The following is a 60,948-nucleotide window of genomic DNA, read 5'->3' as shown; positions in this document are numbered from 1 at the left end:
ATTATCACCCAATGTTCACTCACTATTTACTCATATTCAGCAATGCATTAGTGTGTATCCTTGTCTTGAAGAATTAAATTAAATTTAAAATCATGGCATAAATGGCATTCAAACTCTTCGAATATAAAAAATGTCTTACTCAACAAACACGATTTTAATGCAACTTATTCTATTAACCAGTAATAGCCTTGTGAACTTAATCTAAAATAGAGGCTACTTGACTAACAACTTTCACCCAAAAGCATATATAAACATTGATAAAATCAACCTATATGTGTATCATGTGGTTGTAATTTCCATTCAATGTATTCACATGACTGAATGACACCACAGTGATTTTTGTTTCGTTGTATTATTGAGTGTACAATTACGTGTGTACTCGTACATATACACATACTCGTACGAAGACCTTAGCACGTATATACTCAATGATTGTATTGACCAAGTAGAGTGCAGGTCGTGTGACAGACGGGTCCGAACATGTCGCAACCTGGCTAGACATGCGAAACGCTCATCAACCACTCATCTATCATACTTGAGGTAGTTTCTGACTTCCGATAGCAGGATGGAGATAAACGGATTGAATATATTAGGAGGTCTGTTTATACCATTTGCCTGTTTACAGGTTAAAACATTATAAAACATATTATAGACGAATAGTTAATAATACAATATACTCTAGTAGCTGACATGAACACAATTGATGTTTTTCATTCCTTCCGGTTCAGATGCAAAATATTTCAGGAAACAGAAAGAAACCCATTCCAGGTAGACGTGAAAAATGGCATCGCATCCTCCATTACATTTCAAATATGTATGTTAAGCTTCTTAGCAAGCAGTGCTGCATCTACAGATGAATAAACTGCAGAAGTACATATAATCATAAAACCACACTAACAATCACTCGGTTATCTATTTATAATGCTAACATAGTAATTAAAAACGTCTTTCTTATGACTATAGGTTTAAGATTCCAGGTACCAATTAGGATAAAGAAGAGGGGAATATAGCTCAAATTCACTTTAGGATGATTATATTTTAAGTGATTGAATAATGCAAGGTAAATAAACATGAAGCGCGAAAAAAAAATCATTTTTGGTTAATACGATCAACAAATGTATTCAACTATCGTCAGACAATGTCAGGCAGTTGTCTATGTTTTACATTACTCAGGTACAACAGACAAATGTATTCAATTATCGACCTCAACAGTCGTAGTCAAGGGCACGAGCAAACACTCGTCGTATGTATCCAGGATGTTGTTTGTCTCTCACACAATGGCATGCAGTTGTCCATGTTTTACATTACTCAGGTACAACAGACAAATGTATTCAATTATCGACCTCAACAGTCGTAGTCAAGGGCACGAGCAAACACTCGTCGTATGTATCCAGGATGTTGTTTGTCTCTCACACAATGGCATGCAGTTGTCCATGTTTTACAATACTCAGGTACAACAGACAAATGTATTCAACTATCGACCTAAACAGTCGTAGTCAAGGGCACGAGCAAACACTCGTCGTATGTATCCAGGATATTGTTTGTCTCTCACACAATGTCAGACAGTTTACCATGTTTTACATTACTCAAGTACAACAGACAAATGTATTCAACTATCGACCTCAACAGTCGTAGTCAAGGGCACGAGCAAACACTCGTCGTATGTATCCAGGATATTGTATGTCTCTCACACAATGTCAGACAGTTTACCATGTTTTACATTACTCAAGTACAACAGACAAATGTATTCAACTATCGACCTCAACAGTCGTAGTCAAGGGCACGAGCAAACACTCGTCGTATGTATCCAGGATATTGTTTGTCTCTCACACAATGTCAGACAGTTTACCATGTTTTACATTACTCAAGTACAACAGACAAATGTATTCAACTATCGACCTCAACAGTCGTAGTCAAGGGCACGAGCAAACACTCGTCGTATGTATCCAGGATATTGTTTGTTTCTTACACAATGTCAGACAGTTTACCATGTTTTACATTACTCAAGTACAACAGACAAATGTATTCAACTATCGACCTCAACAGTCGTAGTCAAGGGCACGAGCAAACACTCGTCGTATGTATCCAGGATATTGTTTGTCTCTCACACAAAAAAAGACTGTCATTTGGTCCTTGACAATTGTAAGAAAATATAGGTTTTCATATTTACTTCGTTTATACAGGTATAATCAATACTTGCACGATAGTGTACAGCACGCCAGACAATTATGCGCAATACATAATGTAAGTAACTTTGTTATAGAAACTTCACGTCAAGTTTAGAAGCTGGTTACTGAATCGCTTACAACCCTTGAACTTTCCCACTTCAGACTGCTAGTGATCACGTTGTAAGAGGTTAAGATTATCTTTTTTTCAGCAGGAAAAAACATGTTTATAATGGTACGTGACTGGTAATAAAATAATGAAACATACTTAACTTTTTAAAACAAAAACAACTATCAATAAAACCTATTTAGAACACTTAAAATATAGATCCACGAAGCTTGATCATGTCAATAATCGACGAAATAATATTAATAACTAAAATAAGGTTAGAAATGATAGTTATGCCACATGTGTATGAAATGTATGAGGCATTTTATAAGGTTCAAATTTTTCATACCAAACACAACCACATGAAATAAAAACTACGAGAGAAACATAGCTTCTGACGTAATATGATGTATTGAACAAACCCGATTTACGGATGACATCCGACACCGAATTGTATTGGTATGAACTACGATTCGTTAATTAATCGACTTTGCGTTCGCAGATGATCCGTTTGTGAATCCAAACCAGTGTTTACGATTAAAGTGGTTTCTCACTGTCTCATTGGTTAATAACTTTATTTCTTTGTTCTGTTTTGTCGAATGTCCCCAAAAAAATATCTATGTAGAAAGTACCTATTAATGTACAGTAGGTGGCAAGGTAACCGATGCAAATATCTGGGTTTTATGTCTCCAGATTCTAAAACACAATTCGTGAAAATATTAATACACAAACGAGCTGCCTTCAAGATATTACACGTCTTGTTGTCTAATTGTACTCATAAAAAAAAAAAAAAAAACACTTTAAAACCCTCAATTTTAGAGACCGTCTATGATTGTAAATACATAAACAAACACCCGAAAAGTCTCTAGTTTTAAATAGAAATCTCATTAATTTTCAGTATCACATTTATTTATCATGAAATTTTGAGTATCCTTGTTGGAACTCATAATCTCTTATTGATCATGAATTTTGGTTGATGTATTTGATAGTTAAGAATATGGTGTGACAAACTGCATATTTTGTATTCATATGAGATTTGTCCAGTTTATTGCCAACACAGCATATAATTATACTGTATTTCATTACGAGATGCATTAATTAAAAGTCCATCTCCACGTAATATCTAGCCACTCGGTACGGTAGCATAGAACTTGTCTACAGTTGTTTGGTAAAAATGTAAGTACTTTATTTACAAGCAATATTTTGTATAATATAAGTTTGCTCTACTAACATCAAAAGTTTGTGTCAAACGGAAAAATTCGGTTTTCACAACGGTCAGTAGATAAAACTTATTATCTTATATTAGTCCAAAGCTAATAACTGTTTTATTAGCAGTCGATAACCTTTACTCAGTGATTGATAACTCTTACTCTACTTTGGTTATGTTCCGAGTCTTGCCATCGTCTTACTTTTACTTACTTTGTAGTTTTATCATTCTAGAAAATATCATTATTGATTTAGTTTAGTTTATATTTAAATATGTAATTTTGGCTACTATAATATTATGAATGTATAATTATTGTCCACATTCATTAGTAAACAAAATTTCGAATGAAAAATGGCTTAAAATACATATTTTAAATACAACCCACAGTAAGATTTCCAAACATTTTACTAAATTCTATGGATTGAACTTCCTACCTTGTAGCTTTGTAGCTTTGACAATATGCTATATCTATATGATAGCTAAAATAATGCCACTATCTTCTAAAAGTTATGAGTAAACCCGTTTTATACTAGAGCCTAGTGTCAAAGGACGTGAAAATGAAACATAACAAAAATGTATTTCAATTTTATTTTTACCACCTTCGTGGCAGTATCTTATAGTCTCCTTCTCCCTTCATTCTTATCTTCTGTCAAAATGTTTGATGGAAACACTCTCCCTCAATTTCTTGTTTCAGAATCTGTTTAATTATTGTTTTATAGTCATTACTATGTGAAAATAATCTTTTACGTAATTTAAATTTCAACACGTTACTATTTCATGTAAATTCATGTGTAGTAATAAAATGGTTGACTTTTGAAATTCACAGCATAATTTGCTACCCCCTTATACAGTAAAATATGAAACAGTGGAAAAATTATTTTAAAATGGAAAACACCCAGCTCTTTTATGAGCTTAAAAAGGTTAAGTAAATAAGTAAAACAACGGCTAATGTAGAAGCCAATGAAAGTGTGTTATTATCGGACACGCTATTTCCTCGTTTGTTTTTAACCTTTCAACCTTTGGAGTAAAACAGTACGCTTCATAAACCTATCATTATAAAACCTAAAGAATATCACTGTTGAACAACTTAAGAATTTGTTCACCACACTAGGATGTTTTTATCCTTTTTACATTGGTTGATTTGGCTGAATAAATGACTTATGACTTATGACTTTTGACTTACGTACGTTAATTGGTGGCTGAAAGTTAAGTTTGGCTGGCCATGCCAGCTGTCATTGTCATTTTGGGACCGAGCAAGTTTTTACATCCCTAGGGCCAAAAAATAGCTGTATCCTTGTGCATTGCAATATACTTGTTTTATTGTCACCGCTGCTTAGCAACTATTTATTATTATTTTTACAGTTTCCTCCAAAATTTTTTAACACAACTATAAATTTGCTGATGTGTTGACTGTTAGGGTGCATATTGTATTAAATTTTACCTAACCCGCCATGTTAAACTTCCCTATGCCAAGCGTGATGTATACAACTTCTTTACTTCACGAGTGATGTAAAGTTTCAAAAACTCCCTCGGTGAAGAAATTAAACCCATTTAAATAACATTGAGTGATCGACTTAAAAAAATATACCTCTATGGAGCCAACTACGTTTAACGCTAGAAATCAGCTGTGCGCTTGAATTCTATTGTTATGCTAACAATAGAATTTTCCTAACCTAGCTTTTGTTTGTAAAAGAAAGTTACTCTTAGAAGATGAGTGAAATGGATGATGAAAATATTGCACGTAACCCCCTGTATATTGGCCAGGTAAAATCTTGTACGTTACACGTTACGCAAGAGCGTGATTACATCACTTATGTGAATTATGCTCAATTATGCAACGTTCACCTGCGTGATGTAAAAACGCTCTTACTACCCTTGTAAGGTAAATAGCTATTCTCAACTTTGTATAGCGTGGTGAAAAATAGCGTTCGTACCACGGGCCTAAAGGGTTTTGCAGCTCTCGTTCGTTTTAAGTTCTCGACTTCCTCTCGAACTTAAAAAATTATCTTGGTCCAACAAAACCTCATTTTCGACCCTAGGAACGAAATATACTATACGGTGACTATACTAAGACATGCAAGTTTATTGGCTCTAACACAAGAGTAAATAAATAATTGTAGTATCGGTCTTTTACATTGATGGAGGTACAATGAATTTTTATTCGCCTTTAGGGAGTTATGGTAACCAGGCTGAGGTATAAAAAAGATATATGTAATTGAATAAAATATTAACTGCAGGCATTTACAGATTCAATCCACACCTGTAAACGGGTGGAAAGTGACCTACTTGACACGAATTATAGGGGTGACTTTAAAGTAAGGGTCCTCGAACGCTGATAACATCTCAGAGTTATTGATTTAGAGGAAACTGCTGAATGTCTAATAAGTCTTTGACCTTTTCTTTGCATTGTTAGGTATTTAAACAGATTATTTCTATAACATTTATAAGAACACGATAGAATCTAGAGTAAGCTCCCTTCAGGATGTAAACATGTGTAAATTGGCGTTATCAGGACGTGTATAGAGTTACAATATTGAATGTGTCAATATCTGATCTCTTCTGCACTACTTCATCTGTGTCCATGCATTACCTTGTAAATCTATAGAATAAGCTGTTTTATACTTGATAGATAGTAAATATAAATTTTTTGTCACAATCAAACAATATTCTTTTTAATACCCTTTTTTATCTGACAACGTTTTTTGTATACGAATGGAAATTTGAATGATGAATGAAAGAATCCCTGAAAAAATAAAACTTTATAAAAATAAATATCAATTGGTCACTGAACACTTATATTTTGGTTCTCAAAATTGTATTTTTAATAGAAGTTTTCTTAATGAAAAACATAGTTGACTGTTTTAAAAATACACTCTTGATAAACAAATTTTAACACATCATCAAACGAGATCCTACTTTCCATCCATTTACGCTAAGTTAAAGAATGCTTAGCGAGTAACTTAGCACAACGAGTGTTTTTCACCGAAGCTTGATAGCCGTAATAAAGTTAAAAGCGTTTCAAATGAAACCCTTGGATTTTCTTCTTTTCTCCAAATCTTTGAACCGAGTGGATGCATCAATATTGTATAATGTTTTATGAAAGATTTTTTGGTCATAGTTTGTTTGGAATATATTTGTAGCATTCAAGATACCGGACGCAGATAGAAGTGCTTCTCACAATATCTAATATTGCAACATTCAATACGTCTAGGTAACGTATCAATGTACTCAAATATACCTCCTGGATCCTGCCATGTTAAACTAGAGTGGATCGTTCTACCAAGAGGATCATAGAAATATGTATCATCTTCACTTGAATTTTGTCATATTTATTGTTATTTGTATATGATATTCCGTGATAAATGTGCGCCATATAAATCATGATGTTTACATAAATAGAAGTGGTTTTCCTCTTCAATATTGGTTTTTATTTCTTTAGATAAAAAGTATATAATTTTACATAGTACTAGAAACATTTTACTATCAACTCCCAGTCTACTTAGAGCTTTGTTTATTTAAAATCTCAATTTTACTACTGTAATGGCCTGGTATAAGTAATAGTTTGAATGAAGGAAAAAATACAAAAAGTTTCTGATAAATTCTAGGGTTTATTGTACGGTATGTATTTAAATCAAACAATATTCCTATTTTGAAACATAAACTTTTAAGTGTCGTATTTAAAACTCTATATAAACTGAGAAATAATAATTGAAAAGGCTTCAGACCTGTAATAGGTTGGGAATTAAAAGGAACTCCGTAGTTTTAAGTTTTGAATCCATATTGTCCAACTCGTCAGCTATACTGATCATCACAAAGTCAATGTTAATGTAAAAATGGTTTTATCTCAATGATACAATTAAGTACCATTTTTAGTTCCTTTTTTATTACAGAAAAACAAATGTAATAATTCTTCTTACTTTTAAATTGTTATTAGTTGCTAGTTTAGTGAAATACACAGTACTATTGGTGCTATTAACTATATTTTTTCCATCACGTAAAAGGATACCATGAGTTTTTTTTTCATCTTGAAGACCATGAATGATTATTTTACATGTAAACTTACTTTTATACGCCTTTTATTCCTTGTCATGATGATATCGTGTCATTATAAGGACTCGTGTCATAATGATGACAAGATTGTTTGTGTACTGTTTGTAAATTTTCTGTAATATACTGAACACTGAATTGGTAGATACCTGCTAAAAAGTGTTATCGTTACTACAACATCTTTTATTTAAACATTAGATGGTACAAAGAAATGTGTTTAGGCTGCAATAGTAGTAGAAACAATCATATATTGATAAAAAATATTGTAGAGGCGATACTTGTACACAAACATTTCGAAGTACTAAACATAGACTAACTGAAACCTGCAGAACACATCTGGCTGTAAAGTATTAAATAGCTAGTTTTAAAAAGTTGGTCACAACATATACTTTAAAAATGATATAATAACAATTACCAGATCTCAATTCTGTGGTTATATATTGGGTAGAGATATGGAAGTTGCTTGTAATGTAACATATGTTCGTAACCCGCTGGCCAATGAGAAGGGCACATGTTGCACTTTGATGTTACGCTCTACAAGCATACTAGCATGGTAGTTGGTGAGACTAGTTATAACTAGAAGCCACGTGATTACACAATAGATTGAAATTCGCTAACATTATTGAACAGAAAATCTGTAGGGTTATTTATGATACAAATCATATATCTCATGTATGTTTTAATTATAAATATAATCATGTGTTTATTAGTTCATTTTTACTTACTTCAACATTATTTCTACAAAATAAATGCACTTTTTAAATATTATCTTGTTTCTTGTCGTCTTAACATTAAAAGCACACATCTTTACATTCACACCATAAATATGAGCAAAACATCAATCGTAGCAATACCAAAAACTAACAAAAGTATATTAAAGTTAATATCTTATGATGGTGAAATCTTTTACAAAACTATAAATCAATGAAAAAAAATTAAAAAGATTGGTACTTTATTATTATTTTGACCAAACCTAATAATTATAACCTAACCTTACCTAACCTATGGGGGACAATGTTTTAGGTAAGGTTAGGTTAGAAAGATTATGTTATTTCAAACTAATCTAAATCTTATTTGGTAGCCAATTTATCGGTGTGGTCAGTATAATACCAAAGTAACAAAAGGTCATCAAACTAAAAAGAATGTCAACATTTTATTCAAATAATAACTCATATTTATCTGATTAAAGGTGTTTTTATTTCTTTATTTATATGTGAATCCTGTATAAGCCTGGTAAAGTATGATTAAACCAACACAGTAAGAGTTCTCCAAAATGTAAACATGTGTACATTGGTGCTACTAGGACGTGTAATGTAACAATATTGAATGTGTCAATATCTGATCTTTTTGCGCCGCACTATATGTGTTCTTCTATTACAAGCTTACAACTTATTACAAAACTTACTTTTGTAATACGTAACATTTTCCAAATGATTTATCATTGCTAAGTCTAAAATAACTGTAGTATTTAATGCCGAAGATAATGTCTTAAATTTTATTATTGACGAGAAACTTAGTCAAAGATTTTACTTTAAAAATATTATAATAATGCGTTTTCAGTGTTGCAAGTTGTAGCGATATGAAGTTTGGCCCAAAATAAAGTATACAGTAGAATAAGATCGAACACCTTTTATTCCTCAGCACGTTTTGGTCTATCATTAATGGTTTATTGAATTATAATTTTTTTTTAACCTTGTTGCAGAATAGCACACTTTTGTATGATTGGTTTGTATGCTTTTATATTATTTTGTGTGATGTATGGCTGTTTTTGTAGAAAAGTATTTTATGACGTTCGACCAAAATGCCGGGTGAAATTTCAGCACATTTGGGAAACTATTGAACGAATTGCTTTGTAAAAGGCAAGTATGGAAATATAAAAATAGCTTTACTTGAATCGTAAACAAGTTGAATTAAGGAGATTTACTTTAATAATGGGACATAGTTAAACTTGTTTGAAAGTAAAACATATTAAAAAAAAACATAGTGTATAATTTTGAGAAAAAAAATTACGAAAAGAGATTTTTGTGAGTAGATTAACATAACAGACCAGGCAATGTATACCGCTAAAGCCTGATGAGCGTAATAAAGTTAAAAGCATCTCGAATGAAAGCCGTTGGATTTTCTGCGTTTTCCACAAGTCTTTGCTCTGAGTGATTGAGGAGTGACTGAGTTTACATAAGTTAACCCTGAAATTACCCTGGTCAATTTTGTGACGAATTATGTTTTATAAGCTAACATATAAGCCTATATTTTTTACATTTATCAAATAAAACCCTTACCCTGAAAGTGTTTGTACGAAAACACGTTTCGATGTATTTTCTTCATTATTAAGACATTTTAATGATAAAACTAATATTTAATAGGAATACATTCCCAGACCAGTTTAACGTCCCTATGGGAGTTCACTTACAAGTGAATGTAACATTTCTCTTGTTACATGTTGCATAACATGCTCATGTCAAGGCCCACGTGACACCATGGATTGTTATGTTATACAATCTCTCTAGAGATTAATAGAGGACATTGGTTATAATTAGAAACTACATAAGGACGATGAACATACTCTATAGTATATTGGTCATAGTCAGCGTTCAGCTGAGACAAGAAATTTTTTAAAAAGTGTTTTAAAACCTCTTATTAACTAAATTGCAGGGTGCCGCAGTTAAATTTACTATCTAATGACAGTCTTAGGAATCAATATTACTACGTTGTAAACTAAAAAAATGACGGAGTTTCGGATACGTCAACAATCCATTTAATGGGCAAGCTATAGGTTCTATTCAACAGATTTTTCTTAATGTCACAAATTTATTCTTAATTTTTTTTAAACTAATTCTAAAATGGTAAAATAATTAAAATACAAGTTATACAGCCTGAAAGTAGGCTACTAATTCAAAAATTGATATAAACTTAGTGGGGAAGATTACAATAATGTTATCAATTGTTAAAACCATGAACATCTATGCTTAAAGTGAATCTGTAATAAAAACATAAATTTTGATCAAGCTCAAAGAGCAGATATGTTCGTAAATATCAATAGGTTTGCTCTTAAAATGTAGTCGATATACTTAAATAGCTTGATAGTCTTTGTTTGACATGCAAATAAAACTGTACTTCAATTCAGAAAATTAAGTAATTTATTTTACATTATTAATTTAACTATATTATACATTTAATGACGAATCATACCAAAATATGTCCTATTTGGTTACATTTTTATATGCACAGACTGTATTCCTTAATACAGGGGCTGATCAGTTATATTATCATAATGTATATGACGCAAGATTAAAATTATACTACAAAGAAACCCCATTGTGCTAATTAATTAGTTTTGAACCTTAAATCTGAAATCTCTATGTAAAACTACTTAAAGCTCCTTTTGACACTTTACTGATATCTTGACACGGTTACTGATACTAATCATTGTAAAAATATGTTTGTGCATAATATATAACTAATTGTTCAAATGTTTTTAAGTGGGTTTTTCTTAAAAATGATAATTAAATGGACAAAGTTTTAAAAGCAAAGCATTCACCATAGTAGGATTCATAATATACAAATAAAATAATTCGCATTCATTTTTACTTACATAAATTTACATTTTAAGGTGTGTATATTGTTAGTTTTTAATAATTAGTAATAATTAAAATTCCACGAAATAAACTTAACAAAATAAGGTCATGAAATAATATTAAGAGCAATGTAATAATATTTTTCTTAATATGTACAGAACAGTCGGGGAGAAATAACTATGAGAATTATAATTGAATCACGACCTTTAATAAAATTTAATTACTTTCGTAAAGATTACGTCCTAAGTTAAAAAGTGATGCATTTGGTGTAATCAATAAAGTGATACAGTTGAAAGCATCGTCAACAAATAACTTGGATTTTCAAAATTCGTCTAGCCATTTTAATAATAACGATAAAATGGTTAACTTTGTTTGCACAAGATTGAATTTAAACTTCATTAATTTTGTGTAATGTACTAATTTAATTTGAAAAACTAATGTGTTTAAAATGATTTTACTCCTTGGATTAAAACCGCTTGGTAAGTAAATCATTTATATAAACTCAAATGCAAATATATTAAGTTGTATTATTATCGTCAGTTAAGAACGCCATTTTAAATATTTTTGAGAATTTTGAACTATATTTTAACGGTAAAACAGTATATTCTTCAGATTTTACTTCCATTTAATTATTCCCAATCAGTTTGTAGTAAATACAATTTCCTTGTAGTTTGCAAACATATTTTACCGGTAGTTTTTTCTCTTTTTAAAAAATTTAGAAATATACTACCTCTTTCTTTCTTATTGTTGGATGTAATCTTTACTGTAATAGTGTACAAGGATCAAAGAAAAAATTTACGTGCTTTAATGCGCTATTTTGTGCGTATTAATAATGTGTTTCACATTTAAATTTTTAGTCCATAAAATATATAAGTACAAATCGATAGTAAAAATCAGTTAATTTATATGCACAAATGTAGTTCGTCAATTAGTACGATGTCATGACAAGTCTACATATATTTAAAAAAATATCATATTTCTATAACGGGTTATTTAAAAGAAAAGTAAATAATACAGCAAATAGATTGTATGAAATGGGAAATTTATTTTCTTCCACACTTATTAGATGATGTATGATACAATTTTTTCATGATTACTCAATGTAGATGATACTGTTCAGTGTTCAGTTCTGGTTGTTTTTGTTGTTGTTGTTGTTGTTCTTGTTGTAGACGGTGACAGTCTGGAAGAAGACGTTCTTGGCCTGCTGGAAGGTGTTGGCCTGGACTTGACGGTCGAAGGGGAAGCCCTGAGGACGGTTGTCGTTGTTCTGGTTCTGGTTGTTGTCCTGGTTGTTCTGGTTGTTGTTGTTGTTGGGCTGGTACTGGTTGACAGCGACCACGAACACGTACTGCTGGCCGTTCTGAGATCCCTTGGGCAGGATCAGGTTCTGAGGCAGAGTGTACTGCTGCTGCTGCTGTTGAGTCTGGTTGTAGTACAGGTTACCTTGCTGAGCCTGGTTGAAGATGGCGCGAGTGTTGGGCTGCTGCTGGACGAACCTGGTGGACTGCTGGGAGTTGCGCTGGATCTGGTTCTGGCCGTTCTGGACTGTTGTGACAAACGACAAAATGTTAGACATATGCACATCCAATCATAACATAGCATCTAACGTATACGAGTTTTATTACGTTTTGTAATTTATAACAGATATCATATTAAAATAGAAGAAAATCCGCTTCAAGGACCATAATAACTACAATAATATAGAAAATGTTACAAGTTTCAGCACAGTAATTAAAGAAAAATTCAAATATTCTATTATTATTTTATTTTTTACTTAAAACCTAAATTTAACTGCGTAGTCCTACTAATATTTTATTTAACATTTTAGTTGAAAGCACATTTTATCACTTTTTTACTAAATGTGTTTTATGAAGCAAAATAGAGGCCAACAATGTTCAGAAATACTTACGCTTGGTGACGAAACGGTCAATCTCGACAAAGTTCTGCCTGGCCTGCTCCAGAGTGTACTGGTTGCCTTGGGCGTCGTACTGGGGTCCGATGAAGACTCGCACGATGGCGTCGGCTTCCTGCTGGCTGTTGACCTGGATCTGGTAGTTGAAGGGCTTGTTGTTGAGCTGCTGTTGCTGGGCCTTGTACTGGTAGTTCTCGGCCTGCTCTCCCTGCTGGTAGTTGATGGCGTTGTAAAGGTCCACCTCGTTGTTGTCGAAGTAAGTGACCAGCTTGTCGACGTTCACAGACTGAACTTGAACACCGTCAAAGTTGACCTGCTCCTTGTTGTAGGGCTTCAGTTGGTTCTTGAAGTTCTGGAAGTAGTTGACGACGCGGGCGATGACCTGGTAGAAGACGGGGTCCCTCAGGGCAGCGGAGTTGGTCTCGATAGCTCCGGGGGCGGCCTGGTACTGGTTGTTGGGGTCGACGATGCTGCCAACCACCTTCCTGAAGACATCGAAGTAACCGTAGAATCCGTTGTTGGCAGCGTAGTACTGGTTGTTGACAGAGTTCTCGTTGGCTTGCACAATGTTACCCAGAACAGCGACTCCGTTCTCGGCGTTCAGAGACTGCTTGGTTCCCTGGTCCTGCCAAGAAATAATTGATCATTGAATCGTAGTGTGTGCAAACTTATTTGAAATTACTACAGTGTCTCCAAGATATGAAAGCAAGGATTAATAATCAATGAATAACAAAACCTTAAAAAAAATTAAATTGTGTATAAATTATATAAAAGGAGCATAAGGTATCTGTACAATTAATGTTTATTGTTTTAAACATTATCCTGTTATCTTTAAGTCCTTTTTATTACGTACAGTAACAAATAATTATGTTTTAAAAATAATTTATTATTGAACCTGTGGATGGGTAATATGCAGAATAACCTTAGTTAAGTTATTAGCTATTGATTAATTTTAAATAAAACCACTATTACTTACGTTCTTGACCTGCTGGCTGTCGACGGCGTCGGCGATGCGCCTGTCAATGTTCTGCAGTTGTTGCAGGTAGTTGTTGTTGGCGTTGTTGATGTTGACGTTGTTGGGACGGGCGGGCACGGCCTGGCCGTTGTGGTACTGCAGCTGGGGGTTGTAGCCGGGCTGAACGTTCTGGTTGAACTGGAATGGCTGCACGTTGGGCAAGTTGTTGGCGTACCTCTCCAGGTTGTAACGAGCCAGAACCTGTTGCAGGTAGTAGAAGAAGTTCTCGCCTTGGTTGGCGTTCTGGTTCTTCTGGTTGTACTTCTGCTGGTTGAACCAGGTGGGGTTGAAGATCTGCTGGTTGGCGAACTGCTGGTTCAGGTTGATGTCCTCGCTGAAGTAGGCGACGCGAGCCTCCTGGTTCTGCTGCTGCTGGTTCTGGTACTGGTTAGCCTGGTTCTCATTGTCGTAGTTCTGGTTGTTCTGGTACTGGTTGTTGAACAGCTGCTGGTACTGGTTCTGGTTACCCTGCTGCTGCTGTTGTTGCTGCTGCTGTTGCTGTTGTTGCTTCTGCTGCTGGTTCTGGACGTAGTTGTTGGTGTTGTTGGACTGGAAGACGGCTTGCTTCTGGCCTTGCTGCTTGTTGTTCTGGGCCTGCTGGATGGCCTGAGCGTTGACGTACAGGTTGGGGTAGACCTCGGACTGGGGAGGCAGGACGACGCCCTGGGTGTCTTGACGCTTGACGATGGCGACGCTCAGAGCGTAGACGAACTGTCCCTCGTTGACGCGGTCACGGGCCCAGCAAGCGGCCTGGTAGAAGGTGTCAAAGTCCTTGGCGAAGTAGAACACGTCGAACAGCTGGATGGCCTGTTGGAGCTGGTTGGGGTTGTTGTAGTTGAACACTTGTCCACGGGGCAACAGACCCTGCTGGTATGCGTTCTGGAACTGCTTTACGGCGTTGGCGTTCTGGAACAGGAATTATGAAATTAAATCGGTGGCCAAGTAGTATAAATGATATAATATAGTATAATATATTTGGTTATTTAAAAACACTGCAAACTATATTATTTAAAACAGCATCTCGTTCATAGGTATAAGGCCATTTGGAATATGGCAAAATTATGGTATAATACTGAACTTAAAAATATTTTCACTTACAGTAGCACTAGTAAGTCTGAAACTTATTCAAAAGAAACATTTTTACGTACAAAATAATGGAAGTTTTATAGCATTATATTAGAGTTGGTATGATAGTATTTATTTGAACTACTGTATTTAGTTTTTATATTAAATTGAAATATTTGAAATTGAAATACATAATACTATTGACAAAATATTGTTGGCCAAAATAATAACAAATTACTTAATACAAATTTCAATGAAAAAATTTTTTCACTATCTTACGCTTTTAAAATGTTTAGTTAAAATGTTATGTGTAGTTGATATGTTACTCACGTTGAAGTTCTGGTTGTTGAAGTTGAAGTTGTTGCCGATCTGCTGCTGGTCCTGGTTGTAGTTGGGCTGTTGTACATTCACGAACAACTTCAGCAAGCTCTGCTGCTTCTCGTTGAAGCTTTGGTTGCCTGAAAAGGTGTTCTTCTTTATTATATGTAATTACCGAGCAAATTCATGTCATTAAATAACTTTGTTATGTTACCTGTAGTTTTTTTACATGGAAAATATATTTATGAAACAGTGTTCTCTAGTAATCATGACAAAGAGATCAAAATAAACATAAAATTAAAATACAGGAACTTTTATTAGTTTTTATAAGTAATAGTTTTTATAATGGTATTGTTTGTATTAGGCCTATTTTTAGTGGGGCTTAGCTCATACGTTATATTACATTAAGATTGTCTTATAAACCCTAAATATATCAAAGTTTTATTTAAAATGTAAACAACTTTGATTAAATTAAATAAATATTTTAAATTTAAAAACTCTTTATACTTATTCTGTTTGCAATAGTTTGAATTCATTGTAAAATGAAGGAGTAAAATTGTTACTACCCAGTCAACTGAGTCAGATATATTAAATATATTTTATTTAACGGTATAATACTTAACTGAATGTACAGCACTTATATACAATTGGTAAAAATTACCTAAAATTTAATTGTACCTTATAAGCATCTGTTGACCTAGTACCAGAGTTGCAATTATAAGATTGTATTAAGGACGTAAATAAGTTGATTTGCTAAGAAGATTCTAGTTAGTGTACTGCTGCATATATCTTAAGCGAATATTATGTTGCTTATTTTTTAACAGTTGATTAAAAATTCTGGTTCTTCATTATAAAAAAAAAATATAATTATTTTCTGAGAAAATATTTTGGTTCAATATTTAAGCTATGGGTTGTACCTTTGAATATTAATATCTTCTGTATCCAATAGTCAATGGTTTTACCGACCAAAATATCAATAAAAATATTTAAAAAAAATCCGCGTTATATTGTAGAAGGTATTTTTTTCCGTGATGTATTTTTATAAGACCAATTTTGTTAATTACTGTATTTGAATATTTACTAAACAATGTTTCATAAGCACATTGGTCTTAACGCTAACAAATATGGTAACATGTTTACCTTGTTAATTATAAGCTTGTGTTTTAATGAATGTAATTTAAATACTGGATAAAACCCAATATATTACCAAGATAATTTTTTTCAATATCTACCTACTATTAGTTAACTACATACAAGTAAATAGATTTCCTCCGAAAAAAAATATCCATTTATTTATTTAAATGCTACAGTACAGGCTTACGTGCATATTAAATTGCAGCATAGTATGTTGCAAAATCGTTGTTAAAATCATTCTTTAAGTCGGAATAAGTTATTGATGGTGTAAAAAACAACAAAAATGTTTTAAATTTTAATTTCTTTGCGATGATAAAATTGAAAAAAAAATGCAGTTTCTTGGAATTCGAGACATTTCAAACTATAAAAGCAATAAGTTTCATTTATGTCGTGTCACAAGTAGTATAAGCTATAGTATGTTATGGTATTTAGGTTACCTTGCTGGCCTTGAGGGCCGGCCGCGGCGAGTGCCAATCCACACAGAAGCAGGGCTGTAAACTTCATGGTGAACAGTGACTCTGCAGACGACCGCTGGGGTATATATTGGCGCTGCTATCGCACTATCTGCCGACCCTGTGACTCGAACCGCCACAAAAACCGGGTCCAATCTTACTGTTGCCAAAAAGGCTGATGCAAATGTTGGTTTGACCATAACAAGATAAAGGAGCAAATAGATACAGGATGGAAAGAGACATGTTAAATTGTCCCCATCCTGCTGGCCAGGTTAAGTAGTATAGTTGATTTTGGATACGAAAGTAGATACGTAGGAATATCTATATACACTATCTACATGGAACAGCTAAAGCCAATACTATTTATGTTAACCTTATAATGTTATGGAGTTATTGAAGTTTGTGGGTTTTTAAAAGTTGAAGGAACATAAAATTAGAGATTTGACTGGCAAAAATGCCTCCTTTCCCTCAATGCTCAATAGCACTAAGCTTGGGGAAAACAGGGACAAACACAATTCAAAAACAAACATCACAAAAACAAAACTATACCACATTGAATTTGTCTAATTAAATTTATCCTGCCTATTTAACTATTATTTCATGAGCTTACATCATCAATGTAATAATACTAAACTGAAATTAACTAACTAAACTATCAATATCGTAATGATTAACATAAAAATTATAAAAAGTTGTTTGATAAAATAGTATTGTTAAGGAATATTTTAAATTTTTGAAAACCACAAACAAAATGTATTAATATTATGTATTTAAAAATGATATTATATTCATGTAATGGAATTAAGTTTTCCTCTCAAATAGTTTGAAGCTAGAGAGAGGTAAATAAGTCGCTGCAGTGTACAACAAATTTGGAATGCGAGAAATAAATGAATTGAATTGAAATTGAATTAAATTTAAATGCTTAGTATAAAATGTACTTCATACTAAAATTTACTCGTATGAAATATACTTGTGTTGATTTAATTATTGATTTTGCAACAATATAATTGGCATTGACATATATCTATACCAAAGTTATAGCTAATAAAAAAAAACAAAAAAAAGCTTTGTAGTTAATCCTCCAGTAGGCGCGCCAAAACTTAAGACAACTGTATTATTTTTAATATTTTAAGGGTTAAGATAAATAATAAAATTGTTCTAGATTCAAAATAATTGGTTTTTATGTCAATTGGCAAAGTTAGTTTTTAGAAAGAATATTTTTTTCTCTAAGAAGATTTTTTTTTTTTATTCTCATATATATTTTCACTTGGCATAAAAAAAAAAATTCAAGGTAACATATAAATTAAAACATTGATTTTGATTCACTGATTTATTGATTACACAGAATTATGAGTGTTACACATGAATTTCATTTGTTGGACCAACAAAAAATGAAAGATCTTGTATAAATGCAAAATACAGCCGCTTGTTTCATGGCCACTTGGCTCGGTTACTCATCTCCGGCTTTCATCAAAATATTTCATTTTCTACCTATTCAGAATAAGATATTAGAACGAAGGAGTTGTAGATCATTTCAATGCTATTATTCTATACTAGGTGAAACCCGTCGAAATCGACGGTTATTTTCAAGGCTTACGCTAATTCATCTAACTGCGATAAATTGAGTGAAATTGTACATATTTTGAGCATTAAGCATTGTTTAAAGATTAATAAGTGTAAAAACAATAATGATAGTTACCAAATATGGTTGATCATTCAATGAATAAAGTATCTCCCATACTGTACGTCATCGGAGTTATTAGTATATTATCTGGTATCTAAACGTTTGGATTAAACTTTAAATAGTATTAAAATCGTATTGGTGGATCTTTTGTAGTTAAACACTTTCGTGATTTCATCAGTGTAATGCAGATTAATCTATTTGAAAAAAATATCTGTTTGTTGGGAAGACACGTTCTAACTTCAAAGGGAGATATCCATTACAGTATAAGTTTGATTTTTCCTTCGTCACGTCGCGTCAGTTCATATCGTACTTCTGTGCTAATGAATAACCCTCTATCATAGTTTTGAGAAATTTTTTGTGGGGTTACTGTTAAAGCTGGAATTCCTTGACATGGGGGATGTCAGTTAGTTGTCTCAGCCATATCAATTACATAAGGTTGTCAATATAATCTCTCTACGGAATGTGAGGTGTAGTGGAATATACTTGAAGTGAAGTTGGCTTTTATTCTTAAACTGTTAGGGGCCTCCTCATTTATATGCGGCTTCATTGACAACAAATAATGCAAATGACATAGCGATGGGACATTTCCAAAAAGCAAAAATACTGTAAATTTGCTGTTACGTAAATATTGACGATTACATGCATTGTTAATCAACGTATCTTATAAAGGATGATGTGATCTAGTTTAAAAGGAATATGACCTTTCTGTCATGACAGTAGCTGCTTAAATATTATTTACTCATTGGGCCATATTTACAGCCAAAATGTTGTGTTATTTTCAATAACATATGGGTAAGTTACATAGATTTTTTTTGCTGCTGATCAGTGCACTTTAAGAATATATATTTTGGAGATAAATTAAATGGTTTTTGTTGCAGAGTAGCGCTAGTAAACATGCACAACCCTTTTCGTTAGTCTAATAACATTCAAAGGCTCTCTAAGAATTCAAGTTCTTATTTGTATAGGTACATATCTATATTATGTTTTCACTAAGCTGAATGAATACATCGAAGTAACCTCTCTGAAAAGTCTGCAGTATATTGCAGTTTTCCAGCTTAATGACTTTATTTATCATGCAAATATTTCTACATAAATATTGTAAAATGTTTTATCCAGTTGCTGTAAACTACTATTTAACAAAATATGGACACGACTCAAACAGGCACCGTGCCCTTCTGCACTTGTAGGCTATTATTTTGTATTGTATTACACAATTTAATATTTTTCCAATTATTGAAAACGTGTATGACAATAATCTCATGAACCTATGATGATCTGTCTAGAACAATATGATAAAAATAAAGACAAAAATGGTGAAAAGGGCAGTCCCTAACCCGTAAAATAGATATAAGGTCAATAGGAAATAATTTTAAGAGTTACTGTGATAAAAGGATTTTCTACTGATTTCGTCATGGTATATATTGCAAAACATAACATGATACAGAAAAAAATAATTTTAAAATCAGAAAATAACATTGCAAATGCTTCTTTTGGACAATTTAGTAACTTCCGTGTCTTGTTTAAAATACAATTTACAAATTAACAGCTGTTTCATTAAAAAGTATTATCCACATGGCCAAAATGTAAACAAATCTGTAGAGGGATCTTTAAAGGCTTCTGGGGCAGAGCCCTAAGGGAATTTACTTCGTTTTTCTTTTGATAACCCATCTACAGACCAAGACCTTTCTTTTGACACCCCTACCAAGTTTCTACGCCCAGCCGTTCTCTCAAATTAGTAGAGACAAAGTTTCCAATTAAATTTGTAGATTCCCCCATATTAATCTTATGGGAGAAAATCCAACTTTGATGGAAGATCCTGCCCAAACTAATAAAGATATCAAAAAATGAAAAACACTTTGCAAAACTACAGATCAGGGCAATTCTTTTGACATTTTAATCATCAAAATCGGTCCAAAAATGAGGGAGGAGTTCTGTTTACAAAAATCGGCTTAGCGTATTATATATATAGATAGATTTTATACAGATCCAGATAAATATTCGAAATATAGTAATTGTAAAACAAATATTACTATAACCTATACAATAATACAATGTAAAACATTTAATATTAAACACTATTCATATTTTGTAAAACAATGCATGTAGGCGAGTTGTACACATTTTGATTGTGAGTGTATACAATTTTACATATTATTTTTAAAGTGTCTCATGTAATCTGATTTGTTATTTCTAAATTTAGTATAAGAAAGCTAACAAAGTAACAACTGAAATTGATCTTTGGTTAGTCAAAATAACGTTTATTTCAGAACAGCTTTTGGTTTGAAAATAAAGTTTCGCGCACATAACCTTTGTGTTCACAAAATATAACTGTGTAGCCTGTATACAGGTATGACAAAAAGGTCTGGAAACGGTTTAATATCTTTTTAACTAAATTTGTTAGGAAATTCAAACCTTTCACATCAACTTATATGTATGAAAACTACTTTTTGCAATCATTGCCATTATTTGACCTTCACCAGGGGACGGCCCACGAGGAGTAGGAACATAATCTTTAATGTAAGCATAGGTTGATATGCACATCATTTTAAAGGTCTGGTTAAGTGGAGTTCATTACCGGAAACCGCGTCAAAAAAGGTTCATCCGTTACAAAATGGCGGCAGTTCAAAGTTCTTGCGGAATATACCTGCAGAGGCCTTAGTATTGGTAAATAATCATAGTCAACATTAGCAGGGAAGTCTGAAACCCGGTTAAATTTGTTTTGATGATTGAATACTATTAGTCTATGAGCTAGTTGACTTTAAAATACAGTTTAAGCTTTCATGCTAATGTTTAATACGAGTATTTGCCCATACTAAGGCCTGTACAGGTATATTTCCCAAGAACTTTGGACAACTGCCATTTTGTAACGGATGAACCTTTTTGGACGCGGTTTCCGGCAATGAACTCCACTTGACTAACTCTTTAAAATGGTGTACATATCAACCTATGCTTACATTAAAGATTATGTACCTACTCCTCATGGGTCGTCCCCTGGTAGAGGTAAAAAAATTACAATGCTTGGAAAAAGTAGTTTTCATACACGTAAGTTGATGTGAAAGGTTTGAATTTTCTAACGGATTTAGTTAAAAAGATATTAAACCGTTTCCAGACTTTTTGTCACCCTGTATTTAAACAATATAACTTGTACACAACCATCTTGTAGCCATATATTTGTAACCGAATAAATTTATAGTTTAACCAATAAAGATAGAATATAAATACAGCTTTTCGGTTTACAGGGCAAACTGAAAAAAAAAAACGATTTAAAAGTACCAAAGCGATTAAAACTGTCATTATCAATTACCTATTTGTCGAATAGCATGAGATGATCTGTGTAGCTTTTTTGGTTACTAAGAGCAGCTCTTTTATCAGGCGCGAGACTTTATTAGCCTGAAAGTCTAATAATTGAGGACGGATGGGACAGTTGGGAATTGTAATAAAGATACTGGATTGTCTTTGGATTTCTCCTTTTCTAAATGAAACGGCGAGTACTTATGTTTTATGAGCAAAAATATAAAGACATACATATATATATATATAATTGAGTTTGAAAAAAACCTGTACACTAAAATCGCATTTTACTGTAGAATCAATACCTTTATTTATATTTATACCTACACACTATCTAATGAGGAATCCGGAACTGCACAATATTTTGCGGCTGTTTTTGTCTATCAATACATTGAATTGGAAACAACATAACATTTTTTTAATACTAGATTGTATGCAATAGACACAAGTCACAAATTTGAATTCAGCCTATCTTAAAAAATACCTTTAAATACACCAATTATTTGGAAGAATCATCTCTCCAAATAGACTCCCATACTGTAATTTGTATTTATATACGATAGCACTTACGTTGTACAAATCATTATCTTTATTATTCTATTTTCAATGCAAATATAACAAAATAAGCTTAAACATGCAATTTTTAAGAAATCCGGGTAAGAGTATACTATATTAATAGCAGGTCGTAAGCTATCTTAGCTGCAAGGGTCGACAATATCTGCGGAGGTTTATCTGAGGCCAGTCTGGTCAATTAATATCATTTTTACAAACAGAATTGTTCTCGAATTATCTATGTTGAGTATTTTTCCGTAACCTTGAATATACATTTTAATCCGTCATGAATTGCCAACCTTAATAAGATATAAAAAAAAAAAATACCTTCAGCTGACCTTACCTGGGCGTACAGTACATCGATCTTGCATTGCTTCCTTCTTGTTGTCAACATTCTCTTTGTTGTTTCATTTTGTATACCTTAAAACGCCCAACGTTTTATAAATTTGCAAATTATTTTATTGTAGTTTTTTTTTATCACATAGCTTATGTTAATAATTTAAATAATTACCTTGATCATTGTACTGTTTTATTATTGATATTCTGGTATCACCCAATTCTTTTTTTACTATGGCATAACGTGTGTTCGTCAAAATATTTGTTTTTAAGACATTCAAGAAAGAAAATTTTACACGGCTGCCATTTTACCAATATAAGTCTTATCCTTTGTGTTTAGGTTCTATTTGTGTTCCACAAGCTAAAAACGTGAAGATCTATAAAAGTTGGCTGTATATTATGAGGTAATCATGGTAGTAAGCTTTTTAACATTATTGACATTTGCCGAGTTAGCGCTAACGTTTAAGTTGGCAAAACTGAATAGAGAGAGAGAGAGGGTTAAATACGCACATGCAGATCATGTTTATCTGGATGCAAATACATTACAACATTATCAAAGGGAATATTCGTAAAACACGCGTATAAGGACTTATAAATACAAAATTAAGCTCACATAATGTCTAACTATGAATTAAAAGGCAAATTAATTTCCGCTAAAGTCTTACAGTGTTTATAAACCCTGATGACATTTTGTTGAGTTGTCATGTATAAATTTTATGAAGAATGTTTATACTATTACTTTAACATTTTGTATTGTTTATAGGGATAATATGCTTGTAAGATTCAATAATTTATTTTATGGTTCACATTGGCTAGTGAATCTGGGACTAAATTAACAGTGAAGTTTTCTTTTTACTTTTTGCAGAAGTATATATTTCAGTTTTGACCTTTTCAATCAATAGAATATGCAGACCTTTTTCCAAAAGTTAACATTTTAAGTAGATAAAATTGTGGAGCCTGTATAATTAGAATGTTCAATGGTTTAAAGGTGTAAGGCATAAATGTGGTCAAATACTTAAAAGCTGCTAAAGTAAATCGGAATTTCAGTTACAACATATAAAACTGATACAAGTGGAATTATAATAGACATTTTTCATTATATTTCACAGAATATCAAATAATTTATAACAAACACTGACTTGCAAAATGGATTTAAGATGCAACCTTTGAAATATCTTTCACAACTCAAAGTGCTTAGACTACTAGAACAATCTGAGTTATGCGATCAGAGAAAAAATATTTTTTAACACACTATGACATTTTTAGTAAGTTAATTGGTGGCTAAAAGTTACGGCCATGCCAGCTCATTTGGGGACTGAGCAGGTTTTTACATCCATAGGGCCGCAAAATCAGCTGCAAACTTACTTTTTTAACACATGAATGCATATTAAATACACAATCCGTATCCATAGCACTATCATTATTTTATTGTTACCGCTGCCTAGCAACTATCTATTATTATTTTTGCTGATTCCTCAAATTATTTCTTCATATGTATCCTTCATATGTTCTTCATAGGTATCCTTAAAGTTGTAGTTGTGTAGACTATCAGTGTTCATTATTATTGTGGTGAATAGTGGTAATAGGGTTTAGTGAGGTGAAAAATAGTGTTCGTACCACTAACCGGAATGGTTTTGCAGCTCAAAAATATCTCGAGCCGGCAAAATCTAATTTTCGGCCCTAGGTACGCAATATACTATTAAGATAGTTAAAAGTGTCCGTTTATAAAGCCCAGCCTTGAAATGTGGGTTGAATTTACTTTAGTTTGTGTAAAACACATGTTTATATTGATCGTATGAACACTTTTGTTTCCTTAGTCTATGATTATACGTAATACAATTTGAGTTATGTCAAAAACTTGCTGCAAACACTTCACTTCTTTACCGAAACCTGGTAAATGATGAATATGCATTTTTCCCAAGAATTTTAAACTAGCCCAGTTATACTTATATATATTATTGTTAATTATTTCCTAATATGGTGTGAAAAGAATAATGAAACCCGTTGAAATACTATTTATTTTGCAAATATAAGTACAAACACAATTTGATGTGTGTTCTGATTTATAATATCGGTTTGGATCTTAATAGATAACACTTTTATTTTAAGTACACCATCATTTATTAAAACATTAGGAGAAAATATTTGAAGATTATCATGCAAAAATAAAACAAAGGAAATCTTGTGGTATCAAATTTTTTGATTTACTCTTGCCTTTGAAGCAGAGAGAGACATATTTGTAAAATGTTATAGATGACTTTTTATATAAGGGAAATAAATGGTATCAGCAATCTGACACATACTTTCTCCCATTAGCTTGTCAACAACCTTTATCATGGGTAGGCGTTACCTATGATATTTCATAGGAACAATCACAAAAGCTGCAATAACTTTTAAACAGTAAATTTTACAGCAATAGTGAGTAGCACTATACTGTTAAGAACTATAATGACCATAACATACTAAATTTAATCAAAACCAGCGTTTTTTTCAAAAATTTGATTTTCCGCTATTTTATGGGGTTTTAATAGAAAAATAACATAAGCTACGATAACTTTTGAACCATAGTTTTTACAGCAATAGGAGTTAATACCATTTTCTTCAGAATCTAAAGTTTTATCAAAAATTGTTCGGGCAGTTTTTTTGAAAATCTGATTTTTCCGTTATTTTATGGGTTTTCATGAGAAAATCCCCATTAAAAATCACAATTTAAAAAAAGTGAAAATGAACGCCTGGATATACCATGGATTAGAACCTACACAAAAAAAATAATCAAAATCGGATCTCAGGTGTGGTATGTAGCTCTGTACACATCCACACACACAGACATCACTTCGAAAATCACTTTTTTGGGTTCCTAAAACGGATATATTCACTCAAAAGTCAAGTTCGAAAATTGTGACAAAAACTATACTTTCTCCATACACTATTTATAGGGGGATAAAGTAAAAATATTACAGTTGTTGAAGTAGTTTCTTATCCGGCGTATTTCAAAATAGATGAGTTTCGTTGTATGATAGCATTCTTACATAACCACCTTTTGGTTTACCATTCATTCAACCATAAATTAACACTTTACACGTACATTTATAATGAAACATTATATAAACAGTAATTATAATTACCTAAATTGTAATATCAATCTATGAGTCCCGGGATCGGTTAACACCAGTTCTCGAATCTAAAATAACGATTTGTGTGGGAAGTAACATCTGGTTGGCCGTATATGCTTTATCTGCTTTATCTGCCCCCAAACTACTTTCTTAACATTGCATTCCTTTGACGACAATTATATTGAGCCGTATTAATAAAAAGAAGGATATGCTCAAAAGGAAAAGGTATGAAGCAAAAGCATTTGCTTCTAGTAAAAGGTAAAAGTAAAAGCATATCCTTCAAACCGTATTAATAATGATTACCTTTTACTTCGGAGCAAATCCTTCTGCTCGGAAGTAAATGGTTCTTTAGGAAAATCACATGTTACACGTCTGATCCTGTCTACTTTTGTCTACTGATATCCCTCGAAGGCTGTGCCAACTCCGTGTAATGGTTTTGCATCCGGCTTTGAATTGAATCATAGAAACCAAATTATAAAATCTAGAGTGTGTGGGCCGGAATTTTACCCCCAGAATCTTAACCCCTTTCTAGACATAGAATTTGGTTGATGATAATGGTCAGTCGGGTTGAATTTGTTTATAGAAATCATCATATTATATGCTTTGTAGATAGCATGCAGTACTGTATAACCACAGGTACCCTCGCCGCAGCTGCAGACTAAATAAATTTCCTTTCCTGCCTGGATTTCTTCTAAAATATTCCCTGAAAATTGTCAGATTTATTTCCTATTTAAATAATATTAATTTTAATGAGTACCTAAGTTTGATGATTCAAGGAAGGTGTTGAGGTGTGTTTTTATTGAAATTTTGATAGCTTAGTAGGATGTAAACAAAATGATCCCGCCACAGCAAAACTGCAGACTAAGTAAATTTCCATTTGCGTGATTGGATTTACACTAAAATGTCTCCAATATCACATTCATTCCCTATTTATATAGCTTTAGTTTAACTGAGTACTTAGGTTTACTGCTACAGGGAGGGTAAAAAGGTGTTTTTTTGTAAAATGTAATAGTTTAGTATGAAATGAATGGAAATTTAATCAAAAAAGGCTCATAAACAAGAAAACTACAACAGTTTAAACATTTCTCCATAAAAATAACATGGAAATTTTTAATCTACAGTTTTTTTTTTAATTTTCTCCGTAGCCATTAGGCGCATAATATCGCTTCGATATACTAAATTAATAGTTTTTTTAAACTCTACAAAATGGCTTTGAAAGAAGTTGCTAAATTCTATGTTTTTAGGGTAAAAAATGTGAAAATCCAATTACCCCATAAAACCGCTCATAAACCCCCGTTTCCATATACTATTATGCTGATTCGCGAATCCCTTAGAATAAACGTAGGTTTACACGTTTGCAACAAGAATCAAAATCGGATCACCTTTGCTCGAGTTATCGTGCTAAACATATATATGAATTTGAACGGAGGAGGTTTTTGGCCTCTGGGGACCTGAAAACGGAAAAGTAAATGGGTCATGGGTCTAGGTCTTACCATGAGACATACAGAATAGCTTTTTCCCTATTTAGGAAATTCACTAAAATTTAGCACCACACTGTAAAACCACCACACACCTTTTACTTAAACGTATAATCTGCTACTGATCAGATGCATCATTTTTGAAGGATTTACTTCAAAGAAAAAGTAAATGGTCAGTTTTATTAATAACCATTTACTTAAGTCATGAGCAAAACCTCAACTTTCTATAGATTACCTTTTCCTTGTAAAGTAAAAGGTTTTGCTTGAGTTTTTATTAATACAGATAGAAGGATTTCCTTGAATTTTCGCAAGTAAAAGGTTTACCTCTTCTTTATTAATACGGCTCATTGTGTTTGGATTGTTTTTATTATACAAGTTTTCTTTTAACTGTGACTCAAAGCCATACACATCAAAGCAGAGACGTCGTAAAAAACACTCCGGTTCTAAAATCTGCCCCACGATATATTTTTGAATTGATACTCATTAATCCTAAAGCTATTAATAGGGAATACATTTGCTATTTTAAAGGAAATATGTCGATGAAAATATAATAAGCCAAGTGGAAGTTCACGTAGTCTGCAGGTTTCCTGTGGCGGGATATTAACATATGTATTTAATCAAAACCTTTAATGACCTTTAATGGTACCTTTAATGACAATTCAACATAACAATAATACAACAAGAATACTTCGTACAATAATATTTCAATCAGTTGCATCAGTAGCAAGGTATAGAACGAATAACAAGTCCCCAGCCGAGTTTTTGTGCCATTAGAGTCTCGGGGTCGGCAGATAGTGCGATAGCAGCGCCAATATATACCCCAGCGGTCGTCTACAGAGTCACTGTTCACCATGAAGTTTACAGCCCTGCTTCTGTGTGGATTGGCACTCGCCGCGGCCGGCCCTCAAGGCCAGCAAGGTAACCTAAATACCATAACATACTATAGCTTATAAACTAAACATTGTTGTGATTATTCAAATTGCTAACAGTACCAAGAAATTAAAAGCTTGATAGTTTTTGCATGGTCAGTCAACTTGTTAAAACTATTTTCATTTTAGAATATTGATTTATATTAAATAAATTAGTGTTCTTAACCTGAGAATTTTTGTAAATAGTCTACATCACTCTCTTTTAACTTGCACCATGTTTATTTAGAAATAAACTTTAACTTTAGTGTATTAGGTTAGTACGAAATGGAACGTTTTTCAAAAACATCCCAAAACTAAACGAATACGTTCTTATAATAACAGTTTGCTTTCTATGAAGCCTATTTTTTTCGTTCAGTTTGAAACTACAAACTGAATTATGATTTTTATTCTTTTATTAACTGATAAATAATAAATATGCTTGCTTTTGTAATTACTAGAGTTATATAGAGTAATTGAACAGATTAAAGCTTTAATTAGTAAATAGATAAAAGCTATATAGAGACCCAGAGGTTTTATTACAAAATATTTTTCTACTTTATTATTAGGACAAGCTATAAACATGTTTTATAAAGTTTAAAAACTAATATGTTTATTATGATTTCTACTATTACTATTACTAAACTATTACAATAAAGTAGAGTACCTAAACATATTTTTAAACAATCGTTCTAATTAGACATTATTGAATTTTATTATCATGCGAGAAATAAAAAAGTAACCTTTATTTTAATCTTACCGATTTAACTAACCACAGTATTACAGAATCGGGGTTTGTTTTACTTTGGTTATCTGTCAAAAATTAATATATTTGGAAAAGTTATATTATAAAATGTTTGAAGTAATTTTACATTGGCTACAGGTAGGTATGTATTTCTGTATTCTGATACTGTACTCAAACTTAATAAACAATAAACACCTTTTCAGGCAACCAAAGCTTCAACGAGAAGCAGCAGAACCTGCTGAAGTTGTTCGTGAATGTACAACAGCCCAACTACAACCAGGACCAGCAGCAGATCGGCAACAACTTCAACTTCAACAACCAGAACTTCAACGTGAGTAACATATAAAATACATGTAACTTAACAACTGTACATTTTTAAAGCATACAGATGAAATAAATGCCAATTTGTATTTGGTATTTTTAATTATTTTGGCAAACAATATTTTGCCAATCCTTATATATAATACGTAAAGGCGATTTCTACGAAACAATACTCCTCCGTTAATAATGGACGGATTTTTACAAACGATGTGTCAAAATTAAGTATTTGTTGTGTTGAAACCCTCTTTCACCAATTCCTGTAATAAAAGCCATCGGGCTTTGCTCCACAGGCCATCAAAATCCCAATGTATTTCTTATGAAAAAATGATTTTGTTTACTTAAACAGTCGAATAATTTGTATTAATTACAGCTCTTCTTAGTAAACACATGATACGCACAAGAGCGTTCGTTTTCTGTTTCGATAACTGGAATGGAGTGATTGAATACATTATCTTTGAGTTTACTCTCTTAAGTCATCGGGAATAATTATGACTGTTATTCGTTTTGAAATAACACCTGTAATACTTTGCAATTGCTCGAATCCGATCAACAGCTGCACTAGTAATATATATTAAAGATAGACGAAAGGCGAAACAAAATTTAAATTTATTATAAAACCTAAATAGTTTAAATAAGTAGAACCATACCACATCTGAAAATGATATAGAATATCATTATTAATAGTCAAAGATAATATCCATTATTTCACACGATTAAAATGCACAATTTGAATAAACTTCATACTTAAGGTGTTTCTGTTTGTCAGTCAAAGTACTTTCAAGTTCAGTGTTAATAATTTGCCATATTACAAATAGACTATAAACTATGTACGAGATATTGTTGTAATAATATAATATGAAGTGTTTTTAAATAACCAAATATACTATATTGTACTACTTGGTCGCTGATTTAATGTCATAATTCGTTTTCCAGAACGCCAACGCCGTAAAGCAGTTCCAGAACGCATACCAGCAGGGTCTGTTGCCCCGTGGACAAGTGTTCAACTACAACAACCCCAACCAGCTCCAACAGGCCATCCAGCTGTTCGACGTGTTCTACTTCGCCAAGGACTTTGACACCTTCTACCAGGCCGCTTGCTGGGCCCGTGACCGCGTCAACGAGGGACAGTTCGTCTACGCTCTGAGCGTCGCCATCGTCAAGCGTCAAGACACCCAGGGCGTCGTCCTGCCTCCCCAGTCCGAGGTCTACCCCAACCTGTACGTCAACGCTCAGGCCATCCAGCAGGCCCAGAACAACAAGCAGCAAGGCCAGAAGCAAGCCGTCTTCCAGTCCAACAACACCAACAACTACGTCCAGAACCAACAGCAGAAGCAACAACAGCATCAACAACAGCAACAACAGCAGCAGCAGGGTAACCAGAACCAGTACCAGCAGCTGTTCAACAACCAGTACCAGAACAACCAGAACTACGACAACGAGAACCTGGCTAACCAGTACCAGAACCAGCAGCAGCAGAACCAGGAGGCTCGCGTCGCCTACTTCAGCGAGGACATCAACCTGAACCAGCAGTTCGCCAACCAGCAGATCTTCAACCCCACCTGGTTCAACCAGCAGAAGTACAACCAGAAGAACCAGAACGCCAACCAAGGCGAGAACTTCTTCTACTACCTGCAACAGGTTCTGGCTCGTTACAACCTTGAGAGGTACGCCAACAACTTGCCCAACGTGCAGCCCTTCCAGTTCAACCAGAACGTTCAGCCCGGCTACAACCCCCAGCTGCAGTACCACAACGGTCAGGCCGTGCCCGCCCGTCCCAACAACGTCAACATCAACAACGCCAACAACAACTACCTGCAACAACTGCAGAACATTGACAGGCGCATTGCCGACGCTGTTGACAGCCAGCAGGTCAAGAACGTAAGTAATAGTATTATTATTTATAGTTAATTAATAATTCATTAATAATAACCCAAGTAAAGCTGCATTATGTTAAAATTATAATTATGAGTTAATGTTTGTAATGAAAAGGACTTAAAGATATTTAGTAGCTTCTTGGCTTAATTAGTAGCTTGTAATGTTGAATACAATAAGAATTGATTGTACAGATACCTCATGCCACTTTTAATTAATTTATACACAATTTATATTTTTTTAAAGGTTTTGTTATTTGTTAATTATTAATATTATTGCTTTCATATCTTGGACACACTGTAGTAATAAAAAATAATTCTCTTCGAATCAATTCAACAACCATTTATTTCTTGACAGGACCAGGGAACCAAGCAAGCTCTGAACGCCGAGAACGGAGTCGCTGTTCTGGGTAACATTGTGCAAGCCAACGAGAACTCTGTCAACAACCAGTACTACGCTGCCAACAACGGCTTCTACGGTTACTTCGATGTCTTCAGGAAGGTGGTTGGCAGCATCGTCGACCCCAACAACCAGTACCAGGCCGCCCCCGGAGCTATCGAGACCAACTCCGCTGCCCTGAGGGACCCCGTCTTCTACCAGGTCATCGCCCGCGTCGTCAACTACTTCCAGAACTTCAAGAACCAACTGAAGCCCTACAACAAGGAGCAGGTCAACTTTGACGGTGTTCAAGTTCAGTCTGTGAACGTTGACAAGCTGGTCACTTACTTCGACAACAACGAGGTGGACCTTTACAACGCCATCAACTACCAGCAGGGAGAGCAGGCCGAGAACTACCAGTACAAGGCCCAGCAACAGCAGCTCAACAACAAGCCCTTCAACTACCAGATCCAGGTCAACAGCCAGCAGGAAGCCGACGCCATCGTGCGAGTCTTCATCGGACCCCAGTACGACGCCCAAGGCAACCAGTACACTCTGGAGCAGGCTAGGCAGAACTTTGTCGAGATTGACCGTTTCGTCACCAAGCGTAAGTATTCATAAATATTGTTGGCCTCTATTTTGTTTCATAACACACATTTAATAAAAAAAGTGATAAAGATGTGCTTTCACCTAAATTTTAAGGAAAATAATAGTACAAAGTCAGTTTTAGATTTTAATTATAAAATTAAATAAAAATTGAAAATATGCATTTTATTGAATTACTATGCTGAAACTTTTAACATTTTCTATATTAGTTATTATGGTCCTTGAAGTGGATCTTCTCTCATTTTAATATACTATCTGCTCTAGATTACAAAACGTAATAAACTCTTATGCGCTAGATACTATGTTATTATTGGATGTGCATATGTCTAACATTTTGTCGTTTGTCACAACAGTCCAGAACGGCCAGAACCAGATCCAGCGCAACTCCCAGCAGTCCACCAGGTTCGTCCAGCAGCAGCCCAACACTCGTGCCATCTTCAACCAGGCTCAGCAAGGTAACCTGAACTACAACCAGACTCAACAGCAGCAGCAGCAATATACTCTGCCTCAGAACCTGATCCTGCCCAAGGGCTCCCAGAACGGCCAGCAGTACGTGTTCGTGGTCGCTGTCAACCAGTACCAGCCCAACAACAACAACAACAACCAGAACAACCAGGACAACAACCAGAACCAGAACAACGACAACCGTCCTCAGGGCTTCCCCTTCGACCGTCAAGTCCAGGCCAACACCTTCCAGCAGGCCAAGAACGTCTTCTTCCAGACTGTCACCGTCTACAACAAGAACAACAACAACAACAACAACAACAACAACCAGAACTGAACACTGAACAGTATCATCTACATTGTGTAATCATGAAAAAAATTGTATCATACATAATCTAATAAGTGTGGAAGAAAATAAATTTCCCATTTCATACAGATATTGTATTCTTTACTTGCCACTTTACAGAACGAATTAATGATTTTAAATTCAATTTTGTGTTAGCCATTATCATGACTTCGGTAATAATAATTTAGTAACTTCAATTTGGTTGATAGCACCTTTGACTATCGATATACCGACAGAACTAGCTTCAATGTATTTGTACTTACATAAATTTATATCGACAAAAAATAAGAAGTATTAATAAGGTTTTTTTTAAAATTCTCAGGAAAATGTCCTGAACAAGGGCTTACATTTGGATTTAGATTTCATAGCAAAAATAGGCCAATTAATTGTCGTATCTTTACAGTAAATACCACAGTTAACAACAAGACATAACCTCCTATTTGTCATACGGATTTGTCCTTCATGCTTTTGTTTCAGTAATGCTTTCTTTTTACATTTGTATGTACCTTTCAAAATTACATCCTGAGATTACTTGTTGCTAGACACAATAATAAACCAGAAAAACATATTTTTCACTACCTACATACTACGTAAATATTTTTTGCTTTCTCTAAAAACTGAGATATGTGTTTAATGATCAATCTATTTTTAAATACATGATATCATTACTATTTTTAAAGTTGATAACACAAGGTAAATATGCAACTATAATATTTTCTCTAATGACAAATCACTTTTAATTAATTTGAACTCAAATTGAATATACCTTTGAACCGGAAAACCAAGAAAAATAGTTATTGTTAAAAACAACTATATATCGATAGGAATGATATTAAAATATGCTAGAGAGTGCAGACATACTCGTAATGATTTAGGTAAAAATCTGTTTTTTTTTATGAAAATCCACCGTGAACATTTTATCGATAGACACTACTCAATAATACTCAAGGAGACAAATATGTACATTAGTGGTATCAGGAAGTGTACAATGTATCAATATTGAATGCATCAATATCCTATCTAGTCCACACCACTATTACAATATACCATATACATACAACATACAATATACCAAGATAGTGTATACCTACACTATTTTGTAAATCTACAAAATAGGTATGTGTAAAATAACTGGAATGCCAGTTATTTTAATGATTTTCTTTGTGTCTATAAAATCCATTAATTTTCAATCTGGCTATTTGTATATAGAAATGATCAAAAGAGATCGTAATTTGTCTTAATATGCAATCCCCCTTAACCGATTTCTCAAAACATGTAAATGTATTGAACTTGTTAATTTATTGATCAAAGTCCATCTAGTAGACCAAAATGTAAAAGAATCTCTTGTAAAAATAAAACAAGGTTAAATACAGAGTAGAGTAAAGTTAGAACGATATAATACTGTATTGAAATACATTACAAATGAGAACACCAACGAAACGTGCAATATAAATTCAAATAAAAAAACTTACATTTACCAGAAAAGGTTGACTGTATGGTAATAGTTAAATTTGTTAAGTATTATCCCCTTGGTCATAATAACGTCGATGGAAATGAACCTATCAGACAATAAATAAACAGTGGTTTACTGAGTCCAATATATTGTATGATTTATATTATAAATAAGAAACTTTTGTATGGAACCAGTAAAGAGTGAATATCCAAATTTAATTTGATTGAAGCTATGAGAAATTTTGAATACTAGTTTTTATCTTTGCTCGATTAATTATAGTTAAAATATGAATTCGTCTAATTGCAGTCTTGCATGCAAATTAATATGTAAAATTGAGTTCTACAATTTCTGAGCTTTATGATTGAACCAAACATCTGAGTGAAATTTATTTTATGATATTAGAATTTTATATAGTTATTTTTTTTTAGATAAAACAATCAATATACATACATTTACAATTATAAAACATATATAATTAAGATATGCATTCATACCAGTAATGCTGTGACGCATTATAATCCAAAATACAATTAACCATTTATTATTACAATAACAAAAGATTCTTTATACTAGCCTAGTTAAAATTTCCTTCAAGAAAAAATCCTCCTCTGTCAGTTTCAAATAGAAATTTTGTTAAGCTAAATATTCATAAATAAATAAAAAAAGTAAATCTATCCTTATATATAATACGTGAAGGCGATTTCTACAAAACACTTACTCCTCCGTTAATAATGGACGGATTTTTACAAACGACGTGTCAAAATAAAGTATTTTTTGTGATGACGCCCCCTTTCACCTATTCCTGCAACAAAAATCCTCGGGCTTTGCCCCACAGGCCATCAAAGTTGGATTTTCTCCCATAAGATTAACATGGGGGTAATTTAAATATTTAATTGGAAACTTTGTCCCCACTAATTTGAGAGAACGGCTGGGCGTAGAAACTTGGTACAGGTGTCCAAAGAAAGGTCTTGGTCTGTAGATGAGTTATCAAAAGAAAAACTAAGCAAAATCCCTTAGGGCTCTGCCCCAGAAGCCTTTAAAGATACCTTCACAGAGTTGTTTAAATTTTGGCCATGTGAATAATACTTTTCCTACAGTTACCTAACAATGTACATGTTCTCTCACTGATTTGAGAAAGCAAAGTGGCCAATTCGCTCATCAGTGAGACAATGTTAACATTGTCTCACTCTAATTACTTTGTCTCACTCCAGATTTGCAACGTGAAGGCACGAAATAGTGAGCGCGTAACATGCAGGCAACGTCGTATGCGCGCGAAGTACGTTGGCAGCACTGGCTGTAAATCAGCTGGTCAACTGTTGTACTGTTGTATTTGTCACTTCACATTAAATGTTATATTAAAAGTTCACTTCTGTGTAAAAATAGATTATGTTTGAAGAAACATAAGACCAATTTATTTGTTTTATGGTAACTGTAGGAAAAGTATAATGTGCAACTCGAGTTCAAAGTACAATTGCCTCACTCGAGAAACCATTCCTCACTCACCTACGGCTCGTGAGTAAGGATTTCTCTCGAGTGAGTCAATTGCTCACTTTTCTCACTAGTTGCACAAATAACTATTTCAATGATACAGCTGTTCATTTTTAAATTGTTTTTCAAACAACACATATTTATTTGGAGCTACTGAATTGTACCAAATAAGTATTTGCAATGTTATTTTGTGATTTTAAAATTGATTTTCCTCTTTATCATGTCATGTTTTGCAATATAACGTTCCATTATGAAATCAGTGGAAAATCCTTTTATTACAGCAATTCTTAAATTATTTCTTATTGAACTATCTTATATCTATTGTACGGGTTGGTGTTTGCCTTTTCCACCACTTTTGCCTACATTTTATCATATCATTCTGCACATATAAAATATTTATGTAGAAATATCTGCTCTTATCGTGTCTAATAAAATCCAAACATAGAAACCTAGCCTAAATTGGTACCCATCTTGACAAAGTATTTGCACCTGCCTATAGGCCTATTATGGACTTTGGCGCACTGGGTTGGTAACATTATTGAAAATAACACTACATTTTGGCTGTAAAATATGGTAGGCCTACAAAGAGAAAATATGATTTAAGCAGCTACTGTCATGACAGAAAGGTCATATTCCTTTTAAACTAGATCACATAATCCTTTATAAGATACGTTGATTACCAATATGTAAACGTCAATATATACGTAACAGTCAATTCACAGTATTTTTGCTTTTTTGAAATGTCCCATTGCTATGTCATTTGCATTATTTGTTTCCAATGAAGCCGCCAAGACCATATAAATGCTGAGGCCCCTAACAGTTAAAGAATAAAAGCCAACTTCACTTCAAGTTTTCCACTACACCTAACATTCCGTAGAGAGATTATTTTGACAAATTTATGTAATTGATAAGGCTGAGACAACTAACTGACATCCCCCATGTCAAGGAATTCCAGCGTTAATAGTAACCCCACAATCAATTTCTCAAAACTATGCTAGAGGGTTCATTCATTGGCACAGAAGTACGATATGAACTGACGCGACGTGACGAAGGAAAAATCAAACTTACACCGTAACGGATATGCCTCCCTTTGAAGTTAGAATATGTCTTTCCAAAAAATATTTTCTTTTGAAATAAAATCATATTACACTGATGAAATCACGGATGTGTTTAGCTACAAAAGGTCCATCAATACGATTTTAATACTATTTAAAGGTTCTTCCAAAGGAAGAGATACCATATAACATAGTAATAATAACTGCGATGACGTACGGTATGGGGAATATTTTATTCATTGAATGATCAACCAAATTTGGCAACTAACTCAATTATCATTATTATTTTTACTCCTATTACTCTTTAAACAATGCAAAATGCTCAAAATATGTGTATTTCACCCAATTTATCGCAGTTGGATGAATTAACGTAAGCCTTGACAGTTACCGTCGATTTCGACGGGTTTCCCCTAGTATAACTTAATATCGTTTCACATATTATATATAACAGCGTTTTCTTTATTAATTGTTATGTGGTCAAGCTTTAAAACTTATTGTTATGGTTTAAATAAAGCTGAAAAAATATCAAATCACTTAAATTAAGTTACAACCTTTTCTAGAAAGAGGTGCAGAAAAAGTAGATGCACTTAAATCTTGTATTAAGTTTAAGAGTCTTGGTAAGAGTTTTCTACTTCAGTTTAACTGAGTAAAACTCTCAACCGGATAATATTAACCTTCGACGATGTAAATTTTTGATTATAAGAATCTAAGATATTTACTTAGTTAGATTCTATTGTTGTCGATCTAAGCTATTTACTAACATAACCAGAGTTTGGATGGATTTCTAAAATACTTCTTCAGTATCAATACAGAAAAGGACACTGATAAACAAATTAAACAACAATATTTCTTTACATAGTTTAACAGCATGTGAGTAACGTAGTATTTGTATTTTCAACTAGTTTCATAACTGTAAAGTAAATTACATATATATAAAAAATATCAAAAAATTAAAACTGGTTGTTAGTTACAAAAAATATTTTCACCATCCCATTTTTTTTAACCATTTTACGTTATATTTATAACATCAATTAATTTACAAAACAATTAATCAACAAAACCAGTTACTTGTCAACAGATAAAATGTAAAACTAATTTTAATCACTGTCCATAAAGCACACTTAAATCTTTATCGCTCTTAAAAGCTTGCAAACGATTTAATAAGTTGAACAATGTTCAATTTAACAGCTTTAAGATCCACAATTGTCAATTACAGATTTGTAATCCTCTAAGGCCGACCTGACTTTGCCAGATAAGAGGCTCCCAACAGGGGCAGAGTTGTATTTGACCTTTTGTCTTCTATGATTAATAATTTCTCTAACATTTCACCAGATGCTTTGTTATCTATAGTAGCTCAAATACCCAGTATACTGTTTTATCACTAGCTTTTAGCACTTACTGTTTTTGTACTGCTATTATCACTGGTTTTAGGTTGTTGACCTAACAAAGATTGTTGTCAGTCTAATTTCTTTGTGAATAAAGGAATTGGGAAATAAGATAATAGTTTTATGATTGTTTTTGATAAATTTATACTACAAACTGGAAGGGAAAGTCTGTGAAATCGGTTTTTTAAAATTATTACCCTAAAAACTATCGTACAAAGGCTTTGCACACAGTTATATGAACGGTTCCCATGTGCCTTTTAAATATTTATTAAAACCAACTTTTAACATGTACTTTGCATGTACGCTGCAACAGGATGTAATTGTAGTGTATTTAATATAATATCTTACACACATGCACACGTTTTTTATACCAAACGCATAAACATTAGGGACGAAATTAAATAATAGATGTTTTAAGGTAGTAGCCTACACCAAGAAATTTACGTGTATTAGGAAATTAAATTTTTAGTTTTCCAATGAATAAATTTCTAAAAAGGTGGTTAATATTTAATATTAGAACATGATGTAAATATCATGATCACAATGGAACATCATGCAATTGTATGACGTAAACCATTTTAACACACATAGTGAGAACTTCCTTTTAATTGAAACTTAAGACAGCAACTGAACAGACAAGTAGTTTCATGCGTATTCATCTTTAACATCTCAAATGCATTACTAAACTATTTTTTTATGTGTTTATATGCAATCAAGCGTATTGGTATAGTTCGTATTGATACTCACTGATATTTTTTTTTTACTTTCTCCCCCTATACATAGTATATGGAGAAATTATGGTTTTCGTCGAAATTTTAGAGTTTGAGTTTTGAGTGGATAGACTACATCCATCCGAAGTGATGTCTGTGTGCGTGTCTGTATGTGTGGATGTGTACGGGCTCCAGTCTACACCTGTGGTCCAATTTTAATGAAATTTGGTATGTAGGTACTAATCCATGGTCAGGAGTTTTTTTCATTTTTTATCTTGATGTTTGATAGTGATTTTTCCACAAACCCCATAAAATAACGGAAAAATTGAATTTTCTAAAAAATGGCCCGAACTATTGTAATACAAATTTAGTATGTTGTAGCCCTTTAAATTATGAACAAAATTGTATCACTCGAATTTCTTTTAAAAATTACGGTTTAAAAGTTATTGTAAATTTGGTTACTTTCTCATAAAAACCCCATAAAAAATCTGATTATAGGAAAAAACCCGGGTTTGATTAAAATTAATGTGTTATGATTCTTATAATTACAAACCAAATAGTGCAATCCACCATTGCTGTAACAAATACGGTTTGTAATTTATCGCAACTTTTGTGATTTTTTACCTATAAAATATCATAGTTACTCCCATAGCTTACCCGTCATAAAGGTTGTTGACAAGCTATTGGGAGGTAGTAAGTGTCAGATTGCTGATACCATTAATTATTTTACAAATCGTGATCCTATCACATTTCTTTTATTTAACTAAATAAAAAACTTTATAAATTGATGCACTATTTAAGTAGCTCCACCACTTCAGGATAATGTCGCATGTCTACACGGAAGCTTGAGAGCTTCTGAAGGCAATCTACTAACGTTCTCGTAAACTTGTACGGAACTTTCCGACACGAACAGGCTATATTGGTTAACGTCGTTCAGTTTTATCACGGTAAATTGGTAAGCCTTATTATATGATTGGCGTAGAATTAAATCATCTTAATTCCAGGATTATAATGTATATATTTTAATAAAATTTTATAATTTAATTTCTGATAACACTAGAAGGCTAAAAATCTTTGACCACCGTAGGTTAAGAGTTTAATAGTTCAAAAGTTTGGAGACAACGAACGCTGCCAGAGAGTTTAAATCCCTTAATGAATCTTACTTAACTACTTATTTTATAGCAATAGTTAAACATGTTGTATCTTACTAAACCTGTATGTTATTCAGTGTATTGTTAAAGATAATTTGAAGAGTAATTTGATTTATAAAACCAAAAACATAAGCTACAAGTCAATGAGAGAAATAAATGACAAAAATAAACCAAATTCGTGGTTGGTTTAGCATTGTGGACCAACTCCTCCCCACAAACACCGCCACACAGGCGGGCCAACTGTGACAACATGATGCGGTCGACCGTGTTAAGTGCATCCTGCATTTAATTATTGGCAGTTTTGCTAAAAACCATTTGAGATGTTAAACGGGATTCCCAATATATATTATAAAATGTTATACAGGCTGAAAAGTAAATTGCACCCCCCTTAACTTTTTAACCATTTGAGATATTTGGAATAGGTTAGCTGCAAACTTCTTAGATATGAGGGGCTACACTAATAGACATTTTGAAAAGTTTGCCCTTAGAGTAGTGGTAGTAGGGCGTAGCTCAAGATTTCCAACGGAAGTATAGCCGACTTTGGTTTCAGTTTACAGGTCTAAACTAAGCAATATTCTTAAAAAGCCAAAATCGGAACACCAATAACAAAATGGCTAACACGATTCAAGCTCAATTAACAATGAGGGTGGCTAAAAAGTAACCTCCACCCCGCTTAACTTTTTAACGATTTGAGATATTTGAAATTAGTTTGCGGCAAACTTCTTGGATATAAGGGGCTACAATTAATAATTATGATTAATTTTGAAAGTCTTGCCATTAGGAGTGCTGGGGGTAGAGGGTAGTTCAAATTTTCATACGGGAAGTACAGTCAAATTCCACATCATTTTACAGGTATTGACGATAATAAACACTTGGCAGAAAGAAAATAGAAATCGGACCACTAGTGTAAAAACGACAGGTAAAAACTACGTTTAAGTAAAAACTACTTTTAATGACCAGTGTCTGAAACATTTTTAGCTGATGTTATCAATTTCGAGTTTACAAATCATTCTGATTAAAGCTGGTACATGCTACACAAAAATATATTCTATATCCAATCAGTATGTTGCAACTTGCGAGTTCCTCGTTGACTAGAATCTGTTGTAAAGTATAAATGTGTAAATCAATTTGTCATATTAATGTGTACTGAATACTTCAAGAGTATGTGTTCACCTAAAGTTAAGTAATGTATTTGGAAAAACGTACTTGTAACTATCGTTAAACTGTAAAAGTAGCTTTTACTGTAGCGTGAAATATACTTGATTACACAATATAGTCGGGTAAATATAGGATATGACCTTAAAAAAATTGCAAGAAAACGTTTTATGGTTTTATTTTGTAGAGTTGGGTTTGCAGAATAACATACTAAAAGTTGCCAAAAATCGGTGCACGAGAAAACCACTAAAATCACAATTTAAAATGGCGGCTTTTTTCAACATTGGACAAATTAAAAAAACATATTTCACATGTATTTGTTATGCACATTTTTCAAGATATTGACTTGGGACCACCGCCTGTATTTATTGAGTGGTTAGTACTTCATTTTGATAGGGAAAATGTTTTTGGCCGCCATCTTGGATCCGCCATATTGGACATAGATAATTTTTTTTCAATGTAATGATAGTGTTGTGACACATCATTACCAACTACATTTTTACACTGATTTCAATGCCGAAATCCGTTTTTAAATATCTTTATTCATTTAGAAGATAATATACAAAAGAAAACTATGCACCATACATTTCTTATGGACGTTTCGTAGTTTGATATTTTTTTTAAAATTATTTTTCTTATATCTCCAGTTCTTATTAACGCTTGTAGTTCGTTCTAGGCTTAAAATATTCAGTAATGTAAGGGCTTTAATTTGAGCTCTTGATCATTAAAATCAGACGAGTTGAAGACCAGCTACGAACCTCAGAACAATATTAAATTTAACTTTTTAGAAATATATTTTTATTAAAAGATTTATAACTCGGGTTGTTAATACGTCACCGAGTTCTTTCTGGTCTCAAATTACTCAGTAAATGTTTGGCTTTAATTTTATTGATCATTAAACAAAATCTGACAATTTTAAAATGAGCCATGGACCATAATTTAACATTAGAATGTATTTATATTGAAATTTGTCTTTAGTTAAAGACGTATATTCCTAATTCTAAATAACTCCCAAAACTCTTTATAGTCTTAAATAATTCGTCAAAATATTGACTTTTATTTCAGCTATGGATTACTTTCCAGGAGTTATTAGGGTTTGGGATATATGTCCTTAACTAAAGACAAATTTCAAAATAAATACATTTTAATGTTAAATTATGGTCCATGGCTCATTTTAAAATTGTCAGATTTTGTTTAATGATCAATAAAATTAAAGCCAAACATTTACTGAGTAATTTGAGACCAGAAAGAACTCGGTGACGTATTAACAACCCGAGTTATAAATCTTTTAATAAAAATATATTTCTAAAAAGTTAAATTTAATATTGTTCTGAGGTTCGTAGCTGGTCTTCAACTCGTCTGATTTTAATGATCAAGAGCTCAAATTAAAGCCCTTACATTACTGAATATTTTAAGCCTAGAACGAACTACAAGCGTTAATAAGAACTGGAGATATAAGAAAAATAATTTTAAAAAAAATATCAAACTACGAAACGTCCATAAGAAATGTATGGTGCAGAGTTTTCTTTTGTATATATCTTCTACATGAATAAAGATATTTAAAAACGGATTTCGGCATTGGAATCAGTGTAAAAATGTAGTTGGTAATGATGTGTCACAACACTATCATTACTTTGAAAAAAAATTATCTATGTCCAATATGGCGGATCCAAGATGGCGGCCAAAAACATTTTCCCTATCAAAATGAAGTACTAACCACTCAATAAATACAGGCGGTGGTCCCAAGTCAATATCTCGAAAAATGTGCATAGCAAATGCATGTGAAATATGTTTTTTTTAATTTGTCCAATGTTGAAAAAAGCCGCCATTTTAAATTGTGATTTTAGTGGTTTTCTCGTGCACCGATTTTTGGCAACTTTTAGTATGTCATTCTGCAAACCCAACTCTACAAAATAAAACCATAAAACGTTTTCTTGCAATTTTTTTAACGGTCCCTATGTAAGTTTGTTTAGTTTGCCTGGACTAATACTTTAAATATGAATTTGGTGATTACATATAAACCTTTGTTTTTTTATTCCTAATGAATGATTATTGAATGAGAATAATTATTTAAGTATCAAAGTCCCCACCCCGTGTTTAACGAGCCACACAGCTGATCGATAAGTATATACGCTGCTTACAACTTGCTGGAGCACGCCAAGTATACAAACTCGTCTGTAACATGCACCACAACATTAGCGAACTCTGGGTCACGTGATTTATGTCGGGGAGTTTCTTATCACAGGTCAATGTATGCTTACTCAATGATGCTTGATCGTAGAAACATCTTTAGTAGCCTAATTAGTGTTCCTGATCAATGAAAATGGCTTAGAAATAAATTATGACTTCTCAAAAGGTCCATGTGAATCAAAATACAACTTAATGTTTACTGTTGCTACTCGTGGCTAAAACTAGAAAATAAATAGAGTAGGATTTGCATTAAACAACTGAAAGTATTATCAGTCAATACTGTCTTTGCCAAATTAAGGCTAAATATAATTTGGTAGCTCTAAGAAGTTAACCTGACATTCGTCGTCTATCCATATCATGTCTTAAAAGTAGAAAATATAATGTAAATGCAATGTGCTCTTTGTTTTTCTAACGACTAATGGGTTAGTTGCCAGTATTATACACAGTCGTAGACACCACGACTTGCCACATAGTATTCGTCATTTGTAGGCGTTTAAAATACACGTCATAAAATAAAACCATGAATTAAATTTTGTACCTGTGTATTAACAGATATTGTGGTTATGTAAAAAGGGCTAACAATTTGTCAAGAGAATATTCTGTGTCCTATTTAAATTGGTCCATATTATCTTTAAAGTAGAGCTTATAAAAACTACTGCAATAATCATTTTTACTTAAAGGTCCTTTGGAAGCTAGCGATCATCTTGGATAATTTCAAACAGCTGCTGAAGAATTTCATCCAAACAATAGTTTTTCAAACGCTAAAGTGATTATGATGTAAATATCTAGTATACTTTGATATTAGACATGTTTTTTGGTGTTTTGAATGTATTTCCAAGGGAGTGCATGGAAGCCAACGGCCATCTTGGATTTGCCCACCATAAGGGCAATGTTAATTTTATTATTTGTAAACAGCCACTGAAGAGTTATTTACCACACCAAAGTATTTTTTTCAATTACCGAAGAGATTGTAATTTAAAAATCTAGTTTACTGTGAGATTACATATTTGCTTTGAAGTTTTTTAAATTGCTTTATGCGTTAGAACGTCTAGGCTCCAAGGACTCTTAAATGTTATTTTTGAATAATAAACCATATTGATTCAGGCAGTACCTCAACTAAGTTTTCTCATTCACAAATCGTTCGGTTCTTTTTCACTGATATAAATTTAACCTTGCCATATCTGACATCAAAAACAAGGTTATTTGAAGGGGACAACTACAGCTTAGTGTAGGTAATTCTCCTTTGCCCTTAATTTGGCAAACAAATCTTTTTTTGAAAACTACTTTTTCCTTGCAATATTTCAATCAAAAGAGTCTAAAGGAACTTCAAAAAAATAATTTTAAAATTCTTATAAGTATTTTTCACAACTTTTTCATGTGTGCCATTTTTGGCACTTTGCCAAAGATGCAGAGATTTCTCTAGGAATCTTTTGTTGAATTAAATACAACAAGTTTATCTATATAGCACTTAAAAATAAACTTTAGGGTTTGAATAAGTCGACATTATCACATATTGGATATCAAAATTGTATAACTATAATTATATGTAAGATATAAAAAATCAATTTCTCCACAAAAGTTATCAATCCAATATAAAATGGTATAAACATCATTATAAAAAATGAACTACAATGTATACACATGTAAAACCTCTACAAAACTTATGTGATTACAATAGTAAATACATTATTATATAATTTATTGATATTTCATTAGTCATGCCCATCAAAAAAGTCGTTTGAAATTTCATTAGAGTATGTCCATCAAGAAACATCATCTACTTTTGGTGAAACCCCACAAAACAATTGCTATTTTCTTTCAGTTACAGCCTGGCATTGCACTTTAAACACTCTATCGACGATTTTTTTTATTTTTGCAAAATCTGCATCGACCTCTTGATGTATACAAAGAAAGGATATTGTCCAACACCATCAAAGTGTACATCTTCAACATACATCAGAGCAACTGGCGTGAGAAGAAGTAAATCCCTGTCTTTTAGAACTTGTCTTTTACTTATTTTTTTGGTTAGCAATTCAAACATCCCATAACTAAAATTTTTTAGTGACATATTGTCTTGCTGATTTTCAATTTAACTTTTTTCAACGTGGCAGCAATGCGTTATTGCACGATATGTCGATACAGTGAGCAAATATTTGTAAGTACCAAAATCTTTATCGGAATGCACAATCAACTTTCATATAAGAAGTTTCACTTTCAGCAGGAAAAAGAACTCTTTTTGGTAGATATTTGTTGCCATGGATGGTCGGGAGTTTTTGTAAAGCTAAAGTCTTTTCTTGACAGCCTAGTGAAAAGTCTTTCCTAAAAAACATTTGTATTTTAAAATTTGTAGAAATAAGAGACATACATTTACAAATATCCTTTAAGTGAATAACCTGTCACTGTTTTATAAACAGTGTGTTACTTTAGGCGCGCTCAATATACTAAAAAAAAATAACTGTATCTTTTGTAATGTGCCATTTTTGGCACGCCAAAAAATTTTCATTGTTCCCTGGTTCTTTAGCAATGTGCCATTTTTGTCACACTCAAATTGTTTAGTTTATAAAAATATCAATGTTCATATTTAAGCTAATTTCTGACCAGGGTTATGTTTTCTCATCTTTAATCTGTGCAAATCACTTAGATATATAGGTAAACAGCCTAAAATATTGAAATAAGAAGTAATTTACTAACCTTCTACACTAAGCCTCCATACTTCCTTTTCTATATGTTGGTCTAAAGTGATAGTAATTTCCAAAACACCCACTGTAGTGCACTAAACCATAATAGCAATAGGCAAAGAACCTTTGCACGCCGTTTGTTGGAATTAAAAACTTAACAGGCGAACGTGGCATTTTTTTGAATCCTCATGTGCCAATAATGGCACGCTGTCAAATTAAGGGTTAACTAATACCTATAAAAGTTTCGCTCAATAGCTTAAGTTGAACTCTGAACTCTGAAAAACCGAATCCTGTCAACTTTGACAGCTTACGGTTATGTCCGAATTTGAACTGCTGCTACGACAGAAGTCCGCACTCTAACCGTCACACCGTGTCATATTGGTGTGGTTTTTGTGGCTGAAGTGTTTAAACAAACCTGAAAAAAATTCATGTTTAGCAGAAATATTGGGAACCAATATTTAAAATCTGCAACGTCAGTCATATAAAATAACTTCGCACAAATTTGACCGAATGAAACACACCTTTCCTTATTTCAACACGGTTCGTTGTGGTTTTTACCAATACGTCTGTTTGTTCACAAACAGTGGTTCGACTGATTGTTTAAATTTACTGTTTCTGCATCAAACGTGTAACAAATCAATGAAATTGTTTCAACATTGACCAACTAGATAAATTATATCTTTCGTTTTAGCAAATCAACTTAAAAGCCTATGCGTAGTTAGGATAGTATTTTATGGCAACTATTTTGTTAAAACCAGATACTTTTAATAATGGATATCTTGTATGTAAGGAAACTGATCAGTACTATAAACCCCTAAAAGTGTAAGCCAGTGGTAAAATTAAAATTTCTTCCTTATTTTTGACACTATTATAATTATAAAATTTAACCACAAATCTTTACGTTTGAAGCAATTTGACGGTTCAATTTACAACTTACACCACATTTTGGAATTATCTTTAAATGATTTTATTTTTATATAAAGTAAAAATAATTTAAACTATATAACATCTAATACAAACATTCTTATATCGTTAATAAAGAGAATCTTGCTTTAAACACACCGTTCCAACGTTCTTGTAAAAAAATGGAAACACATATCTTTATCTATACGATATTTTACCAATTACGTAGGCCTGCATATTTTTTTCAGCCAGTAAAAGTTTAATATTTCAGATATTCGGGGGATATTGCCTCTGGTACACAAACTACTCAATGTTGGCAATCATGTCAAAGTTGTTGGCTGAACAGAATATTGTACCAGCTGATAACACTGAGCCGACACACATATCTTTGTAGACCAACATTCACCCTCGTATGTTCTGTAAACAACTTGCTAATGCTAAAACTAATCATTATATAAAAATACGTTGTTGCTTCAGTGAAAAATTATATCCGCGAGTTTATGTTTTATATTGTCTACTATAATTACCAAAATGTTTGTTTATTTCTAAATTGTTGTATAGCCTATCTGTTTTTATAAAATTTTAAATAATGAACATAATTTAGGAACTATAATAGATATTGTATATAGTATGTAGTTAGGCAATTGTAATACATTAAAATTGTTAGTAGGCTAGGTAATTTGTAATATTAAGATATATTTGTAATATTAAGTTGTGGGATTGTCATAATAGTGTTTAAAATCCAAGCTTGATTTCTGCTGAAGACGAAATAGCTGCCCGGAATTATTTGTTTGAGCCTTATAACAGAGGATATTTTTTAATAGGGGTAACATACTTTAATGCTCGTCCTTTATATGGCTGTCAGTTTTAATATTCCAATTTCAAAGCAGCTGTCAACAAAATGTATTGGAATCTCTCAAATTTGACTGATGGCTTAGTGAGTAAAATGAGAACACAATGGATCTAAATTTATTTATTTATTACTTACATGGCATGCACCATTTTACATTACATACACAGAGATAGTTTACAAAACAAAACAAAGATTTTTAACAATAGCACAGCATGAAAATATATAAAACTGACTTAAACACTAACAGTACACATAGTTGAGTGAGAAATTACAAATGCAAAAGTGATGATTTACAATGATACGAAGGAAGACAATAAGTTAAGTGCAGTATAAATATTTGACTTACACAAACAAAACAATAATGATAAATACATGAAGAATTTACTAATAGTTGCTTAACTCTGTAAGCTCCGCTTCATTTAGTCGTATAAAAACCCTGAAGCATTAAAATCTTAACTGGTCAATTTTCTCTTAACGATATGCATACTAATTTAGGTCGAGGTAATTAATGTGGGGATGAATTGTTGACAAAAAACAAAGAAAAAAAATTACATGCTTATAATATTATGATATATTTAATTTTATATTCATAATTATTTTACTGACTTAAGCTAACATGAATACAGAGTGAACTAAACGCTCAACATTTTGAAAATTACGATTGAATCGTTTCCTTGTTCATGGAACTATTTTAACCCCTCTTACATTGACCAACTCACTCCAAAATAAAGCATAAAATTGTCTTAAGTGGTAATTTGAGAAGATTTACGAATATTACCGAATGGCTGTTACAGGCGATTAAGTCGTTGTATTAAAACAGAAACAATTTCAACCAAGATAACAGAATATCTCCAGTAATAAACCATTCTCTCAGAGCAGAAAGTTAAAGCCTCCCTAGAGGTAGTAAACCTATTTCATTGTTTTCTTCTTCGTTTGGAAGATTTCAAATTGATTTCTAAAATAATTTTAATTGTACAATCACCCTACTAAAAACTAAATCTAAAGGGTCTCAAACATTTACTTTCGGGTTTTTAACACAAAATAACATTTACAATCTTACAAATATTTTAATGAATTACCTAGACAGTCTCCATCAAGGAATGTCCTGAACAGTTGTGTGTGTAAAGATGTTGATATGTAGTCTCGGTCATCCCTTCAAATTAAATTTCATTAATTACGTAAGAAAAAACCTCTATAAGTTGTGGAGTAATTTTCTGAACAACTTTTTGAATCACAAGCTATTCTAATACATTATTTTATTTTCATATAGTCAGTATTATGTTCGTTTTCAGAGATGGGATAGCGTGTTTGATAGTATTCCCTTGTTATCCCTTCAAACACGAAAGGGATAACTTCCGCTATTATTGCCTATGTTAAATCCAGAATTTAAGAAAGACAGTCAGTACAATAAAAAAACTACAACAGATAGTAAAATATGTATCTAAAAATATCTTTAAGATTAACAGGTGAATCATAAAAGCTTTTACCTATTAAAGCTTGCAAGAAAGTTGTCATAATATGACTTAGCTTTGAGACGGTTTTATGAGACCAGTCAAAGGTCATGAGAGCAATTTCACCAAATCGAACATTTTTTTAGAAACATTTTTAATACAACGTCATTGTTCTAGCAACATTGATAATATCTCATTCAATAGAATAGTACGATCTGAAGAACGTGTTTTGATTGCTAGTATTCACAAAAGACCGAAAAAGTACTAAAAATCCTGTAGGGAATCGAACACAAGAGGAACACCAAGTAAGCCGAAGGGACTTGATGTATTCATTTTATCCAGAACCCCCAAACTTTATTTTTCTGTTTATGTTCATCCCCAGCCCAGAATGATTTCATTGTTTTAGAATGCTTTCTATTCTGGTGTGAATATTTATTTGACAGCTTATCAATTTGAAAGCAAACCAGAGTTACCAGAGTTTCAGTTCATAAAAATCATCTAATGCATTTAGTAAAATTGCAATTTGAAAAAAGTTGATCTAATCTTAATATAATTACTGTCCGTACAACTATTTTCTCTTACTTAATTAAACACTAATTCAGTGTTGGACGAAATTATTATTTTTAATTTGTATTAACTTATCAATACAAAAAGGGAAAAATTACACAAGAACCTTTACAAATGAAGATAGTGTGAATTTATTTAGAACTACATTTAAAATATTAAGGCCAACACAGTTAGGGAAAAGTTGGGTAACGATCAATATGAGTGTTCGTGTCTTGGCAACCATGAATAACATAAAATGCATTCGCCACCTCATTAAGTTGGGTCAACGTCTTGCTTAAACTGAATCAATTAATTCAATTTCAAACTTCAATATTAAAGTAAACGTCTAACAAGTAGTGTTAGTTTATTACTTAACCACTGTTGACTGGTAAAGATGATGTTATAAATTCGTAACTTAACTGTCTATACTTTATTAGGCAATATTAAAGGTAGGTGGTTGCATGTTTAGTTTATTTGAAATATGTATAACTTAATTTATTATTAATTTTGGCTTCATATATATATATAGTTTATACCATAGACAAAAACACAAAGATAAATAAATACCTCTAAACAACAAATCGTTTTGAGCCGTTATGATATATGAAACCATTTTACAGTCAGTTAAGCACGAATGGTACGCTGGTCATTTAACATTTCTACTTAGTGGGCAATTTCAGAATATTATTTCTAAAGCTTCGATAAACAAATGTTTTTAAAAATGTGTTAATTATTTTCCCAATCCCAATAAGTTTGTAGTTTAGTCTTTGAAATGTAATATTATTAGAGGTTTTCATATTAACATCCATTATTTGAGAACTTTTAACGAATATGAGAATAAAGTACACCATTGCCAAGATGCTTTTACGATAAAACTAGTAGTTATTACGTGAATTATTAGTTTTGTATACATTACTGATATTTGTAATAAAGGTTCGGTATGTTTGCTCCAAATCCAGTTGAGCATTAAGTTTTTAAATTAAGAAAAAAGTTGGAATGGGTTGAGAATTAATGCAATCAAAATACAAGAATGGACAAATAAAGGTAATTAATATATTAAAATATAATCTTGAAAAGTTAGAAATCAAAGAAGTATACAATAAGAAGAACAAAACAAACTGAAATACAGGTGGCACTGGAGAGAAGAAGAAACATCATGAATCAGTAAGTTTTATTTAGTCGGTTTTATGTAAGACAGTGCTGGCCAGCCTGTACAGTTTTAATCAGTTTTATTAATTTGCATTCAATTTTAATTATGAGTTTTAATTAGGCTATTGTGATTGTGACAGTATACAGAATCTATCGAAATACCACAACGTATTAATACATTTACATGATGTGTTTGCATACAAAATGACCTGACGAAGCTCTAAGGAACGAAACTAGTCGTCAAAAACAAATTGTGGATGGATAAGGTAATAATTTTTTATCAGTAATTATATGTTTTGCTTTTTATTAAATTTTGGCATAAATCAACAGAGTATGGGGAGTAATTTATTATCCGTTACCACTGGATTTGATATCCCTCGTCGACTCATTGAAACATTAACCGATTGCAATGCCGCAATGCTGTTGTTAAATGTTCAGTACATTCCATGATGATAATATTCAATCACTTTCAATTGATTTTGAAATCGTATGCGACTTTTTAAGTAAATCAAAATAGTAACGAAAGTGCATTCCATAAATTATATTAATGATTTTAAGTACAGAAACTGCATGAAAATCTCCCGAGCAAATAGTAAACAACATACATATATATCATATTTATAGTGACTCCTTGAATATTTATTCTAAGTAAATTAAACGAAAACCATATTTATGCTAAAACTAAGTGTATTCAAAAATAGATCTAGTAGGCTTACAGGCAATTTTTAAATCGTGCACTACTCCAGGATAATGTCGCATGTCTACACGAAAGTTTTGAGAGTTTCTGAAGGCAATCTACTAACGTTCTCGTAAACTTGTACGGAACTTTCCGACACGAACAGGCTATATTGGTTAACATCGTTTGATTTTTATTACTCGGTCGGAGGCAATATAAAGAACATTTTGGAGATTGTGATTTATCTTATAATCACAAAAAATAAACTATTGTGGTTTGCAGTGATGTAAAGGAAACATTTTTTAAACCTAGGTTGATAATGTAGGCCTATATGTTTGGTAAGTATTATTAGTATTATAATACTAAGTAAGTAGGGTAAGTAAGGGTAAGTTGCCACTTACCCTGCACCGGCGCCCTGTCTCGTGAACCAGCGTCTGGTCGACCAGTTAATTAAATGTATTTTCGTGTGTGTCATATCCATGTGTCCGTTTATTTATTTGTTTATATTTTTGACGAACTCCAAATGAGGGATTAGCAAGACATTCTCGACCTGAAGATGTGCTTTTTAAAAAGCACGAAACAGCTGTAGTCATCATACTACCAAATCGATCGTTTTGGCAGAAAGCAGGTAATTTAAACCTATATTAGTTTATCGAGATAAATTAAATTGTCACTGCATTATACACTATTATGTATACTTGTTGGAATATTTAAACACTTTATTGTTGTCTGGAAAAACGGGGGAGGTAAAGATTGATTCGGTTTTCTCAGAACCCTCAGTAAACTAACAATTTTGAGGAAAACTCTACCTCAGCCTCTCAAAACATCTAAGAATAGAATTGCGAATAAATCGCCCTGGTTGAATATGTTAGTAACTAAGCTACATAAGGTATTACAGAGGAAGTTTAAGTGCTTAGATATGTTTACTATTAGAAAAATAAATATAAATATTAGTCCATAAAAAGTGAATAACGTGTTAGTAAGGTCTGAAGAACGTCATTTGATTGTTAGTATTCACAAGTGATTGAACAAATACAACAACGAACTGAAAATCATGTAGACATTTTAACAGAGGAGATACGCCAAAAAGCCGAAGGGACTTGTTGTATTTTGAACAGTTTATACAGAACCCTCCAACTTTATTTTTCTGTTTATTTCTCTCCTCAGAATAACTTAAACATTTTAGAATCCGTTATTTTCTGGTGTGAATATTTATTTGACAGCCTATCTCTTTGAAAGCAAACTGCAGTTACCAGTATCATGGTTGATATGCATTATTTCTATTTGGCAGATTTTATTGGGGATCATAATGTTGAATGTTGTGGTTGATAAATACTAAGCTTTTTATTGCATCGATATGCAATAAAAATTAACATGGGGCTAGTGTTAGCCATACAATAATGATCTCGTATACAATTTATTCAATTATACCGCAGTATTGAACTTTTAAACTCTTAATTGTAAGATATTGGTAGCTTAATAAATGATATAGTTATCCTAAGCCGTTTCATTTCTAATTATAAAATGTACATTTTCAAACAATATTTGATAAATAGTTTTCTTCCTCGATTATACAGCAATATTTCAAGTGTGGCGACTTCATACTTTCGTTTACTTTACTTTATCTATCTATAAATATACTATTACAAAAAGGGTTTCCATGTTACATCCCTTTTCAGCTGTTCTAAAAAAAACAAGAAACTATTTAAGAGTCATTGTACTGCTTATGATCTAGCGGAGTGTCTAATGTTACATATAGGCAGGTAAATCACTCTTCATATTGTAGATCTAAAAGCAACTAATTGAAATTATTGTAAGTTAGTAGATTATTCACCACCGTTTTAAACAAATATAAATTTGAAAGTTAAAAGAGTAATGCATTTTTCGTTTCACCTCAGAATCGAACCCTATAAAAATGTGCAGTTGGCGCACGAGTCCCCTTGTTTTAATCTTTTGGTAAATATAAGCCTACTACAATTCTAATAGTAGTACTATATAATAAACTCTAAAAATATCTCTTAGTTTTAAGCACATTTTGAAAATATAATCATCAAGTGTTAGTTTTAAATTCAGTGTTTTTTAAACCATTATCAGCATCTGAAATGATGGTAGGATGTTAAAAAAAAGTACAAAATTCGAACAAATTAGTATACTTAATGGTGAATATAACATTGAAACTACTATAAATATATTATATTTAATAACACCTGGTACTATTAAATATTTAAAAAATTAAAAGATTTAAACAATATTGTATCAATGCTGTAGTATGACAATACGCTATAAAATCTCAAAAAGTATGATGGACACTGTTGAAAAATAAATTCGTTGTTTGGGATATGAAAAGAAATTGCTATTGATGTTTACTTTACCTCAATCCATTGCATATTTTCTATAACAATCTAAAACTCCTAATAACAATAATCTAATTATAATAAACCAAATATCCATTATCAATCCTAGATCATTTCTGAACCCTATTATGATCAATTGAGTTGAGCACAACAGTTAAGGAAAGATTTTAAACAAAAGATAACAGAATATCTCAAGCAATAAAACCTTTCCCTGAGCGTTGAAAGTTAAAGCCACCCTAGAGGTACTAAAACTTATTTTATTGTTTCCTCTATCGTTTGAAGGACTTTAAACTTTCTGTTCTTGTACCTCAGGAATATAACAATATATTATCTGGGGTTCAACTATTAGCAATTCATTATTTACTCTTATTCAAAATTACATGTAAATGTGAATATCAGTTTCACTAGCCATAGGTTATTTGTTGAGAATGCTTATGGAAAACTACGAGTATATTGTCTGCTTAATCAAAACTACTTACTCGCTAAATAAAAAGTATCTTCAGGAAAAAAAAACTATTATCACACATTAGATTTACATTTGTTGCTGTTATCTAAGTTATTGTGCTCAGGCAACAACAACAAAGGGAAATAGAATATAATTAAATTTCTGCCAAAAAATACAATCACACATTATTAAACATGATAACTACAAAACATAATTATGTTTTCAATTAATAAACGTTACTATGAGGATCAAATTAATATAGTATAAATAAATACAAACATTTATGAAAAGCCAAACGAAATAAATTTAGATACGGGGTTTTATTATAGGTGTTTTGGGAGGGGGGGGGGGGTTCTGTTTTAATTTTATTTTATATTCTCTATTACTACAATTGAATACGTAATATTTCCATGAAGGTCTACAAATTAAAGTCGCCTTTTACTATAATTTATCTCCTAGGTATTTAAATTAATTTCCATTTACATCTCGCGGATAGTATTCGTTCACAGTGACAGCGTCGCGTGTTTAGTAAAATCACTTGTCATTCTTCCAAACATGACATGGATACCATCCGTTAGTATTGCCCATGTTAAGTCCAGGTAGATGAGACACTCAGTCAAAGCAACCACAGTAAATTAATAAAAAAAAACTAAAATTTATATTTGAAAAAAATAATTAAAACTTCATTAATATTAATTAAAATTATAATAATATTTGTGATAAATAAATAAATAAAGAAATAAATAAATAAATAAATAAATAAATAAATAAATAAATAAATAAATAAATAAATAAATAAATAAATAAATAAATAAATAAATAAATAAATAAATAAATAAATAAATAAATAAATAAATAAATAAATAAATAAATAAATAAATAAATAAATAAATAAATAAATAAACAAATAAATTAATTAATTAATTAATCAATGCATTAATTAATTTTTAATTGTATTAAAATTTTATTTTCTAATAATGTATGCACGTTTGAATCGTATTGAAGTAAGTCTAGACGTTGTTCATTTTTTAACAAACCACGATGGCAGTAGTTTTTCCATTTGGACAAGGGGTTTTTAAACCATTTTACCCTTTGGTTAAAAACTGTATCCCCTACATTACTGTAGGCCGTTGCAATAAAACTAACAATAAACTCCCGAGCTCTATACTTTCTGAGTATCCTGTACATGTACATTGTACAATCTACATTTAGCATCAAAATTAGTTAAACAGTTTTTCTAAAAAAATGAAAATAGAACGAGTAAATTGATTTTAAAACCTACCTTTAAATTAGAAAACTTTTCAAAACCCACCCCCACCTCCCACAACCTTAACGAGTTTCTGGTTAGGGAGATTTCAAAATAATTTTTCAAAATTCTAAGAAGTATACATAGGAGGGTTTAGGCTGTTACGAAAAATATACCTAATTTAGTGCCGCTATACGTTGTGAATGGGAGGCCTGCTTCACCCTGTATACACATACATTACAATTTTCATTTAAAATAAGCAGCCTTTTATTGCACTTTCCTGTCCTCGTACACCTAGGCTTGTATGAAGTATCAAGTATGAAAAATGTAAAGATGTCAAGAATGAACTGTTACGGTACCAATCAATCTTTTGAGTCTTTAGTGTCATCACAGAGCCGAGATCAACGTCATCAAAGCGGTATTGCTAACAATATTGGTCGTGCCTGCCTGAGCCAATGACATACCAAATACCAGTATTATGGTCAATTTACATTTTCCCCAATGAACTACCGTAATACGCAAGTAGTATAGTATATGCCGGTTCTACGTCATCCCAAGAGCCAGGGCATCTGATTGGTTGAGGCGGTCACGTGACCGTCGAGTTTTCCCGGAATTTGAGAATACGCCGTTTCTAAGTCATCCCAAGAGACAGCTCTTGGGATGAAGCCATCAACTCTTATGTCTGTAATAAGGTCCATTAGTCCTTTATTTTGAAGAATTTGGATGCTGTGTAGTTACTTAAGTGTTATTATATCCGAAACGAGCTAACTTTTACGGTGGTATAGAGAATTCTTCAATTTTAAGCGTAAATTAGTAGATTAAATATATCGCAATCACAAATACTTTTCCGTTTTCTGATTTATTTAATAAATAAGGTGACACGAGGGGTTTTTGCGTATATTTATTTAAAGCATTGAGAGTGCAGAAAAAATAAAACTTATTAATAGCTTGGTTTGTATAAATTTGGAATATACAACACATTATTCAAATAGTGTACTAGATTATGGAATTCTTGTAGGTCTGAACTGATTTTAATTGAAATTTAGTTTGTAAAGTAGAAGGTTGCGTATAAACTAACATTTATAACATGTTAACTGACTGACATTTAAATTAAACAGAATTTGATTAGGTGTCAGTAATTAGTTAATAAAAAGTTACATCTTTAATTTATTTACCCGTAACATATTATATATATAACTGCAAAATAAAATAGTTTTGCTATTATTTGTATACTCATTACGAAAATGTAAGAACCAGAGCCTATAATTACTTTTAATAAGCTATTTATTACGTTATATCTATTCATTAATTTCCCATTTTCCATGGCTAGCACACAGGGAGAAATTGTATTACTTTGTCGTATAAAATCACAATATATAATTCTTTTTATTGCAATTTCATCCATATATTGTCCATTCCCCGATTTATTTTATACATGAAGGATGATATTGCGTATATTTGTGATGTTTGGGTAAATCTTTATAAAACTAAAACATAGCATATTAAACATTTGAATATATACAAAAATATATTATAATTATATTGAATATTAGTGTAACGAACGCCATTCACTCAGGCCTAAGTTGTTTGTTTACAGGTTATTTGTAAATCAAACTGATTAATTTCCTAGAACGTATTTAGTACCTGAAATGTATGCAGATTCAATACAATAGCAAACTAGTTGTCTTCCATACGCAATCATGACAACATAAAATTATTGTGGATTTAAAAGTGATAACTAGCTTTATCCTTTACCATGAGGACATTCCTTAAGTTTGACTGGAATGCACTTTCTAGGCAGGATGTTACCCGTCCTCTCTTGGTTATGATTTTTATATTGATATGGTGTTTAAAAGATAACTAGTTGTAATAATTTGTTTGTTACTCTAAGGAGTGTAGAACTGTAAAGAACTTTATTAGTTTAGTATAACAAGATCGTTTATATGTATAAAATACTCCCGCCGCAGCAATCCTGCAGTCTTAGCGAATTTCCATTTTCTGATTGGATATACTATACACAAAAAATGTCTCCTTAAAAATATCACATTTATTCCCTATTTAAATAAAATTAGTTTAACGAGTACTTAGGTTTGCTGCAATAGGGAGGGTAAAAAAATGTTTTTTGTTTTAAAATGTTAATACTGTAGTTTAGTAAGAAATCAATGTAGCCTATTTTCTAAATTTGATCAAAATATGTTCATAAACAAGCAAACTACAATAGTCGACTTTTTCACCATAAGAATAACATGGACATTTTAAATTTACATTTTTTTTTGAATTTTCTCCGTAACCAATAAGCGCATAATATTAGTTCAATATACTAAATATTTTTTTTAGTACAAACAAATGGTTTGGTGAAATTTTGAGTTTTTAGGGTAAAAAATGGGAAAACCCTATTTTACCCCATAAACTCCCCCATAAAACCCTGTTCCCATGGTCCGATCATACTGGTTCGCGAAATCGTTCTAATAAATGTAGGTTTACACGTTTGTACAAAATTTCATAAAAATCTGATAATCTTTGCTCGAGTTATCATGCTTACGGAAACACGGATGGTGTTTTTGGCCTCTAGGGACCTCAAAACGACAAAGTAAGGTCCCGGGTCCAGGTCTTACCATGTTATTTAAAATATTATTCTACGGTAATAGCTTTATCCCTATATGGAAATTCGCTAAAAGAGCAACATGGTTCTATGTTCTCCCTTTATTTTATGGACAAAAAGGAATGGAAGGCGAGATAACATAATATGTGTCTAGTCCTCTTTGACAATTTCCTCCGTTGATGGAGTATATCTTTAGTATACAATATTTACACGCAAGTTGAATCAAAATTTACTACGTTCTTCATCATTCAATTTCAGTGTATTTTGTAATATTCTCACGGCAACGTTGTAATTCCATAACCTAAAATGTATCTGTTGTCACCATGAGCTGACAACGTTTTTATCTACATATATCATAAACTACTTGACATGAATTTTACTGAGTCTACAAATCTCAAATCAATACCTCCTTTTACATGAACAGTATAAGAAATATATTTTTCCTCGTTATTTGGTATAACATCAATAGTGTCATCATTCAAACCAAATATTATATTTTTATATTAAGCTTCACAATGTTCAAGTCATGTTGACACCTTATATGTTAAACAGTTTTAGTTTTTCTTATCCGAGTTCGTTTGGCTCTTCTACTTGACCGATTTTCATGATTGAGGTCTCAAATTGATGGCATGAACGCAGAGATTTAACATCATTCATTGATATATATTTTCCTACTGTATTACTTGACCAAGAAACAGTATAATTTGATTGCAATTGTATAATTTGATTCGAATTACTTTAATCATTCCACCAGCTATCATTAAGTTATTCTATATATTTTGAACTAAGGACCATCAGTGAAATACTGGCTTTTATTAAGCTATTAATTATTCAAATAGGGCGAGCTTCAAGCAAACGCAAGGTGAACAACCAACATACAAATTTTTCATATGGTTTTTCTATGATTAAAATTCAGTAGCTCCAGTATTGTTTGTATTTTTTTAGACTGAAAACAATTACTAAATTATTGCCCTTAATTTAATATATTGATCGTTTGAATCAGTTTAGTTCATAATACTTTATTACCCAATCAAGATTCATAAATTAGATTATTTTTTGGATGTTATATTTATTTTAACGCGGTGGAGCAGCATGGGTCCTCTAGTTTCCTAATTTCATTATTTGTACAGTATGTATCAATTTGGGTTTCCAGATAGTCTTTGTAGTCCTGGAAGCTGATACCATTGTCGTCATAGTTGCTCTACATTCCACATCACCCATGAGGTAGGAGCATGATGCGTTTTTTTTATAGTGGTTTCCCCAAGAGGCCTAGCCCAGACAACATAATATGTGTCCGGTCCACTTTATATTTCCTTCAAATTTATATTTTCTTCGAATTCATATTTTCTTCAAATTTATATCTTCTTCAAATTCACATTTTCTTAAAATTTATATCTTCTTCAAATTCATATTTTCTTCAAATTAGTATCTTTTTCAAATTCCTATTTTCTTCTAATTCAGATGATCTTCAAATTCCTATTTTCTTCAAATTCACATATTCTTCAAATTCATATTTTCTTCAAATTCATATGTTCTTCAAATTCATATTTTCTTCAAATTCATATATTCTTCAAATTTATACTTTATCCGTTAATAGAGTATGTCTTTAGTATTTTTAAGGTATTTTGTAATGACCCCAAGGCAAAGTACTAATGCCATCACTTGAAATGTATCTTTTGTCATCATGAGCTGACAACGAAATCTTGTTGAGTTCCACACTATACAGTTCATGTTTGTAGCTCCTTATTACGTTATTTGGACAGTATTTGTCAATTTGGGTTTTCAGGCAGTCTTTGTAGTCTTGGAATGTAATACTATTTTCTACAACTGCTCTTTTAACACCTTTCGATCTTTTTGAGATGCTGTCATTTTCTGACCTACTTGCATACATTTTTGATTTCAACGCTATGTGTTCAAACATAATTTTTCCATTTAGTTCATCCTTGAATTTTCCGATGATCTTCTTATTAGTGACACTGAAACATGGATGATTAGGTGGGTAGTCACTCGTGTCGAAAAAATCTTGCATTTCCTTCATATCTCTATATACATCATCAGTATATGTTAAGTATGTAAGTGAATCTGTGTCTGTGTACTGCAATTGAACTTTATCCCCGTATCGTGCTTTTATCACATTGTAGTGAAAGTCATACATCAATGTCTTAGATACGTCCAAAATACTCATTCCTACGTATATGGGTTTGTTGAAAACAAGTTTTGTCTTGCTCATGTGTACTGCCGCAAGTTGATCCGTAAATATTGTCCTCCTCTTGAAGTTGGGTTGAGCCAACCACTTGTCTACTTGTTTTTCCTTCGTCGCCAACCGGATGTTGACACGATTCCGAATGTTTTCCATGGTTTTGCCAAACACGGCATTGTTCATAAGCT

General features: G+C 32.2%; 2 protein-coding genes across 2 annotated transcripts; one reads left to right on the top strand and one right to left on the bottom strand.

Moving 5' to 3' along the window:
* Positions 1-12,126: 12,126 nt before the first annotated feature.
* LOC128992284 (allergen Cr-PI-like) lies at positions 12,127-17,088 on the bottom strand. Its single transcript, XM_054415775.1, has 5 exons — positions 16,985-17,088; positions 15,426-15,553; positions 13,992-14,936; positions 13,013-13,640; positions 12,127-12,648 (listed from the first exon to the last, which is right to left on the bottom strand). The coding sequence occupies exons 1-5, from the start codon at positions 17,049-17,051 to the stop codon at positions 12,227-12,229; spliced, it is 2,190 nt and encodes a 729-aa protein (XP_054271750.1). The 5' UTR covers positions 17,052-17,088; the 3' UTR covers positions 12,127-12,226.
* Positions 17,089-28,285: 11,197 nt separating this feature from the next.
* LOC128991747 (hexamerin-like) lies at positions 28,286-33,161 on the top strand. The gene is made up of 5 exons (XM_054414915.1): positions 28,286-28,371; positions 29,307-29,434; positions 30,358-31,302; positions 31,654-32,281; positions 32,634-33,161. Exons 1-5 carry the CDS (start codon positions 28,305-28,307, stop codon positions 33,059-33,061), a joined length of 2,196 nt encoding a protein of 731 aa, XP_054270890.1. The 5' UTR covers positions 28,286-28,304; the 3' UTR covers positions 33,062-33,161.
* The last annotated feature ends 27,787 nt before the right edge of the window (positions 33,162-60,948 follow it).

This window comes from Macrosteles quadrilineatus, unplaced genomic scaffold, assembly GCF_028750875.1.
Source record: "Macrosteles quadrilineatus isolate MER2022 unplaced genomic scaffold, UCM_ALF_1.0 Scaffold_4__1_contigs__length_99947679, whole genome shotgun sequence".
NCBI classification, from domain to species: Eukaryota; Metazoa; Arthropoda; class Insecta; order Hemiptera; family Cicadellidae; genus Macrosteles; species Macrosteles quadrilineatus.
The sequence above is the reverse complement of the archived record's forward strand: the minus strand, read 5'-3'. Positions and strand labels throughout refer to the sequence as shown.

Coding starts and splice junctions, on each gene's coding strand:
- LOC128992284 (XM_054415775.1), bottom strand. CDS start 17,051: ATGAAGTTTACAGCCCTGCTTCTGTGTGGATTGGCACTCGCCGCGGCC. Junction 15,554..16,984: donor CGGCCCTCAAGGCCAGCAAG/GTAACCTAAATA, acceptor ACACCTTTTCAG/GCAACCAAAGCTTCAACGAG. Junction 13,641..13,991: donor ACAGCCAGCAGGTCAAGAAC/GTAAGTAATAGT, acceptor ATTTCTTGGCAG/GACCAGGGAACCAAGCAGTC.
- LOC128991747 (XM_054414915.1), top strand. CDS start 28,305: ATGAAGTTTACAGCCCTGCTTCTGTGTGGATTGGCACTCGCCGCGGCC. Junction 28,372..29,306: donor CGGCCCTCAAGGCCAGCAAG/GTAACCTAAATA, acceptor ACACCTTTTCAG/GCAACCAAAGCTTCAACGAG. Junction 31,303..31,653: donor ACAGCCAGCAGGTCAAGAAC/GTAAGTAATAGT, acceptor ATTTCTTGACAG/GACCAGGGAACCAAGCAAGC.